General features: G+C 44.7%; 1 protein-coding gene across 1 annotated transcript; it reads right to left on the bottom strand.

Annotated features, from left to right (window-relative positions):
* Window positions 1–20,769: 20,769 nt before the first annotated feature.
* On the bottom strand, window positions 20,770–23,684 carry LOC125552091 (ABC transporter G family member 5-like). Its single transcript, XM_048715565.2, has one exon. The coding sequence runs from the start codon at window positions 23,405–23,407 to the stop codon at window positions 21,017–21,019; it is 2,391 nt and encodes a 796-aa protein (XP_048571522.1). The 5' UTR covers window positions 23,408–23,684; the 3' UTR covers window positions 20,770–21,016.
* Between the last annotated feature and the right edge of the window lie 48,405 nt (window positions 23,685–72,089).

The following is a 72,089-nucleotide window of genomic DNA, read 5'->3' as shown; positions in this document are numbered from 1 at the left end:
AATATTGGTGATCCATAGATCCTTCAATTACAAACAATGCATGGTTTATATGCAATTAATGTCTAAACGGGATTACACTATATGTTCAGTGTGTGAAACACATAATACATGTTTGAGAAGTAAAAAAACGCATGAAACACACATTAATAGGAGACAGTTAGCGAGGAATGCATACATTGGATTTCAACATAAAGTGGTTTCAAATATTTGAAAATCCAAATTGATGGATACAACCTTATGAATCTGAGATCATGCCATTTGTAAACCATATTTAGGTATAAATGGTGTTGTGCCTTTGAAAGTATATATAAAAAATGATGTATATAGAATGTCATTCCAATTGAAAATGGATCCCGCCCGAAAAAAATAGAATACAAACGGGATTCGAAATGAGTTGGCACGGTAAATGTGCACTCTGCAAAATTTGAACGAAGCGGGGAAAGTCACAGTAACCGCCCGGAACCAAAATCTGCGATATGGAAATCACTGCTGCCTATCCCTGCCACGCAAAGCCTATATGCTGGATTTCTATAGGTTTCGATAGGGGTAGGTTTGTAATTTCACCCAAACATGACATAACCGCATCTCACCCGGATTCATACACGGTGGGCGCCAAAACATAGTGTGTCCTCGGCCGAAATCGACTCCCTCCCCGATTCATATTCATCCACGATGGGCGCCAAAAACGAACTCTCATCGGCAAATATTCGGTGTATGCGAGATTACTGTCCTATCCCCGACCGACTAGTGTTGCCGTGATGTAGTAGAAATTTGAAACGGGGGCTAAGTTTGTAAATTTCCTCGCATTTGAGACAAGCGTGCCCTGAATACATGGTTCCCCCTTCCTCTCTACCTTCCTTTTCCCCATTCGTACTCCGTGGGCGCCAAAGCACCCTCTCCACCCCACCCTCCTCCGTCCGTTGCCGTCCGTCGCCCCATCCACCGCCGTCCTCCTCCACCATGCCGGAGCTGATACCCCGACGCCGCCGTCCATTACAAGAGATCGACCTCTCTCATCCACGGCTTTGGACCGGGATCCTTGCATCCCGTCCTCTCGCTTCATCCCCGCCATCGTCCACCTTGCCGGCACCGCTCCTATAACCGTCTCACCCACCGCGCCCCGCCGCCACAGTCTACCCTCCTAGATCTACTTCCACACCACCGACAGCCATCGCTACCGCAGCACCATCAAATTCTCAGCAGATGCGTACACGGCACCGCACCAGAGGCGGTACTCTTTCGTATCTACTCAATTTATTTATCGCAGCAAGAAAATAGATCGCCACTGCTTTACTCTGATTTCTTGTCTTGGTTGCGAAGTTGCCTTTGTCCGGTTTGCACCTTCAGATCCGCCATGGCATGCTCAAAACCATACTCGCAATGCTTATGGTTTTCCCCTTTTATATTCCACACTAGTTAAATCATAGTAGAGTAAATTTCAAAATTGGGTCAGTCGATTTTTCAGAGCTCACCGGAGTTCGCCGGTGCGATCGAAGGGGCTCGGGTGGTTGTGGGGCCTCGCCGAACGAAGAAAACTCGACGCGGGTGGGGGTTGGGGTGGGGGTGGCGGAGGAACACAGGCTGTGGGGGCCGGTGGTCCGGCTGGCGGCCCGTGCAGTGTTCTGTATGGGAAGAATCAGAGACGAGGAAGAAGAAGGGTTAGGAGACGTAGGATCTTCATCCAACCGCCTGAAATGGTCGAGAGACAGCTAGGAGTTGCATTCTTAATGCGCTCTGGTTCATCATGTGTGGGCACTGCGCAACCAACATTTTATTATCCAAAATCTGCTTGCTCTTCTTTACCATGTTCCTCTTCCGTTCTTCTTTAATATGCACTCTCTCCGTTCCTAAATAGAAGTCTTTGTATAGATTCCACCATGGACTACATATGGAGCAAAATGAGTGAATCTACACTCTAAAATGTACATGGATACATCTGTATGTGATCCATAGTGGAAATCTCTACCAAGACTTATATTTTGGAATGGAGGGAGTATGATAGTAGTATAGTATGTTCCTTATACTGAAGATGAGCAGGGACATTTGCAGTGTAGAGGTCTATATGGTCGGTTGTGATGGACACTTTGAGCCTCTTTGATTCATAGGATCTTGTAAACATAGGAATAGGATTTGTAGTGGCATGCCCACTTGAATCCTATAAGAATAGCAAGGAAATGCGGGGAGTTGTGTCGCCTTTGAGAGTTACATTGATATTAACAGTACCACACCTTCACTTGAAGAGAGCTAGTATCCGAAGCCTTTCTAGCCGTACCGGCAATACTAGCACATATATTCCAGCAAGTTCCACTTTGCTGATTTTACTCTAATGCTTAAGGTTTTCCCGTTATATCTACACTATGATCTGTGTAGCTGCTTTGTGTCGCACTAGCAGCAGTCCACTCTTGAAGCTAAACACTGCAATGACTTACAAAATTGGCACCAAGGCATTGAGTGCCATTCTGGATGCAATGAAACTCATACGCTCCCCACCTGTTGATTCTTGTTCCGAATATGATCCTAATGACTATTCTAACCTCGAGGAGTCAAAGGCAGATGGCCTATCCTGTTCACCCATCAAGGTGTCTGTTCTAATTTGGCAATGTTTTATTGATTGTGGGTATCTTGCATATGTTGTCTTGCATTTCTTCTACTTTGTTGCACCGCCATCTGCTTAGTTTACTCATCATATATGTTGAGATGCCATGCCCATCCATTATCAATACATATTCCATCTGTCATCATACCATGTTTTTCCACTCAAATGATGTTCTTGTGCATCAGACATCAAAACGGAAGAGGGTGATTGCCAAACCTGAAGGAGCACCAGCAAAGTCCTTGAAAAACGTGGTGGTGCCAGAGAAATCAGACAACACCCCACTTATATTGGCTGTACAACCAGTGACACAAAACGTAGGACCGACTCCAGCAGACTGTACCCATACTTCACTGGCCACGCCACTAGCCCCACCACACAGGACCTGCACTGCAGCAAAAGGTATACCGATTTCATTTGCCATAGCACCAGCTGTACCACAGAAAAATCCCACTCCAGCAAAAAGTACAGCAAGTCCATCGGCTGAAGACCTATCCCAACTGCAGAGACGGCCAATTCCTGCAGATTGGAACCCCATTCCATTTATTCCCAGTTTAAAAGACAATGCTTTCAATGTTGTTAGGGACTACGTGCATATATTCCCATCATGGGAAGATTATTGTGAAGACAAACACCATTTTCACATCTTCCTGTCCAACTTACGTGTAAGTGCTATTATTCATGGCTATTATTTTCCTGTTTTCTGCTGATTGAACACATCAATGATTTACATTACATTGTTGTAACTAGGCAAGGGTCAATCTGGATAGTCATGACGAGCAAAGCTTGCTTGTGCTTTTCAAGGAGGCATTGCAGCAGTATCGGTGTTACCTGAGGAAATCACACTTTGATGGCAAGTCTATAAACGAATTTCCGGTGAAGTCTCCTGTGCTAAATTTAGAAGACATTGAATGGAAAAACCTTGTTATGCACTGGTCTCATTCCCAGGATGAGGTACTGTCTATGAAATCACATGAAAATTTGAACTTCTACTTTTCCGCATGTGCCTTACGGATCTTTTTTGCAAGAAATCTGCTCGAAGAAGAATTCCGATTTGACAAGAACGATATGATATCGCAAATATGCTGCCCGCTGCTTTGCTCTTGTTAGTACCTTTTGTCCTGTATCACTGTACTTGCATACATACCTGGTTCATTATGTGACAGCAGTATGCATGATAGCTTGCTTATCAATTGTTCACTCCAAATTATCTGATCTGTATGAATGGTTACATTAGTGTAGAATATATCCAATGCCAATGTTTTTTTTATCTCTGCATTGTTCTTGTAAGTACATGTTGTCCTTTATCAGTGTACTTATAATGACAGGTAGTTGTTCATGTACCATCACTCTGCAGCTTATTTTCCTTTGCCCTCCATTTTCTACACATCAGATCTATATTTACTCTTACCATAAGGTTGGTACTGAAGAAGTTTAGCTGTGCATTGCTCTTGGCTGTACCTTTTTCCTGTATGGCTGCACTTACATTTATAGCTACTTGGTTATGTAGCATCACTCTTCATCTTATCTTAAATATTCTCCATTTTTCGTATATTATCACATCTATATTTACTCTTAACAAAATGTAGAATAAAGGCAATGCTTTTGAAGAAGATTCTGTGGTAAACTTCTTGAATTCCCCCCGCCCATCAACATGGACAAGGCCTTTATAGAGCCTGTCTTCACCAATAATGTAAGTTTGTCCATCTCAAGCCTTCAAACTTTGCTGTATATATTTGGTTAGGCATGACTACAACACCTGTTTATTTTTGGTGTTTGCATCAAATTGCTTGTTTAAAGTTTATTATATGTAGTTCATAAACAAAAGTTCGTCCTTTCTCAATTTAAGTTTTCAGTTGTACAACCAAGTTCCTTCTTCATACCATGTAAATTAAAGTATACAGAGCAAGTGATCTTCTTTTGCACTGCATGTATGTTTCTATTCTTCATCTGTAATCCAGTGGTGTGGTGAACCTACCCACTACAGCACAATGTCATATTCTGCAATGTCTTAACTATGAAAAATGTCATATCATTCTACTATTATTTAAATCGTCTCTTTATTTGCCAATCTGAAATGGTATAAATTGACAGCACACTAACCATTGATACTTATGAGTTCTTGATCTGTAATCCAGTGGTGTCGTGAAGCTGCCAACTCCTTCACAATGTCATTTCCTGCCATGTCTTGACCTGAACAATACCATATTGTGTTAATGCAAATTTAAACTGTGTCACTTTATTCGTCAGTAAGAAATGTGATGAATTGTCAGCACTGATACTTTGTTGGAAATATGCCCTAGAGGCAATAATAAAATGATTATTATTATATTTCCTTGTTCATGATAATTGTCTATTGTTCATGCTATAATTATGTTATCCGGAAATCATAATACATGTGTGAATACATAGACCATAACATGTCCCTAGTAAGCCTCTAGTTAACTAGCTCGTTGATCAATAGATAGTCATGGTTTCCTGACTATGGACATTGGATGTCATTGATAACGGGATCACATCATCAGGAGAATGATGTGATGGACAAGACCCAATCCTAAGCATAGCAAAAGATCGTGTAGTTCGTTTGCTAGAGCTTTTCTAGTGTCAAGTATCATTTCCTTAGACCATGAGATCGTGTAACTGCCGGATGCCGTAGGAGTGATTTGGGTGTACCAAACGTCACAACGTAACTGGGTGACTATAAAGGTATACTACAGGTATCTCCGAAAGTATCTGTTGGGTTGACACGGATCGAGACTGGAATTTGTCACTCCGTATGACGGAGAGGTATCTCTGGGCCCATTCGGTAATGCATCATCATAATGAGCTCAATGCGACCAAGTGTTTGGTCACGGGATCATGCATTATGGTACGAGTAAAGTGACTTGCCGGTAACGAGATTGAACGAGGTATTGGGATACCGACGATCGAATCTCGGGCAAGTAACATACCGATTGACAAAGGGAATTTTATACGGGATTGATTGAATCCTCGACATCGTGGTTCATCCGATGAGATCATCGTGGAATATGTGGGAGCCAACATGGGTATCCAGATCCCGCTGTTGGTTATTGACCGGAGAGTCGTCTCGGTCATGTCTACGTGTCTCCCGAACCCATAGGGTCTACACACTTAAGATTCGGTGACGCTAGGGTTGTAGAGATATTAGTATGCGGTAACCCGAAAGTTGTTCGGAGTCCTGAATGAGATCCCGGACATCATGAGGAGTTCCGGAATGGTCCGGAGGTGAAGATTTATATATGGGAAGTCCAGTTTCGGCCATCGGGAAAGTTTCGGGGGTAATCGGTATTGTACCGGGACCACCGGAAGGGTCCCGGGGGTCCACCAGGTGGTGCCACCTATCCCGGAGGGCCCCATGGGCTGAAGTGGGAGGGGAACCAGCCCTTGGTGGGCTGGTGCGCCCCCCATGGGCCTCCCCCTGCTCCTAGGGTTGGAAACCCTAGGGGTGGGGGCGCCCCACTTGGCTTGGGGGGCAAGTCCCCCCCCTTGGCCGCCGCCCCCCTTGGAGATCCCATCTCCTAGGGCCGGCGCCCCCCTAGGGGCCCTATATATAGTGGGGGGAGGGAGGGCAGCCGCACCAAGTCACTGGCGCCTCCCTCTCCCCATGTAACACCTCTCTCTCTCTCTCGTTGGAGCTTGGCGAAGCCCTGCCGAGATCACCGTTGCTTCCACCACCACGCCGTCGTGCTGCTGGATCTCCATCAACCTCTCCTTCCCCTTGCTGGATCAAGAAGGAGGAGACGTCTTCCCAACCGTACGTGTGTTGAACGCGGAGGTGCCGTCCGTTCGGCGCTAGGTCATCGTTGATTTGGATCACGACGAGTACGACTCCATCAACCGCGTTCTCTTGAACGCTTCCGCTCGCGATCTACAAGGGTATGTAGATGCACTCCCCTCTCCCTCGTTGCTAGATGACTCCATAGATTGATCTTGGTGATGCGTAGAAAATTTTAAAATTCTGCTATGTTCCCCAACAGTGGCATCATGAGCTAGGTCTATGCGTAGTTTCTATGCACGAGTAGAACACAAGTTGTTGTGGGCGTTGATTTTGTCAATTTACTTGCCGTTACTAGTCTTATCTTCATTCAGAGGCATCGTGGGATGAAGCAGCCCAGACCGACCTTACAGGTACGCTTACGTGAGACTGGTTCCACCGACTGACATGCACTAGTTGCATAAGGTGGCTAGCGGGTGTCTGTCTCTCCCACTTTAGTCGGATCGGATTCGATGAAAAGGGTCCTTATGAAGGGTAAATAGAAATTGGCATATCGCGTTGTGGTTTTGGCGTAGGTAAGAAACGTTCTTGCTAGGAACCTATAGCAGCCACGTAAAAACTTGCAACAACAATTAGAGGACGTCTAACTTGTTTTTGCAGCATGTGCCGTGTGATGTGATATGGCCAAAAGGATGTGATGAATGATATATGTGATGTATGAGATTGATCATGTTCTTGTAATAGGAATCACGACTTGCATGTCGATGAGTATGACAACCGGCAGGAGCCATAGGAGTTGTCTTAATTTATTTATGACCTGCGTGTCAACATAAACGTCATGTAATAACTTTACTTTATTGCTAAATCGTTAGCCATAGATGTAGAAGTAATAGATGACGATATAACTTCATGAAGACACGATGATGGAGATCATGATGATGGAGATCATGGTGTCATGCCGGTGACGATGATGATCATGGCGCCCCGAAGATGGAGATCAAAAGGAGCAAATGATATTGGCCATATCATGTCACTATTTGATTGCATGTGATGTTTATCATGTTTTTGCTTCTTATTTGCTTAGAACGACGGTAGTAAATAAGATGATCCCTCACAATAATTTCAATAAAGTATTCCCCCTAACTGTGCACCGTTGCTAAGGTCCGTTGTTCCGAAGCACCACGTGATGATCGGGTGTGATAGGCTCTAACGTTCGCATACAACGGGTGTAAGCCATATTTACACACGCAATACACTTAGGTTGACTTGACGAGCCTAGCATGTACAGACATGGCCTCGGAACACAGAAGACCGAAAGGTCGAACATGAGTCGTATAGAAGATATGATCAACATGAAGATGTTCACCGATGATGACTAGTCCGTCTCACGTGATGATCGGACACGGCCTAGTTGAATCGGATCATGTATCACTTAGATGACTAGAGGGATGTCTATCTGAGTGGGAGTTCATTAAATAATTTGATCAGATGAACTTAATTATCATGAACTTAGTCTAAAATCTTTGCAATATGTCTTGTAGATCAAATGGCCCATGCTAATGTTGCCCTCAACTTCAACGCGTTCCTAGAGAAAACCAAGCTGAAAGGCGATGGCAGCAACTACACGGAGTGGGTCCGTAACCCGAGGATTATCCTCATAGCTGCCAGGAAAGCATATGTCCTTGATGCACCGCTAGGTGAAGCACCTGTTTTCCCTGCAGAACAAGACGTTATGAACGCTTGGCAGACACGTAGTGATGATTACTCCCTGGTTCAGTGTGGCATGCTTTACAGCTTAGAACCGAGGCTCCAAAAGCGTTTTGAGCAACACGGAGCATATGAGATGTTCCAAGAGCTGAAAATGGTTTTCCAAGCTCACGCCCGGGTCAAGAGATATGAAGTCTCCGACAAGTTCTACAGTTGTAAGATGGAGGAGAACAGTTCTGTCAGTGAGCACATACTCAAAATGTCTGGGCTGCATAACCGCTTGTCTCAGCTAGGAGTTAATCTCCCGGATGATGCGGTCGTTGACAGAATCCTTCAGTCGCTCCCACCTAGCTACAAGAGCTTTGTGATGAACTTCAATATGTAGGGGATGGAAAAGACCATTCCCGAGGTATATTCAATGTTGAAATCAGCGGAGGTGGAAATCAAAAAGGAACATCAAGTGTTGATGGTGAATAAAACCACTAAGTTCAAGAAAGGCAAGGGTAAAAAGAACTTCAAGAAGGACGGCAAGGGAGTTGCCGCGCCCGGTAAGCAAGCTGCCGGGAAGAAGTCAAAGAATGGACCCAAGCCTGAGACTGAGTGCTTTTATTGCAAGGGAAACGGTCACTGGAAGCGGAATTGCCCCAAGTACTTAGCGGAAAAGAAGGCCGGCAATACCAAAGGTATATGTGATATACATGTTATTGATGTGTACCTTACCAGCGCTCGTAGTAGCTCCTGGGTATTTGATACCGGTGCAGTTGCTCATATTTATAACTCAAAACAGGAACTGCGAAATAAACGGAGACTGGCGAAGGACGAGGTGACGATGCGCGTCGGGAATGGTTCCAAGGTCGATGTGATCACCGTCGGCACGCTACCTCTGCATTTACCTACGGGATTAGTTTTAAACCTCAATAATTGTTATTTAGTACCAGCTTTGAGCATGAACATTGTATCTGGATCTCGTTTAATGCGAGATGGCTACTCATTTAAATATGAGAATAATGGTTGTTCTATTTATATGAGAGACATGTTTTATGGTCATGCCCCGCTGGTCAATGGTTTATTCTTATTTAATCTCGAACATGATGTTACACACATTCATAGTGTGAATGCCAAAAGATGTAAGGTTGATAATGATAGTCCCACATACTTGTGGCACTGCCGCCTTGGTCACATTGGTGTCAAACGCATGAAGAAACTCCATGCAGATGGACTTTTGGAGTCTCTTGATTATGAATCATTTGACACGTGCGAACCATGCCTCATGGGTAAAATGACCAAGACTCCATTCTCTGGAACAATGGAGCGAGCAACCAACTTATTGGAAATCATACATACTGATGTGTGCGGTCCAATAAGCGTTGAGGCTCGCGGTGGCTATCGTTATGTCCTCACCCTCACTGATGACTTAAGTAGATATGGGTATGTCTACTTAATGAAACACAAGTCTGAGACCTTTGAAAAGTTCAAGGAATTTCAGAGTGAGGTTGAGAATCAACGTGACAGGAAAATCAAGTTCTTACGATCAGATCGTGGGGGAGAATATTTGAGTCACGAATTTGGCATGCACTTAAGGAAATGTGGAATAGTTTCACAACTCAAGCCGCCTGGAACACCATAGCGTAATGGTGTGTCCGAAAGTCGTAATCGCACCTTATTGGATATGGTACAATCTATGATGTCTCTTACCGATCTACCGCTATCTTTTTGGGGTTATGCTATAGAGACTGCCGCATTCACTTTAAATAGGGCTCCGTCGAAATCCGTTGAGACGACACCGTATGAATTGTGGTTTGGCAAGAAACCTAAGCTGTCCTTTCTGAAAGTTTGGGGATGCAATGCTTATGTCAAGAAACTTCAACCTGAAAAGCTCGAACCCAAATCGGAAAAATGCGTCTTCATAGGATACCCTAAAGAAACTATTGGGTATACCTTCTATCTTAGATCCGAAGGCAAGACATTTGTTGCCAAGAATGGATCCTTTCTAGAGAAAGAGTTTCTCTTGAAACAAGTAAGTGGGAGGAAAGTAGAACTTGATGAAGTATTGCCTCTTGAACCGGAGAGTGGCGCAGCTCAATAAATTGTTCCTGAGGTGTCTGCACCGACTAGGGAGGAAGTTAATGATGATTATCATGAAACTTCAGATCAAGTTGCTACTGAACTTCGAAGGTCCACAAGGACGCGTTCCGCACCAGAGTGGTACGGCAACCCTGTCCTGGAAATCATGTTGTTGGACAATGGTGAACCTTCGAACTATGAAGAACCGATGGCGGGCCCAGATTCCGACAAATGGCTGGAAGCCATGAAATCCGAGATAGGATCCATGTATGAAAATGAAGTATGGACTTTGACTGACTTGCCTGTTGATCGGCGAGCCATAGAAAATAAATGGATCTTTAAGAAGAAGACAGACGCGGATGGTAATGTGACCATCTATAAAGCTCGTCTTGTCGCTAAGGGTTATCGACAAGTTCAAGGGGTTGACTACGATGAGACTTTCTCACCCGTAGCAAAGCTGAAGTCTGTCCGAATCATGTTAGCAATTGCCACATTCTATGATTATGAGATATGGCAAATGGACGTCAAAACGGCATTCCTTAATGGTTTCCTTAAGGAAGAATTGTATATGATGCAGCCGGAAGGTTTTGTCGATCCTAAGAATGCTGACAAGGTGTGCAAGCTCCAACGCTCAATCTATGGGCTGGTGCAAGCATCTCGGAGTTGGAACATTCGTTTTGATGAGATGATCAAAGCGTTTGGGTTTACGCAGACTTATGGAGAAGCCTGCGTTTACAAGAAAGTGAGTGGGAGCTCCGTAGCATTTCTCATATTGTATGTGGATGACATACTATTGATGGGAAATGATATAGAATTCTTGGAAAGCATAAAGGCCTACTTGAACAAGTGTTTTTCAATGAAGGACCTTGGAGAAGCTGCTTATATATTAGGCATCAAGATCTGTAGAGATAGATCGAGACGCCTCATTGGTCTTTCACAAAGTACATACCTTGACAAGATATTGAAGAAGTTCAATATGGATCAGTCCAAGAAGGGGTTCTTGTCTGTATTGCAAGGTGTGAGATTGACCACAGCTCAATGCCCGACCACGGCAGAAGATAGAGAAAAGATGAGTGTCGTCCCCTATGCCTCGGCCATAGGGTCTATCATGTATGCCATGCTGTGTACCAGACCTTATGTAAACCTTGCCGTAAGTTTGGTAGGAAGGTACCAAAGTAATCCCGACATGGAACACAGGACAGCAGTCAAGAATATCCTGAAGTACTTGAAAAGGACTAAGGATATGTTTCTCATGTATGGAGGTGACGAAGAGCTCATCGTAAAGGGTTACGTCGATGCTAGCTTCGACACAGATCTGGATGACTCTAAGTCACAAACCGGATACGTGTATATTTTGAATGGTGGGGCAATTAGCTGGTACAGTTGCAAGCAAAGCGTCGTGGCGGGATCTACATGTGAAGCGGAGTACATGGCAGCCTCGGAGGCAGCACAAGAAGCAATCTGGGTGAAGGAGTTCATTACCGACCTAGGAGTTATTCCCAATGTGTCGGGCCCGATGACTCTCTTATGTGACAAAACTGGAGCTATTGCCCTTGCCAAGGAGCCCAGGTTTCACAGGAAGACCGGTCATATCAAGCGTCGCTTCAACTCCATTCGTGAAAATGTTCAAAATGGAGACATAGATATTTGCAAAGTGCATACAGACCTGAATGTCGCAGATCCGTCGACTAAACCTCTTCCTCGAGCAAAACATGATCAACACCAGAACTCTATGGGTGTTCGATTCATCACAATGTAACTAGATTATTGACTCTAGTGCAAGTGGGAGACTGTTGGAAATATGCCCTAGAGGCAATAATAAAATGATTATTATTATATTTCCTTGTTCATGATAATTGTCTATTGTTCATGCTATAATTGTGTTATCCGGAAATCATAATACATGTGTGAATACATAGACCATAACATGTCCCTAGTAAGCCTCTAGTTAACTAGCTCGTTGATCAATAGATACTCACGGTTTCCTGACTATGGACATTGGATGTCATTGATAACGGGATCACATCATTAGGAGAATGATGTGATGGACAAGACCCAATCCTAAGCATAGCACAAGATCGTGTAGTTCGTTTGCTAGAGATTTTCCAGTGTCAAGTATCATTTCCTTAGACCATGAGATCGTGTAACTCCCGGATGCCATAGGAGTGCTTTGGGTGTACCAAACGTCACAACATAACTGGGTGACTATAAAGGTATACTATAGGTATCCCCGAAAGTATCTGTTGGGTTGACACGGATCGAGACTGGAATTTGTCACTCCGTATGACGGAGAGGTATCTCTAGGCCCACTCGGTAATGCATCATCATAATGAGCTCAATGTGACCAAGTGTTTGGTCATGGGATCATGCATTACGGTACGAGTAAAGTGACTTGCCGGTAACGAGATTGAACGAGGTATTGGGATACCGACGATCTAATCTCGGGCAAGTAACGTACCGATTGACAAAGGGAATTGTATACGGGATTGATTGAATCCTCGACATCGTGGTTCATCCGATGAGATCATCGTGGAACATGTCGGAGCCAACATGGGTATTCAGATCCCGCTGTTGGTTATTGACGGAGAGTCGTCTCGCTCATGTCTACGTGTCTCCCGAACCCGTAGGGTCTACACACTTAAGGTTCGGTGACGCTAGGGTTGTAGAGATATTAGTATGCGGTAACCCGAAAGTTTTTCGGAGTCCCGGATGAGATCCCGGACGTCACGAGGATTTCCGGAATGGTCCGGAGGTGAAGATTTATATATGGGAAGTCTAGTTTCGGCCATCGGGAAAGTTTTGAGGGTAATCGGTATTGTACCGGGACCACCGAAAGGGTCCCGGGGGTCCACCGGGTGGGGCTACCTATCCCGGAGGGCCCCATGGGCTGAAGTGGGAGGGGAACTAGCCCCTGGTGGGCTGGTGCACCCCCCATGGGCCTCCCCCTGCGCCTAGGGTTGGAAACCCTAGGGGTGGGGGCGCCCCACTTGGCTTGGGGGGCAAGTCCCCCCCCCTTGGCCGCCCCCCCCTTGGAGATCCCATCTCCTAGGGCCGGCGCCCCCCTAGGGGCCCTATATATAGTGGGGGGGAGGGCTGCCGCACCAAGTCGCTGGCGCCTCCCTCTCCCCACGTAACACCTCTCTCTCTCGTTGGAGCTTGGCGAAGCCCTGCCGAGATCACCATTGCTTCCACCACCACGTCGTCGTGCTGCTGGATCTCCATCAACCTCTCCTTCCCCTTGCTGGATCAAGAAGGAGGAGACGTCTTCCCAACCGTACAAAGATCAATGCTTTCTTAAGTATTTCAAATGCTTCTACGCAATCATCATAAAAAATAAATGGTATATCTTTTTGTAATAAATTAGTCAGAGGCCGAGAAATTTTTGAGAAGTCCTTAATGAACCTCCTATAAAACCGGCGTGGCCAAGGAAACTTCTTATACCTTTGATGTCCTTGGGACATGGCATCTTTTCAATAGCATCAACTTTAGCTTTATCAACTTCAATACCTTTTTCAGAAACTTTATGCCCCAAGACAATACCTTCATTAACCATAAAGTGGCACTTCTCCCAATTCAAGACAAGCTTAGTTTCTTCACATCTCTGCAAAACTCGATCAAGGTTGCTTAAGCAATCATCAAAAGAGGATCCATAGACGGAGAAATCGTCCATGAAAACCTCACAAATCTTTTCAAAAAAGTTACAGAATATAGCCATCATGCATCTTTGGAAGGTAGCAGGTGCATTACATAAACCAAAAGGCATACGTCTATAAGAAAAAGTACCAAACGGGCAAGTAAAAGTGGTCTTAGATTGATCATCAGCTGACACAGGTATTTCAGAGAAACCAGAATAACCATCTAGAAAGCAAAAATGTGTGTGTTTGGATAATCTTTCTAGCATTTGATCAATAAAAGGTAAGGGGTAATGATATTTTTAGTAGCCTTATTTAATTTGCGGAAATCAATTACCATCCTATAACCTGTAATAATTCTTTGCGGAATCAATTCATCTTTACCATTAGGAACGACAGTAATACCTCCCTTCTTAGGAACATAATGGACAGGACTTACCCACTGACTATCAGCAACGGGATAAATTATACCTGCCTCAAGGAGCTTTAGTATTTCCTTTCTTACCACTTCTTTCATCTTAGGATTCAGCCGTCGTTGGTGATCACGAACTGGTTTGGCATCTTTCTCCAAATTTATTTTGTGTTGACATAGTGTGGGACTAATTCCCTTAAGATCATCGAGAGTATATCCAATAGCAGCACGGTGCTTCTTTAGAGTTTTCAATAATCTCTCGTCTTCATGCTCCGAAAGGTTAGCACTAATAATAACAGGATATATATTTTTGTCATCAAGATAAGCATATTTAAGAGTATCAGGTAACGGCTTGAGCTCAGACACGGGATCACCCTTGGGTGGAGGAGGATCCCCTAGGATTTCAACAGGCAAATTGTGTTTCGGGATGGTTTCCTCTTTAAAGAATACTTCATCTATTTCCCTTCTTTCATTCATAAACATATCATTTTCATGGTCTAGCAAATATTATTCTAAAGGATCACTAGGAGACACGACAATAGAAGCAAGACCAATAATTTCATCTTTACTAGGCAATTCCTCTTCACGGTGTTGTCTATGAAATTTAGAAAAGTTGAACTCGTGAGACATATCACCTAAACCAATAGTAATAACATCCTTGTTGCAGTCTATCTTAGCATTAACAGTGCTTAAGAAGTGTCTACCAAATATAATGGGACAAAAGCTATCTTGTGGGGAACCAAAAATAAGAAAATCAGTAGGATATTTAGTTTTCCCACACAAGACTTCAACATCTCTAACAATTCCCATTGGTGAAATAGTATCTCTATTGGCAAGTTTAATTGTGACATCAATATCTTCTAACTCAACATGTGTGATATCATGCATAATTTCTCTATATAGGTCAATAGGTATTGCACTAGCACTGGCACCCATACCACATAAGCCATGCTAACAATGATCTCCTATTTTAACAGAAATAACAGGCATGCCTACCACAGGTCTAGGTTTATCTTTAGCACAAGGTTTAGCAATTCTAACAGTTTCATCACCGAAATAAATAACATGCCCATCAATATTATCAGACAAGAGATCTTTAACAATAGCAATATTAGGTTCAACTTTAACTTGCTCAGGAGGTGTATAAGTTCTAATATTGCTTTTACGAACCACAGTTGAAGCTTTAGCATGATCTTTTACCCTAACAGGAAAAGGTGGTTTCTCAACATAAGCAGTAGGAACAATAGGATCATTATAAGTGACAGTATTTTCTTCAACTTTAATAGGTGCAGCTACTTTTAATTCTATGGGAGGATGATATTTAAACCACTTCTCCCTGGGGAGATCAACATGAGTAGCAAAAGATTCACAGAAAGAAGCTACTATTTCAGAGTCAAGTCCATATTTAGTGCTAAATTTATGGAAAACATCAGTATCCATAAAAGATTTAACACAATCAAACTTAGGTGTCATACCTGACTCCTTACCTTCGTCGAGGTCCCAATCTTCAGAGTTGCGTTGAATTTTTTCCAATAAATCCCATTTGAATTCAATAGTCTTCATCATAAAAGAGCCAACACAAGAAGTATCGAGCATGGTGTGATTGCTATCAGAAAGCCGAGCATATAAATTCTGAATAATTATTTATCTTGAGAGCTCATGATTAGGGCAAGAATATAACATTGATTTAAGCCTCCCCCAAGTTTGAGCGATGCTTTCTCCTTAGCGAGGCCAAAAGTTATATATATATAATTGCGATCGCGATGAACAAGATGCATAGGATAAAATTTCTAATGAAATTCCAATTTCAATCGTTTGTAGTTCCATGATCCCATATCATCACATAGCCTATACCATGTCAATGCATCTCCCTTCAAAAATAAAGGGAAGACATTCTTCTTAATAACATCCTCGGGCACACCTGCAAGCTTAAATAATCCACAAACTTTATCCACATATATTAGGTGCTCATCAGGATGCATTGTCCCGTCTCCTGTAAAAGGATTAGATAGCAGTTTTTCTATCATACCTGAAGGAATCTCAAAGTAGACATTTTTCATTTTTAGTAGGTTCAATAGGTTGAGGAGCAACTCTTTGCTCTACTGGTCGGGGTGAAGATACCCCGAACAAGCCCATCAGAGGATTACTTTCCATAGTAACAAGTGACAGTAAATTTCAGCACACTATATAAATTTTTCCTTACCAAATTCCACCTACCAAAGGCGCTTCACTCCCCGGCAACGGCGCCAGAAAAGAGTCTTGATGACCCACAAGTATAGGGGATCTATCGTAGTCCTTTCGATAAGTAAGAGTGTCCAACCCAACGAGGAGCGGAAGGAAATGATAAGCGGTTTTCAGCAAGGTATTCTCTGCAAGCACTGAAATTATAGGTAACCGATATTTTTGTGATAAGATAATTGGTAACGAGCAACAAGTAACGAAAGTAAATAAAGTGCAGCAAGGTGGCCCAATCCTTTTTGTAGCAAAGGACAAGTCTGGACAAGTTCTTATATAGAGAAAAGCGCTCCCGAGGACACATGGGAATATCGTCAAGCTAGTTTTCATCACGATCATATGATTCACGTTCGGTAATTTGATAATCTGATATGTGGGTGGACCGGTGCTTGGGTGCTGCCCTTACTTGGACAAGCATCCCACTTATGATTAACCTCTATTGCAAGCATCCGCAACTACAACAAAAGTATTAAGGTAAACCTAACCATAGCATGAAACATATGGATCCAAATCAGCCTCTTACGAAGCAACGCATAAACTAGGGTTTAAGCATTTGTCACTCTAGCAACCCATCATCTACTTATTACTTCCCAATGCCTTCCTCTAGGCCCAAATAATGGTGAAGTGTCATGTAGTCGACATTCACATAACACCACTAGAGGAGAGACAACATACATATCATCAAAATATCGAACGAATACCAAATTCACATGACTACTAATAGCAAGACTTCTCCCATGTCCTCAGAAACAAATGTAACTACTCACAAAGCATATTCATGTTCATAATCAGAGTGGTATTAATATGCATATAGAATCTGAACATATGATCTTCCACCAAATAAACCAACTAGTATCAACTACAAGGAGTAATTAACACTACTAGCAACCCACAGGTACCAATCCCAGACTTGGAGACAAGAATTGGATACAAGAGATGAACTAGGGTTTGAGAGGAGATGGTGCTGGTGAAGATGTTGATGAAGATTAACCCCCTCTCCATGAGAGGATCATTGGTGATGACGATGGCGATGATTTCCCCCTTCCGGAGGGAAGTTTCCCTGGCAGAACAGCTCCGCCGGAGCCCTAGATTGGTTCCGCCAAGGTTCCGCCTCGTGGCGGCGGAGTCTCGTCCCGAAAGCTAGCTTATGATTTTTTCCTCATCGAAAGACTCCATATAGCAGAAGATGGTAATCGGAGGGCCACCAGGGGGCCCACGAGGTAGGGGGCGCGCCCAGGGGGTAGGGCGCGCCCCCACCCTCGTGGGCAGGGTGTGGCCCCCTGGTGAACTTCTTGCGCTCAGTATTTTTTATATATTCTGAAAATGACTTCCGTGAAGTTACGGGACTTTTGGAGCTGTGCAGAATAGGTCTCTAATATTTGCTCCTTTTCCAGCCAAAATCCCAACTGCCGGCATTCTCCCTTTTTATGTAAACCTTGTAAAATAAGAGAGAATAGGCATAAGTATTATGACATAATGTGTAATAACAGTTCATAATGCAATAAATATCGATATAAAAGCATGATGCAAAATGGACGTATCACCGCGTTGCGGGCCGCAGGCAGGAAGTCTGGGGACCCCGTTCCCAGAATACCGACAACCTGCAAATAGCAAGAACAACAAACATGTTGACGTATAATGTGTTGCATAGTCTCTTCCATCAGATCGGTATTTTGGTTGCATTGGCTAGAGCATGCACTTCTACATGGTATCAGAACCAAGAGGTCTTGAGTTTAAGACCCGGCTGGCGCAATTAAATTGCAGCCTACTTTCGGTCCATGTTTAGGCCTGAGGGAGCCACACGTGAGGGGGAGTGTTGACTTGTGCTGCCTAGTCTCTTCCATCAGATCGGTCTTTTGGTTGCATTGGCTAGAGCATGCATTTCTACATGGTATCGGAGCCAAGAGGTCTTGAGTTCAAGACCCGGCTGGCGCAACTATATTACAGCCCACTTTCGGTCCATGTTTAGGCCTGAGGGAGCCACATGTGAGGGGGAGTGTTGACGTATAATGTGCTGCATAGTCTCTTCCATCAGATCGATCTTTTGGTTGCATTGGCTATAGCATGTACTTCTACAAAACATAAATAAAAAACTGCAAAAAAGATCAAAATCGTACCAACCAGAACTGAAATCAAGGAAAGCCAGATCGCTCGTACCAGAAGAAGCGGCAGAGCACCCGTATATGATGGCCAGCGCCAGGAGACGGTGAGTTTCCACAAACTGAAGAACAAAATGGCAGCGGCCGGCCAGGGTACTGAGCACCACGCATAGTACGGCACGCCATGGAAACAGGAAACGAAGAGCAAGTCCACCCCGTCACTCTCGTTGCCACCTCCTCTTCCACCGGCACCGCAGCCTCTACCCCTACTGCCGTTGACCATGCCTCCACCGTACCATAGTCTCCACCGCCCTAGCCAAAAGCGGAAGAACTCGCGGCCGACACCCGACGGGGGTGGTCATGGGTGTGTATAGCACGGCGTATGGATTTGCGGCGGTGGCCACGATGATGGCCGTAGCGAGTATAGGAGCCACCGCTACGTCGCTGCACGGAGGCCTGCCGCGTTGTGGCCTTCGCGCGCACCCCTCACAGGCTGTCGTTGATGGCTCCACGTGGAGGGGAGATGGAGAGCGATGCCGGCTGCTTGCTTCCGGAGATCGTTGGCGTCAGCGTGGTCCGCTAGCAGCAATCGTACGGATATTACGTGCCTGTCCGCCATCGGTGTTCATGGCCGCCACCATGATCTGCACGCACCTCACTCCGGGCACCTTGTGGGCGGTCCGCCGCCAAAACGCAGCCGACGACAGCGTGGACGTCGCCTGGGTTGCCAATCATGGCGAAGACAACGTCAGAGGCCACGTTCACAAAGGCCGGCCGCGTATCCGGCAGTCTTACTCGCTGAGACTCGCGAGGCTGCACACGATAAGAGGAAGTAGGGGAGGAAAGACGGGGGCTGGCCACCGGGAGAGAAGATGGTGGTGGCGATGGGATTGGGAGGTCGGGAGTGTGGGATTTAAGGGATCACGTCGGGAGGCTTTTATGGGCGCATAAAGCGGCGAATCGGCGGCACATGATTTGGCTAGATTCTTTTGAAGAAATAGAGAGAAAAGTACGTGATCACATCATGCATATACCAACGCACACCGCTGCATGCATGCACGTGCCACACCCTACCTAGCTGCATGCACGAATCCACCGCCCGACAAAGAGTCGGTTTGACCTGTAAAAGATCTAGTACCCTAGATTAGACGCGGCCAAAGCGGCACCGATCAGGAGCGACGACGCTTCTAGGTTTAACGATCTAAGGGCATGTACAATAGTTGATAGGACAGTCTTATTTTAAATCTTGCGTGTAATTTAGAGATGACAAAAAAATATATTTACAATGGGTTATATCTTAGCTTTATCTTCAATAACTAGTTATTTTTTAAAATATGGTGAGAGAAATTGTGCTAAGAGATCATCTCTTGTCTTATCTTAAATAAGAAAAGACAAGCCTTTTTTTATGAGTTCTCTCTCCTCCACCTCACCATTTATCCTACATAGCACTCCTAAAATAGCACCATTGTACATGCCCTAAGCGGCACCGAGCCATCGAAGAAAATATACGCAGCCTGGTCAACGAGGTAGGGTGGCCCACACGTAACAGAATTTGCTAGACACATGCACAGAATCAGCAAGCATGTTCAGAAAAATTTCACCGAAAGCCTACAATCACCACAGAAATCTACACCCCAGGAGCCCAAAAAAATACACGTGCCTATACCCCATTAACCGTCGAGTCACTTTCATCCAAGTGGGTGAATCTAGGAGAGAAATCATCCCCGGAAATAGGGGCTTGGGTATGGCATCCGACACTTGCTGCAGTATCTGTTCAGGTTCAAGAGAGTTGCACCGCCTCATTTACTCCAAGCAGCCCCTGCCAGCGAGAAAACAACCAACGATCAGCAAGAAAATAGGCATATCCATACGCGAACATAGCGGAACAACCCTGCTGCAACCATCCTTCCCGCGGGATTTGCTAGTAACATCCTCCAACAATGGAGAGGGGGTGAAACAATGCTCTAGGCGGCGGCGCTAGGGTTTCTGTGGGTGCCAACTTCATGATCTCATCCGCCGAGAATTTCATACATATGGCAACAGGAGCAACGGAGTAGCTACAACTACCAAGGGCTGCCAAGCGTGTTTGTTCCGTGTTTCCATGCATCATGTTGGTAGGATTTGGTTGCTAAGTCGAATTTCTGCTCACCAAACATATGTGTGCTTGTATGCGTCACATCAATACCTTTCCCATCGTTCTTCGTCATAGAGCACACTACGGCACAATCATATCATATACCCAAACAAAGTCGATACCTCTGCACTTAAGTTTCAAAAATATAGAGGCAAGATGGCGGGAAAATCATATTGTCGGACTACAGTTTCAAATTTCAACTTGCCATGATATCGTTACAGCTTAGAAACAAATTTACAGGCAGCAAACATCTCGCTCCCCCATCTTAATCACACGCGGTTAAGTAAAAATCGAAAAAAATGAACAAAGAAAAATTACAGAAGACTGAGAGACAGCCCCATCCCACATTGCTCGCGCCAGTAAAGCCGAGGGATCCAAGAAGATGATCCGCTCGATCACGCGGTCTACCTCCTCTTGTTCCTGCTCCCGAGCAGCAGCGAGATGTAGAAGAGGATGCGGAAGAGGAAGCCCCAGGCGACGGTGATCCAGAGGCAGTCCCACTTGGTGAGGTCGGTGACGGCCTGCTGCTTGAGGAAGTCCGGCCCGGTGGTGATGCACGTCGCCGTGCCGATGTTGATGCCGAGGGAGGAGCTCATGGCCCGCAGCACCCGCACCTTGATCGCCGGCGGCAGGACGGACAGCGGCGTGTTGTCGAACATCTGCACCCCGCGCACGAAGCACCGCCCGGGGTCGCTGAACTCGTTGATCATCACCGCCTCGTACGGGTACTTGACCAGCGACGCGTAGTGGAACCACAGCCAGTACTTGGGGATCCTGTCCCGGTTGATGAAGAAGCCGCTGAAGAGCAGGAAGTAGGCCAGCGTCGACACCACCACGGGGAACCCCAGCTGCACGTTGGTCACCACGCCCGACAGGAACGTCGCGAACCCGCTCCCGGCCCAGAACGACGCCAGCACGATCGCCACGAAGAAGAAGAACCCCTCGGCGCCGCCCGCCAGCCCCACCGCGAAGAACGTGGTCACCGCGAAGGCCAGGGAGAGGACGATGAGCGAGGGGAAGCCGACGATGGTGTGGGAGAGCACGTACGAGGACCGCCGGTACGCGTTGTACGCCGTCTCGCGGAGGAAGATGTAGCGCTCGTTGAGGAACACGGGCAGCGCGTCGGAGCAGGTGTAGAACATGGTGGACATGGCGATGGCGAAGAAGCCCAGCCGCTCCTCCACGCCCTTGGGCGAGTCGTCAAGGCGCCAGAAGATGGTCGCCAGGATGAACCCCGTGATGAGCACCGCGCCCAGGCGGATGACGAAGATCTCCGGCGTGCGCTTCGTGTTGAGGAACGCGCGACGGGTCAGCACCCCCATCTCGATCCAGAACGGGTTCGCGAACTTGGCCACCGCGGACGCCGGGGCGGACGACGGCGAGGGCACCGTGACATTGCCGTCGGTCGCGCCGGACACGAGCTTCCCGCGAGAGATGCTGGCGCTGATGGCCTCCTGAAGAGAGAGCGATGGCTTCCCGCCGTTCCCGTCGTCGGCGTGCTTCATCTTCGGGCCCATGCGCTTCTGCCACGACTTGTTGTGCTCGACGAGGTCGCAGGCCCCGTTCGGCATGGTCTCGAGCTCCCTGACGAGGTCCAGCGCGAACTCCGTCGGGTTCTCGTTGTCATGGATGGGCTTGCCGAAGTCCGAGAAGAAGGACGACAGCGAACCAGGAGGGCCGTAGTACACAGTCTGGCCGCGGGACAGGAACAGGAGGCGGTCGAGGAGGCCGAGGATGCGATAGCTCGGCTGGTGGATGGACATGACCACGACGCTGCCGCTCTGGGCTATGCGCTGCAGCACCTTCACCACCATGAAGGCGCTGGTGGAGTCGAGCCCGGAGGTGGGCTCGTCGAGGAACAGCACGATGGGATCGTGGATGATGTCCACTCCGATGGACACACGCCGGCGCTCGCCGCCCGACACGCCGCGGTGTCCCTCGTCGCCGATGATGGTGTTGGCCGCGTTGCGCAGGCCGAGCTGGTCGATGAGCGCCTGCACCCGCTTCTTCTTCTCCTTGGTGGGGAGGGAGCGCGGCAGGCGGAACTCGGCGGAGAACATGAGCGTCTCCTCCACGGTGAGCATCGGGTACAGGAGGTCGTCCTGCATCACGTACGCCGAGATGACCTTGAGCAGGTTGTTGTCCATGGACTCGCCGTTGAGCGTGACGGAGCCGTGGAGGCTCTCCTTCCTGATGCGGTTGGCGAGCGCGTCGATGAGCGTGCTCTTGCCGGACCCGCTGGCACCGAGCACCGCCATGATCTCGCCCTCCCGGGCCTCCCCGGAGATATTATCCAGCAGCGTCTTCATCCGCGGCGCCTCGGGCTCCGCGTCCCCGCGGCGGAACGGCAGCGCGGGCAGGCAGGGGCCCTTCTTCCTCTGCTTGACGCTGTACGTGAGGTCGGTGAACTTGAGCACGAACGGCAGCAGCGTGCCGTCGCCGACACCGACACCGACACCGGTGAGGCTGGTGTGCTCGCTCTCACTGCCGGTGGAGCCCGGCATGGAGGCTCCGAGCTCGATGGTGTAGTGGGACGGGGACGAGTTGGGCGACGAGGCGTCGCTGCGCGCGTCGTTGACGCGCTTGAGGAGCTGCGCCAGAGTGGAGGAGGACTGCTTGGTCGTGGGCGGGGACGGCTCCGGCGCCATCAAGGCGGTCTGCGGCTGGTGGTGGTGCTGGTAGTGGTGGTGGCCGCCGTGCAGGTGGAGGAGGCCGCTGCGCGGGATATCGTCGGCTTCCTCCATCGGCGACGCCCTCCGGTCGAAGAACGGCAGCTTGTCGACGAACCGCGACATCTTGCTCGGCTCAGCGCTCCCCGCGTATAAATCTAAGAATCTACGCACACTCTGCCGGGCCACCTCGCTGTGGCTGCCGCGGCGAGAGAGAGAGAGAAGGGGAGAGAGAGGTCGATGGAGCTGGTTGGACTCTATGGATCGTACCAGTAACCATTCTTATAGCTCCCCATTTGAGGAGTCAACCCGGGAGGAGCACGCAATCAGATGAGGTTGGCGAGCGAGGGGGGGATCGAGATTGGCGTCTTCGTGGGGCTTCTTGCTGTTTGTTGGATTCGGTTAAGTTGCCGCCGGAGGAATCTGAGCGGGAAACCGGCCGCGGTAGCTTGGGTTTAGGAGGGGGTCAAGAAGGTGGTTGTGGTGGGTGGAGGGCTCTCGCGCTGTGCGCGCCCGCGCGCAAGAAATGGCGCCCAGGTGGTTAAGTGTAGCTCAGCCAAAGCTCACCAAATGGGTAGCTAACGCTGGCTGACACCGCTGGGGAGGTTGGGGGAGGCGGTGTTGGCCAGAGTCAGGAAATGTGGAGGCCGAATTTAAATCAAATGTCAGTCTTTTTGGACTGCCTCCTTGGATGGTTTCGGTTCTCACCGGCAACTTCTCTGCTCTTGCTTTTTTTTTATCTGATATGTTTGTGTGGCACATCATGTTTGGTTTATTGTTTTGCAGTGCTGTAATGTTTACTTAATGCATAAATAATAAGCTGTTGACCTCTCTTGCGATTGCAGAACTAGCAGACACGTTGGGTGCTTGGGTTACTTGGTATCGTCATTATCCATCAATAGCACTGAAAATTCCTGGTAGGTGCAACCAGCAGCCACGAGGTAATTACAAATAACCATCACATTTGGGTCAACTCCTGGGTGGTTGCTTTAAGATTTGCAAAACCACGTGTCATCTGGTCGATGGGGTCTACTGAGATGAAGTGTATGACCAGGTCGTATAAGATTTTCTTTCATGTATTGGGGCTCGCCCGTTTCATCTCGTCGGGTGTGGGGCTCGTCCCTTGGTCTTGGCTATTGGCGGCAGGGTGATCGTCAGGCGGCACTATGACGGCTACACGCGGGCAGGGGCATTAGCCAGGGAGATGGCACGAAGCTTGGAGCGAGTGAGGGAGTCCTGGATTAGGGGGTGCTCGGATAGCCGAACTATACCTTCAGCCGGACTCCTGGACTATGAAGATGCAAGATTGAAGACTCCATCCCGTGTCCGGAAAGGACTTTCCTTGGCGTGGAAGGCAAACTTGGCGATACGGATATGAAGATCTCCTACCATTGTAACCGACTCTATGTAACCCTAACCCTATCCGGTGTCTATATAAACCAGAGGGTTTTAGTCCGTAGGATAACATACACATCAACAATCATACCATAGGCTAGCTTCTAGGGTTTAGCCTCTTTGATCTTGCGGTAGATCTACTCTTGTACTACCCATATCATCAATATTAATCAAGCAGGACGTAGGGTTTTACCTCCATCGAGAGGGCCCGAACCTAGGTAAAACTCCGTGTCCCTTGCCTCCTGTTACCATCCGGCCTAGACGCACAGTTCGGGACCCCCTACCCGAGATCCGCCGGTTTTGACACTGACATTGATGCTTTCATTGAGAGTTCCTCTGTGCCGTCGCCGTCAGGCCCGATGGCTCCTACGATCATCAATAGCGATGCAGTCCAGGGTGAGACCTTCCTCCCCGGACAGATCTTCGTCTTTGGCGGCTTCGCACTGCGGGCCAATTCACTTGGCCATCTAGAGCAGATCGAAAGCTACGCCCCTGGCCGTCAGGTCAGATTCGGAAATTTAAACTACACGGCTGACATCCGCGGGGACTTGATCTTCGACGGACTCGAACCACCGCCGAGCATGATCTAGCTCTGCCGCCGAACAGTGCCCTGGAGGCCGCACCTGCGTCGGCTCCGACTCTTAGTTCGGAGCCAACTGCGTCGATCGAGGATGGGTGGTTGGACGCCACCTCGGGGGCTGTGATCCCAACGGCGGTTGAGCCAAACACCAGCCCCGTACTCTGCGAGACTCGTGACTCCATGAAGCCGGATTCTTCTCCGGACTCCGAACCCTCCGCGCCCCTGCCGATCGAATCCGATTGGGCGTCGATCATGGAGTTCACGGCCGCGGACGTCTTTCAGCACTCGCCTTTCGGCGATATCCTGAAGTCACTGAAGTCTCTCTCTTTATCAGGAGAGCCCTGGCCGGACTACGGTCAGCAAGGTTGGAGTACGGACGATGAAGAAATTCAAAGCCCACCCACCACCCACTTTGTAGCCACTGTCGACGATTTAACCGACATGCTCGACTTTGACTCCGAAGACATCAACGGTATGGACGCCGATAAAGGAGACAATGAAGAACCAGCGCCTGTTGGGCCCTGGAACGCCACCTCGTCATATGACGTATACACGATGGACGCACCAAAAGATGACGACGAGGAGCGGAAGGACGCACCGAAGGCCTGTTCCCTCAAAAAGCAGTCAAAACGGCGACGCAAGCGCCGCCCCAAATCCTGCCTCGACAGAAATAGCGATCACACAGACCCAGCGCTGGAGCAAGGCGAACCGCTGCCGACAACAGCAATCCGGATATCCAAACCGAACAAACAAATCCTATCAGGGATAATGGTCCGGATGACATAACGCCGGACAGGCACCCGGAGTATCAGAATGCCCGCGAAAGGCTCGTTGCCACCGCAAGGAGCCTTAAAAAGCAGAAGCGAAGGCTCAAGGCCGCGCAAAACAAACTCCAATTCAGATGGAGTAAAATACTTAATACATCAGCAATGTACGACGACGATCGCCCCTCAAAGAGCTACCCAAAGCGGAAGCTGCTACCCGAATTCGATGAGGAGGCCTCCAACCCCCCACAACCAAATATCAAAGCAACCACCTGGTCGGATAGACGACCCCTCTATCAACACAGAACGGCATACAATGCCTCTCACAATACAACACGCGACCCACGCGAGGGCTCGCACCCAAAGGACGGCACAACAAGATCCATCTATGGACCACGCAAGCGCGCCCCAACATACAATGCAACACAAGCATCAGAACAACGCGGTACACCCAGTTACAGGGGTGCTGCACACCCCCTATGTTTCACCGATGAGGTGCTGGACCATAAATTTCCAGAGGAATTCAAGCCCGTAAACATAGAGGCATACGATGGGACAACAGACCCTGGGGTTTGGATTGAGGACTATATCCTTCATATCCATATGGCTCGAGGAGATGATCTCCACGCCATCAAATACTTACCCCTCAATCTCAAAGGGCTAGCTCGTCACTGGCTCAAAGGCCTCACCGAAAGCTTCATTGAAAGTTGGGAAGAGCTCGAAGACGCCTTTCGGGCAAATTTTCAAGGAAGTTATGTCCGACCTCCGGATGCGGACGATTTGAGTCATATAACTCAACAGCCCGGAGAGTCAGCCCGAAAGCTTTGGAACAGGTTTCTCACTAAAAAGAACCAGATTGTCGACTGTCCGGACGCCGAAGCCTTGGCAGCTTTCAAGCATAGCGTCCGTGACGAATGGCTCGCCAGATGCAGCACCAGCGACCCCAGTACATCTGAAGTTAGAGATGGAAACGGGAAATCACGGCGCAACAGAAATAGCAAACGCCGGAATAAAGAAGACAGCACGAAGGGCACGGCAGTAAATGCCGGATTCAAAAGCTCCCGGCCAGGTCAAAAGCCGCCCACTAAAGGCACTAGGGATGAACCGTCCAGCCTCAACAAAATTCTGGACCAGGTATGTCAGATACATAGTACCCCTAGCAAGCCCGCTAATCATACCCATAGAGAATGTTGGGTCTTCAAGCAGTCCGGCAAGCTCAACGCCGTACACAAGGGGGAGGATACACCAAGTGAAGACGAGGACGAGCCTCCCAAGCAAGAAAATGGGGAACAAAAGAAATTCCCACCAAAAGTCAAAACAGTAAACGTACTACACATGAACAAGGAAAAAACAATGCGGCACCCCCAGGAAAATATACCCAAGTGCCTCTCACCGCGAAGTCCTGCCAATGGTCGTCTCAACCGATCATTTTCGATCATCGCGATTACTCAGCAAGTATCCGACACGCAGGATGGGCTGCCTTGGTATTAGACCCAGTAATTGGCGGATATCACTTCACACGAGTCTTGATGGACGGCGGCAGCAGCCTAAACCTAATATACCAGGATACAATCCACGGGATGGGGTTAGACCCAACACAAATTCACCATAGCAATACTAGCTTCAAAGGAGTAACGCCAGGCCCAGGGGCTCGTTGTACGGGCTCCCTCCTACTACAAGTTATATTCGGCTCCCCCCATAACTTCCGTAGCGAGCATTTAACCTTCCACATCGCTCCATTTCAAAGTGGCTATCAAGCACCGCTCGGGCGCGAAGCTTTCACTCTCTTTAATGCAATACCACACTACGCCTCCCTCACACTCAAGATGCCCGGTCCACGCGGCATCATTTCAGTGCACGGAAATATCAAGCGATCTCTGCGCGCCGAAGAGAGTGAGGCTGCCTTGGCAGCCACACACCAAAGGCGCCCGGACTAGCCAAAGCGCCCCATAGGTCGTCAAGACCTCAGACACAACTAATCGAGTTCGGCGCCGCTACTTATACCGAATAAATGGTCACACCCCTACTTACAAGGGGCTCAACGCACGCAGACATGTGGCCATTCCTCCTCATTTTAAATTATGCATAGTTTCTTTAATTATCTTTTTTGCACGACAACCTTTTTCACCTAAATTCCTCTCTTTTACAGACGATCATCATGCCACACCCGTCCAGGATACGGCACAACGGAGACACAGGCGCAGACGTGCAGCAGGGACCCGCTCCAAGGATTCTTTTTAGATTAAGACCCTGCGTAAACCTTTTTTACTGTCTCTTGTTGATACATATCCACTGTTGAGAAGGATGCTGACGTCTTGGCATGTGGCCACGCCAGACCAATGCACGTACCTGGACATAAGGGGCTTCTTATGAAGGCCATTATTTAGGCCCGGTTTATACCACAAAGACCGAATACCTTAGGGAGTGTTCGGCGTCGCGAGTTTGGCCCTATATGCATCAGCTCCGAATCATTGTCTTTGGTCAAATGTTGGGTTTGCCCGCCTCCTGTGTTTTGGTGCCTTACGTTCCGCTTTACCGGCTAAGGTAGCACCAGGAGAACTACTGCGATTGTGCCCTGGTTCATCCGGACGAGCACCTCAGTAGAGAAAGCCGAAAACTGACTGTCATGATCTAGCGCGAGACTGGTCAACCACTCGATGACCCATGGGAATGTTAGAATTCCTCTGCCTTAACGAAGGGCTGCTTTCCGGCCAGGCATATACGCACCCCGGGATCGGGAGAGTGCGAAGCCACCAGGGGCTATCTAGTAGCCCCACTGTCAAACTCCTATGGCTAAGTGAAAGTGTTAAAGCATTATAGTCCGGTTGCCTCGCTCGCTCCGCTATCACCTCCTTAATAGGACCAAGACGTTGGGTTAAGTGTGAACGCGTGTTTCTGCGAACACCTCCGCATTATATGCGTGGGGGTTGAAGCCGATGACTGCAATCTTTCAGGTTATACACATGTATACATAAACGGCCGCCCAGGAGGCATCACATTACTTTCAGGCAAAAGTATAAAAGTAGCCTTATGAAAATTTATAAAAGCATTTCGCTTACAATGAGATTACATGTCACTCAAACATAATATTTTTTGAGCACTGGGTCTCTATCAAACGAGCACCCTCAAGAACTTCCTCAAAGTAGTGCTCAGCAGCCCTTCGACCTATGGCCGAATCCTGCGCTGCAACAGTGGTAGCATCCATCTCCGCCTAGTATGCTCTAGCACGGGCAAAGGCCATTCGTGCGCCTTCTATACACGCCGACCTCTTCATCGCATTAATGTGCGGCACCACATCAAGGAACTGATGCACCAAGCCAAAATAGTTGTTCAGTTTTAGCCTTTCCGGCCATAGCTGATCCAGAACAGACCTCATGGCGAGTCCGGATAACCTATTTAGTTCGGCCCATTCGGCTAGTTGGTCAGACAACGAAAGTGGACGCTCGGGAGAATGGAATTGTGTCCAAAACAGCTGGTCCACTTCACGGTCCGTCTGACCCTTGAAGTACTTGGCCGCATCAGCAGCGCTCGCCGCCAAATCCATATACGCATCCTCCGAACTCCACAGCCGATCTAGAGGGGCATACCGTGGATCTCCGAACTTCCTCTGCAGCATAAAGGATTTCCCGGCTACAATATCCCCGGCTTCCCGCAGCTCCTCCTTCTTTGCCCTCATAGCAGAGCGGAGGTCTTTTCCCCTTGCAGCAACCTTCTCAAGGTCCGATGCCTTCGCCTGGTTTTCCTTTTCAAGAGCCCGGCAATGGTCGACGACGGCTTTTAATTCTACGGCCATATTGGCCATCTTATCCCGGCTCTCGCCATGCGCGGCCTTCTCGGCTCGCAACTCTTCAGCCGCCTTCAAAGCAGCCACATTACCCAATCTTGCTTGTTCCTTGGCTCGAGCAAGTTCCGCCCGCAAGGTTTCAACAGTGGCAGCTCCATCTGCGGTAATAACATGTTAAATATACTGGCTTCATGCTGCTCTTACTATGCGGCGTTTACCAGATAATAACACCTACCATGCGCCTCGTCAAGCCTTTTGTTAACAAGCTCGATGTCGGCGTTTGCCGCATCCAACTGTCGTTTTAAATGGGCAAACTCGCTAGTCCGGCTAGCCACCGGAGCTTCCATCACCTGCTCATACAAACAGTATGGTTACTACCTGGAATTACGATCCTCTGATCGTCGTCGTTCCCAACGAAAACCAGATCTCAGGGGCTACTATCTACACAGGGCACACTTAGCATGTGCAGGACTATCATACATTATTTTACGTACCTCAAAACCTGTCAGTAGACTCATGAAAGCTTTATGCAATCCGCTTTCGGTGTACAAGATTCTCTCCATCACCGTATTCATCAGCACACGGTGTTTATCTGAGATGGCCGCTTGACCCACCAACTCCCTCAGAACATCCGACCGCACACTAGACGGTGCCGGACTCGTTTGTCTGCTCTCTTCGGGAGCCGGACACTGGGAACTTTGGGGGTCGACGGGATTATCTTCTAGCCTCGCCGGACTCGGAGAGGCCCTCCGTGACAACACTTCAGGGTCGCCCGCTTCCGGAGCAGAGGAGTCCGGAGGAGGCGTTTCGCTCTCCATCATCTCTAGAAGAAGATCCCCCAAAGACGAGCTCATTTGAGAGGGGCTAAGGCCCGAACTGCAAAGATACATGCAGTGGTTATCTTCTCAGAAGAAAAGACGACATATCTGTACTATTAAGGTATTTTGGGTCACTTACGACTCGTGGGAGAATTGATTCCCCTGAGGACTTTGTGCGGCAACCGCACCCCCCGGGGTAGGACCCTCTGTGGGAGACTTCTTCTCTCATTTTGAAGCTTCGGCTTCCGAATCCCCATACGCAATCCTTTTCCTCTTCTGGTCGTCTTCCATCGTGAAGACGCTCGCTCCCTCGGCTGGAGCGGCCAACGTTTGGGGCCCGCGACCGCCTGCATTTTCCTTCAAGGGCTCCGGGCAAGGTGCGGTCTGGAGCATCTTTTCCAATATCGGATTTTCCAAACCCTCAGGGAGGGGGGCCGAGCACCGAAACAACTTCGCCTTCGTTAGCCAGTCCTGGTCAAAAAGCAAACTCTCAGAAATAACTTCGCATCAAAAGAGAGGTAGTACGCTCGGTCGGAAGATGCCTTACCTGCTCGGCGGCACGGTTGCTACTTAGGCCCACGTCCTTTGTAATTTCCGGACACTCCACTTGAGGTTCGAAAAACAACTTGTACATCTCCTCGTGCGTCAGGCCGAGGAAATTTTGAATGGCGCGCGGTCCCTCGGGATTGAACTCCCACAAGCGAAGAGGCCGGCGTTTGCAAGGCTGGACTTGACGAACTAGCATAACTTGTGTTACCGCGACCAAACTAAATCTCCATTAAAGAGATCTTGAATGCGGCTTTGCAGTATAGGCATGTCCTTGGCCGGACCCCAACTCAATCCTCTGCTAATCCATGACATCAGCGGTGGTGGAGGGCATGGGCGGAAGACAGGGGCGACCGCCTACTTGGCACTTCTAGGAGCCGTGATGTAGAACCACTCCTGTTGCCACAATTCAGACACCTCTGGAATGGAACCTTTGGGCCATGCAACTCCCGTCATCTTGTGTATTGAGGCGCCTCCACACTCCGCATGTTGCCCCTCGATCATCCTCGGTTTTACTTCAAAGGTCTTGAGCCATAGGCAAAAACGAGGGGTAACCCGGAGGAAGGCCTCGCACACAACAATAAATGTCGTGATATGAATAAAGGAGTCCATAGCTAGATCATGGAAATCTAGCCCGTAGTAAAACATCAAGCCCCTGACAAAAGGATCCAATGCAAGGCCTAGACCTCGGAGGAAGTGGGAGACGAACACGACGCTCTCATTGGGTTCGGGGGAGGGGACGGCCTGCCCCCGGGGAGGCAGCCGATGCAGAATCTCGGCGGTCAGATATCTGGCCTCCCTCAACTTTTTGACGTCTTCTTCCGTGACGGAAGAAGGCACCCATCGGCCTTGAAGGCTAGATCCGGACATGACTGAAGGTTCGGAGCACCTGACCTGAACTTTGGGCGTTTGAGCCTGAGGTGGGGGAAGGATTCGATTGAGCACGGGAGGGAAAAATAAAAGGCCTCGTCCCTTTATAAAGAGGGTGGATATCGAGCGTCCTATCCGTGTCCGTTTGGACTTGCCTATGATCTAAGAGTCCTAGAAGCGGTTGGGTTACCCACGCCCGTATTGATGAGAATCCCGGAATAAGGGGACACGATCTCTGCTTTGACAAGACGTGCCAAAGAAACCGCCTCGCATAACGCGCTGAGGTGGGATACTGAAACAACTCGGATAAAGGCTTGGCCGTGGTGTGTCACGCTACGGAATACGTCAGAAGATTAGATTTGTGTAAATATTATTCTCTCTATGGCAATATGTGGAAACTTATTTTGCAGAGCCGGACACTATCTTTGTGTTCAAAATCTTCTATGAAGTACTTGGAGGAGGAACCCGCCTTGCAATGCCGAAGACAAACTGCGCGCCGGACTCGTCGTCATTGAAGCCTGGTTCAGGGGCTACTGAGGGAGTCCTGGATTAGGGGGTGTTCGGATAGCCGAACTATACCTTCAGCCGAACTCCTGGACTATGAAGATGCAAGATTGAAGACTCCGTCCCGTGTCCGGAAGGGACTTTCCTTGGCGTGGAAGGCAAGCTTGGCGATACGGATATGAAGATCTCCTACCATTGTAACCGACTCTATGTAACCCTAACCCTATCCGGTGTCTATATAAACCGGAGGGTTTTAGTCCGTAGGACAACATACACATCAACAATCATACCATAGGCTAGCTTCTAGGGTTTAGCCTCTCTGATCTCACGGTAGATCTACTCTTGTACTACCCATATCATCAATATTAATCAAGCAGGACGTAGGGTTTTACCTCCATCGAGAGGGCCCAAACCTGGGTAAAACTTCGTGTCCCTTGCCTCCTGTTACCATCCGGCCTAGACGCACAGTTCGGGACCCCCTACCCGAGATCCGCCGGTTTTGACACCGACAGCGGGCTTTCTTCGTTGACTGTAGCTACAATAGCTTATTGTAGCTACAGTGGCTACTATGTATTGGGGCATGGGTGAAATCTGGCTACGGCATTGCAGGTAGGAAGCTAGGTCGTGCTCCCGAAAGAGGCGAATTGCTCAGCGTGGCTTTCAAGAAACCAAGATGGAGCATGAAGTAGAGATGTTGGCTGACCAGGATGAAGCTAGAAGAGTGTATACTGGATGGTCAATCACAAGAGCAAGCATTGTACCATGTCGGATCAAGTGACCTATGGAATGGTAAGTAACTATGAATTGCGCTCTATGAAATAAACCCCTGCTATGTGTTTGCCGTGATTATGTGGGTTGGGTGTTATCTCATGGGCTTGCATCAAAAGAAAGGTTTCATGTAGTTTATGTGTTGATGACATCAAGTGGTGATGGTCATCAAGTTCGAGGAGTGCAAGTGCAAGATGAGCATTTGGAGATTATATGCTTTGAAGCTTGAGGTGCACATGGTGATAATGTACATGTGAAGATGTGCTCACAAGTGCTCAAGTGAAGGCTTCCCTCATTGCATTATGGGGTGGAAAATCTAGAATCTTCACCGAAGTGATCGTGATTAAGAAAAGGATTCCAACTTGAGACAAGCATTAACGTCATCATCAAGCTCAAGTGGAATGCACAAGGAAAAGGTATAACTTAGCTAGGTTTTCCTAGTTTTGCCGGTCTCATGGTACTTGGTGGGTGACCGGATTATAGGTTTGACAACCGTACTTTCAAGAGGGACTTTCGGGGCGAGTAGATTGCTCATGTGGTATGTACAGTGCTCAAACCTTTGCATCTTTTGCATCATTCTTTCTTATTGATCTTAGGTGTTTCTCTATATGAGGGCCTTGGGCTTGTACATAGCTTTAAACGATTCCATGATCATCAAAATCGGAGTGTGTATGACAAAGTTATGCATGTTTTGGTTTTCTGATGTGGGTGGTTTCTAGGCTAGTCGTACGCATAGGATTTAAAGCCGTGGGCGCCGGGTGTACAAGAATGTGTCATTTGATTCCGACAGCTATTTTTTGGGGTTGGCTATTTATGGATTATTCTTGTTAGAAATATGCCCTAGAGGAAAGAATAATTGTGTTATTATTTCTATCCAAGTTTATAATTAGTATTTATATTGTATGCTATAACTGTTATTGTTCTTGAACCTGTAAAAATCAAAAGGTTTAGAGGAAAACTTAGGTGCACGCATACTTATAAACGGTAAAATAAGATTCCTAATCTTGCCTCTTGGACTATCTCAAGTGTTACATGATGGTTCTATTTTCCTGGATCATGGGCATAGTTAAGTGTAACGATGATGCCGACAACATTTTGGCCACTAATTTGGAAGTACATTTGTGTTGAATTGACCCAAGTTGTATGTTATAGTAAGAGATGATTCCATCACAAGTTTATAGGCCATAACACGGGAAAGTTAACATATACACAATTCCTTAGACCATTAGAGTATCAAGTCACTCCATACTAGACGGTGCACTTTGGGTTGTTCTAACATCAACCGTAATATGGTGATCACAATGGCAACTTGCATGTTCATTAAAAATGTATGATGAGAGATTGGAAAGCTCGAGACTGGGGTTTGCTCCTCCGATGATGGAGAGATATTCTTAGGCCCCTCTCATTGTGATGACATTCATCATTGTCTGGCTAGACAAAGTGTGACTTGATCACGGGGAGGCCAGAACACGAGAACAAGAAAAGAGAACAAAACCAAGAACGAGGAGACTGGCATAGTGCCAATGTGTTTGTAAAGTATCATGAAGCAACTGGCATAGTGCCAATGTGTTTGTAAAGTATCATGAAGCAAAAGTAATAACATATGGTAGCCACAGGTTCACTCAATAATCATTCATGTGGGTATAAGGGTCAGTATGGATGTCCATAGTTCCGCTATTGATCATTGATCGAAAGGTATTTTGATCATTCTATATTTCACCGAACCTGCAGGATCACACACTTAAGAACCTTTGATCTGTTGAGTATTAGAAGAGTTAGGAGTTTATGAGAATATCGCCAAAAAAGTTTCGGAGGTAACATAAATTGTTTCGAGAGAGAACCGAAGTGTTTCGGAGAATATGAAATAAAACCGGAAATGTGGAAATGTTCCTAAGGAGATATTAGTTATATAGGAGGGCTCTGTATTTACGAGGACCCCCTAGAATTATTCTAGGTTCCCTGGGCTATGCAAATAGGCTAAGGCCTATTGGGGGCAGCCATATGGGCCTTAGGGCCCAATAGGGTGGCACCCCCTCCCTTGGCCACCAAGTCCCTACTTGGTGTGGCTAGGCTTGGCGGGGTGGGTCCCACCCCTTCGCCGCCGCCACAAGGGAGGGAGGCCCCTCCTCCAAGTCGGCCTCCCCTCCCTCCACCTACATACCCAAGGTGGCGCCTGAAAGGATCGAGATGGACCTAGAGGGGGGTGAATAGGTGCAATTACGAATTTTAATTGTTACTTAGAAATTTTAGGCAATAATGCGGAATATAAAAGTGAGCCTAACAATTGCAAGTATGATACTAAGAGCTAAGGAAGGTAAACAAGTACCACAAGTATATGAGTAAACAAGCACAATATGTGACAAGTAAAGACTAAGAGACAAGTAACCACAAGTAGGGAGTTAGGGTTAGGAATAACCGCAACTCTGAGAGACGAGGATGTATGCCGATGTTCGCTTCCTTGGAGGGAAGCTACGTCACCATTTAGAGAGGTGGATGTTACCACGAAGGCACACCAACACCATGAAGGCTCACCCTATTCTCTCTTTGAGATATCACCACGAAGGCAATTCCCAACCACTAGTGGTAGACCTTGGGTTATCTCCATACCCTCACAATACTTTCCGGGGTAATCACAATGGTTGATTCCTCTCCGAAGAACTCCTACCGCCTAGGAGTCTCCAACCTCCAAGAGTAACAAGAACAATGGGGGAAAGATCGAGACTTGCTCAAATCACAAATTCCTTTGGTGCAAAGAGGGGGAAGGAGTGGATCTATCACTTGATTGGACAACTTCTCACAAATGCTCTTAAATCCCTTAGGGATCTAAGATTTGGTGTATGAGTGTGTGTGTGTGTGTGAGAGAGAGAGAGAGAGAGTGAAATGTGTTCTTGGGGATGTTAAAAGTGAATGGTTAACCCTCTCACAGAATAGGTGAGAGTTATATATAATATCCCACAATAAGTGGCCGTTGGAGCCAAATGAGTGCAGCAGTTGTCGGACATCCGAGGCTTATCGGACGTCCGAGGCTTCGGCAGGTACCGGACAGCCGACATACTACCGAATGTCCGACAAATATACTCTGTTTGTATGGTACCGGACGTCTGGAAAACACCGAACGATCGAAATTTTGGCTCAGGTTAGTGAGTATCAGATTTCTGGAGAACGTCGGTCGTCCTAGGCACCGAACATCTGACAGACACCGAAAGTCTGACATTTTGGCTCTTTTAGGGACAGACCGGATTTCTGGTGGAGGATGGAAACCGACATTTTGGCTCTGTATAGGTAGTACCGGACGTCCGGTTGATATCGGTCGACTGACAGGTATCGGACGTCCGAGAGAGACAGTGAACAGATGGTGAAATGTGAAGATGATTATTGGGCATGTCCTTCGCGAGACCCCATGTTCCCCTCTTAATAGTGCGAGATCCCTATACTCAAGAGCAAACATAAAGAGCCTAAGCTAGTAGTCTTGTTTCTTCGTTCTTGAGTAATATATGTATGTTCTGTAGTCATGATCCACACACACGATCCTGAGGGGACTAAACCTGAGAAATACTTGACAAACATTATTAGTCCCCTATGTGTATATTGTCAGCAACATCAAAATATGATTAAGGGCATGATTGCACTTTCAGTCTCCCCCTTTTTGGTAGTTGATGACAATATACACATAGTAAAAAAATAAGATTATTCTATACTTAAGACAGATTTGTCGAAGCACATTTCAAAGCCTAGATGCACAAATATGGAGAGCTCCCCCCTCACAGGGATAATCATTACAAACGTTATATGGAGAGCTCCCCCTTACAGTAACAACCATTATAATCATATGAGCAAAATATTTTTGGATACACATAGCTCACACAAAAGGAGGTATCTAATCATGAAGAAACCCATAACGCCATAATATCATAATATCTCCTCATACATAAAGTCATACACCCACTCAAGACATAATGGTTTAACATAACAAAACAAGTCTTAAGATAGATAGAACAACAATATCTAATATCTCCTCTTCATTAGTCTTGAGGGACACGGATAGAAGCTCCAATCCTTAGAGAGAGAAGCATGAGATTCCACAAGCTTACTTATCTTGAAAATCTAGCCAAGGTTTACTATTCACCTATTATCAATGTTGATGCTTGTACTACTAACTCTAGTGGTGATCTAGCATCTATTCTTGAGGAAAACCTCTTTCTAAAGGCACAACTCAAGAGAGGACTCATGACATGTGCTCAAGGACAAAAGAACCTTAATGAGGTATTGGGCCAACACAATGAGGTGTTTGCCAAGGAAGGGCTCGGGTTTGACCCAAGCACAAGCAAGAAGAAAACATCTTCTCAAAAGTGCACCACCCCTCTCAAAGAGACATTTGTACATGAAGGGCACAAGGAGAAAGGTATGGTTGTGAGTGGGAAGGCCACTAGGGGCATGCCCAATCTCAACAAGCCAAAAGAGTTCATGCCTCCATCCTATGTACTTCGTAAAACAAAGGCTGGAGAAGTTTATACGAAATTTGTTAGTCCTCTTTGTCCCTTTTGGGTACTTGATGCGAAGGGGGAGAACTAGTTATTGTTATTCTATCTATCTTAAGACTTGTTTTGTTACGTTAAACCATTATGTCTGCAAGTTGCATATCTGTAACAACATGAGCAATATCGATGTCACTCTTTTGCACATGGTCTACCTAATATCAATGTGCTTGGTGCGAGGATGATCAATGGGATTCTCAGCAATCTTGATGGCACTTTATTTATCACACAGAAGAGGCACATGTCTATAGGTGATACCACAATCCTTCAAAGTTTGCCTCATCCATAGTAATTGAGTTGCACAACTAGCGGTTGCAATGTATTCGGCTTCGGCGGTGGAGAGGGATGTTGGGGAACGCAGTATTTCAAAAAAATTCCTACGATCACGCAAGATCTATCTAGGAGATGCATATCAACAAGAGGGGAGAGTGTGTCTACATACCCTCGTAGACCGAAAGCGGAAGCGTTTAGTAACGCGGTTGATGTAGTCGAATGTCTTCACGATCCAACCAATCAAGTACCAAATGCATGGCACCTCCACGATCTGCACACGTTCAGCTCGGTGACGTCCCTCGTACTCTTGATACAGTTGAAGCCCAAGGTGAGTTGCGTCAGCATGATGGCGTGTTGATGGTGATGATGAAGTTACCGACGCAGAGCTTCGCCTAAGCACTACGACAATATGATCGAGGTGGAAAACTAAGGAGGGGGCACTGCACACGGCTAAAGATCAACTTGTGTGTCTTTGGGGTGCCCCCCATCCCCCGTATATAAAGGAGGGAGGAAGAGGAGGTCGGCCTAGGAGGGGCGCGCCTATAGGGGGAGTCCAACTAGGATTCCCAATCCTAGTTGGAGTCCCCTTCCTTTTCCAAGAGGTGGAGAGAGGTAAGGAGGAGGAGAGGGAGAAGGAAAGAGGGGGGCGCTGCCCCCTCGTAGTCCAATTCGGACCAGCCCATGGGGGGCGCGCTGCCTCTCCTTGTGGCCCTTCTCTCCTTTCCACTAAAGCCCACTAAGTCCCAATACTTCCCCCGGTGAATTCCCGTAACTCCCCGGTTCTTCGAAAAATACCTGAATCACTAAACTATTCCGATGTCTGAATATAGCCTTCCAATATATGAATCTTTACCTCTCGACCATTTCGAGACTCCTCGTCATGTTCGTGATCTCATCCAGGACTCCGAACAAACTTCGGTCATCAAATCACATAACTCATAATACAAATCGTCATAGAACGTTAAGCGTGCGGACCCTACGGGTTCGAGAACTATGTAGACATGACCTAGACACATCTCCGGTCAATAACCAATAGCGGAACCTGGATGCTCATATTGGCTCCTACATATTCTACGGAGATCTTTATCGGTCAAACCGCATAACAACATACTTGTTCCCTTTGTCATCGGTATGTTACTTGCCCGAGATTCGATCATCAGTATCATTGTACCTAGTTCAATCTCGTTACCGCCAAGTCTCTTTACTTGTTCTATAATGCATCATCCCGCAACTAACTCATTAGTCACATTGCTTGCAAGGCTTATAGTGATGTGCATTACCGAGAGGGCCCAGAGATACCTCTCTGATACACGGAGTGACAAATCCTAATATCGATCTATGCCAACTCAATAAACACCATTGGAGACACCTTTAGAGCATCTTTATAATCACCCAGTTACGTTGTGACGTTTGATAGCACACAAGGTGTTCCTCCGGTATTTGGGAGTTGCATAATCTCATAGTCATAGGAACATGTATAGGTTATGAAGAAAGCAATAGCAATAAACTAAACGATCATAATGCTAAGCTAACAGATGGGTCTTGTCCATCACATCATTCTCTAATGATGTGATCCCGTTCATCAAATGACAACACATGTCTATGGCTAGGAAACTTAACCATCTTTGATTAACGAGCTAGTCAAGTAGATGCATACTAGGGACACTATGTTTTGTCTATGTATTCACACATGTACTAAATTTCTGTTTAATACAATTCTAGCATGAATAATAAACATTTATCATGATATAAGGAAATTTAAAAAAAAACTTTATTATTGCCTCTAGGGCATATTTCCTTCACTCTCCCACTTCCACTAGAGTCAATAATCTAGTTCACATCGTCATGTGATTTCACACCAATAGTTCACATCTTTATGTGATCAGTTCACATCTTCATGTGACTAATACCCAACGGGTTTAGTAGAGTCAATAATCTAGTTCACATCGCTATGTGATTAACACCCAAAGAGTGATCATGTTTGCTTGTGAGAGAAGTTTAGCCTACGGGTCTACAACATTCAGATCCGTTTGTATTTTGTAAATTTCTATGTCTACAATACTCTGCACGGAGCTACTCTAGCTAATTGCTCCCACTTTCAATATGTATCTGGATCAAGACTTAGAGTCATCTAGATCGGTGTGAAAAGCTTGCATCGACGTAACTCTTTACGACGAACTCTTTTATCACCTCCATAACCGAGAAATATTTCCTTAGTCCTCTAAGGATAATTTTGACCGATGTCCAGTGATCTACTCCTAGATCACTATTGTACTCCCTTGCCAAACTCATGCTAAGGTATACAATAGGCCTGGTACACAGCATAGCATACTTTATAGAACCTATGACTGAGGCATAGGGAATGACTTTTCATTCTCTTTTTATTTTCTGCTGTGGTCGGGTTTTGAGTCTTTACTCAACTTCACACCTTGCAACATAGGCAAGAACTCCTTCTTTGATTGTTCCATTTTGAACTACTTCAAAAACTTATCAAGGTATGTACTCATTGAAAAATTTATCAAGTGTCTCGATCTATCTCTATAGATCTTGATGCCCAATATGTAAGCAGCTTCACCGAGGTCTTTCATTGAAAAATTCTTATTCAAGTATCCTATTATGCTATCCAGAAATTTAGTATAATTTCTGATCAACAATATGTCATCCACATATAATATCAGAAATGCTACAGAGCTCCCACTCACTTTCTTGTAAATACAGGCTTCTCCAAAAGTCTGTATAAAACCATATGCTTTGATCACACTATCAAAGCGTATATTCCAACTCTGAGATGCTTGCACCAGTCCATAAATGGATCGCTGGAGCTTGCACACTTTGTTAGCACCTTGTGGATCGACAAAACCTTCTGGTTGCATCATATACAACTCTTCTTTAATAAATCCATTAAGGAATGTAGTTTTGATATCCATTTGCCAGATTTCATAAAATACGACAATTGCTGACATGATTCGAACATACTTTTAAGCATCGATATGAGTGAGAAAATCTCATCATAGTCAACACCTTGAACTTGTCAAAAACCTTTTTCGATAATTCGAGCTTTGTAGATAGTAACACTACTATCAGTGTCCGTATTCCTCTTGAAGATCCATTTATTCTGAATGACTCTCCGATCATCGGGCAAGTCAATCAAAGTCCATACTTTGTTCTCATGTATGGATCCCATCTCAGATTTCATGGCCTTAAGCCATTTCGCGGAATCTGGGCTCATCATCGCTTCCTCATAGTTCGTACGTTCTTGATGGTCTAGTAACATGACTTCCAGAACAGATTACCGTACCACTCTGGTGTGGAACGTACTCTGGTTGACCTACGAGGCTCGGTAGTAACTTGATCTGAAGTTTCATGATCATCATCATTAACTTCCTCACTAATTGTTGTAGGCATCACTGGAACTGATTTCAGTGATGAGCTACTTTTCAATTCGAGAGAAGGTACAATTACCTCATCAAGTTCTACTTTCCTCCCACTCACTTCTTTCGAGAGAAACTCCTTCTCTAGAAAGGATCCACTCTTAGCAACAAAGATCTTGCCTTCGGATCTTTGATAGAAGGTGTACCCAACATTTTCTTTTGGGTATCCTATGAAGACGCACTTCTCCGATTTGGGTTTGAGCTTATCAGGCTGAAACTGTTTCACATAAGCATCGCAACTCCAAACTTTAAGAAACGACAGCTTAGGTTTCTTGCTAAAGCACGGTTCATACGGTGTCGTCTCAACGGATTTTTAGACGGTGCCCTATTTAACGTGAATGTAGCTGTCTCTAATGCATAACCCCAAAATGATAGTGGTAGATCGGTAAGAGACATCATAGATCGCACTATATCTAATAAAGTATGGTTATGACGTTCGGACACACCATTACACTATGGTGTTCCAAGTGGTGTGAATAGTGAAATTATTTCACATTGTTTTAACTGAAGGCCAAACTCGTAACTCAAATATTTTACTTCTGCGATCATATCGTAGAAACTTTTATTTTTGTTACGATGATTCTCCACTTCACTCTGAAATTCTTTGAACTTTTCAAATATTTCAGACTTGTGTTTCATCAAGTAGATATACTCATATCTGCTCAAATCATCTGTGAAGATCAGAAAACAATGATACCTGCCGCGAGCCTCAATATTCATCGGACCACATACATCAGTATGTATGATTTCCAACAAATCTGTTGCTCGCTCTATTGTTCCAGAGAATGGCATTTTAGTCATCTTGCCCAAGAGGCATGGTTCACAAGCATCAAGTGATTCGTAATCAAGTGATTCCAAAAGCCCATCAGCATGGAGTTTCTTCATGCGCTTTACACCAATATGACCTAAACGGTGGTGCCACAAATAAGTTGCACTATCATTATTAACTTTGCATCTTTTGGCTTCAATATTATGAATATGTGTATCACTACGATCGAGATCCAACGAACCATTTTCATTGGGTGTGTAACCATATAAGGTTTTATTCATGTAAACAGAACAACAATTATTCTCTAACTTAAATGAATAACCGTATTGCAATAAACGTGATCAAATCATATTCATGCTCAACGCAAACACCAAATAACACTTATTTAGGTTCAACACTAATCCCGAAAGTATAGGGAGTATGCGATGATGATCATATCAATCTTGGAACTACTTCCAACATACATCGTCACTTCACCCTTAACTAGTTTCTGTTCATTCTGCAACTCCCGTTTCGAGTTACTACTCTTAGCAACTGAACCAGTATCAAATACCGAGGGGTTGCTACGAACACTAGTAAAATACACATCAATAATCTATATATCAAATATACCTTTGTTCACTTTGCCATCCTTCTTATCCGCCAAATACTTGGGGCAGTTCCGCTTCCAGTGACCAGTCCCTTTGCAGTAGAAGCACTTAGTCTCAGGCTTAGGACCAGACTTGGGCTTCTTCACTTGAGCAGCAACTTGCTTGGTGTTCTTCTTGAAGTTCCCTTTCTTTCCCTTTGCCCTTTCTCTTGAAACTAGTGGTCTTGTCAACCATCAACACTTGATGTTTTTCTTGATTTCTACCTTCGCCGATTTTTTCATCACGAAGAGCTTGGGAATCGTTTCCGTTATCCCTTGCATATTATAGTTCATCACAAAGTTCTACTAACTTGGTGATGGTGACTAGAGAATTCTGTCAATCACTATTTTATCTAGAAGATTAACTCCCACTTGATTCAAGCGATTGTAGTACCCAGACAATCTGAGCACATGCTCACTGCTTGAGCTATTCTCCTCCATCTTTTAGCTATAGAACTTGTTGGAGACTTCATATCTCTCAACTCAGGTATTTACTTGAAATATTAACTTCAACTCCTGGAACATCTCATATGGTCCATGACGTTCAAAACGTCTTTGAAGTCCCGATTCTAAGCTGTTAAGCATGGTGCACTAAACTATCAAGTAGTCATCATATTGAGCTAGCCAAACGTTCATAACATCTGCATCTGCTCCTGCAATAGGTTTGTCACCTAGCGGTGCATCAAGGACATAATTCTTCTGTGCAGCAATGAGGATAATCCTCAGATCACGGATCCAATCCGCATCATTGCTACTAACATTTTTCAACTTAGTTTTCTCTAGGAACATATCAAAAATAAAACAGGGGAGCTAAACGCGAGCTATTGATCTACAACATAGATATGCTAATACTACCAGGACTAAGTTCATGATAAATTTAAGTTCAATTAATCATATTACTTAAGAACTCCCACTTAGATAGACATCCCTCTAATCCTCTAAGTGATCACGTGATGCAAATCAACTAAACCATAACCGATCATCACGTGAAATGGAGTAGCTTTCAATGGTGAACATCACTTATGTTGATCATATCTACTATATGATTCACGCTCGACCTTTCGGTCTCAGTGTTCCGAGGCCATATCTGCATATGCTAGGCTCGTCAAGTTTAACCTGAGTATTCTGCATGTGCAAAACTGGCTTGCACCCGTTGTAGATGGACGTAGAGCTTATCACACCCGATCATCACGTGGTGTCTGGGCACGACGAACTTTGGCAACGGTGCATACTCAGGGAGAACACTTTTATCTTGAAATTTAGTGAGAGATCATCTTATAATGCTACCATCAATCAAAGCAAGATAAGATGCATAAAAGATAAACATCACATGCAATCAATATAAGTGATATGATATGGCCATCATCATCTTGTGCTTGTGATCTCCATCTCCGAAGCACCATCATGATCACCATCGTCACCGGCGCGACACCTTGATCTCCATCGTAGCATCCTTGTCGTCTCACCAATCTTATGCTTCCACGACTATCGCTACCGCTTAGTGATAAAGTAAAGCATTACAGCGCAATTGCATTGCATACAATAAATCGACAACCATATGGCTCCTGCCAGTTGCCGATAACTCGGTTACAAAACATGATCATCTCATACAATAAAATTTAGCATCATGTCTTGACCATATCACATCACAACATGCCCTGCAAAAACAAGTTAGACGTCCTCTACTTTGTTGTTGCATGTTTTACGTGGCTGCTACGGGCTTAGCAAGAACCGTTCTTACCTACGCATCAAAACCACAACGATAGTTTGTCAAGTTGGTGTTGTTTTAACCTTCTCAAAGACCGGGCATAGCCACACTCGGTTCAACTAAAGTTGGAGAAACTGACACCCGCCAGCCACCTGTGTGCAAAGCACGTCGGTAGAACCAGTCTCGCGTAAGCGTACGCGTAATGTCGGTCCGGGCAGCTTCATCCAACAATACCGCCGAACCAAAGTGTGACATGCTTGTAAGCAGTATGACTTATATCGCCCACAACTCAGTTGTGTTGTACTCGTGCATATTACATCAACGCATAAAACTGGCTCGGATGCCACTGTTGGGGAACGTAGTAATTTCAAAAAAATTCCTACGCACACGCAAGATCATGGTGATGCATAGCAACGAGAGAGGAGAGTGTTGTCCACGTACCCTCATAGACCGAAAGAGGAAGCGTTAGCACAATGCGGTTGATGTAGTTTTTCATCTTCACGATCCGACCGATCCAAGTACCGAACGCACGGCACCTCCGAGTTCAGCACACGTTCAGCTCGATGACGTCCCGCAAACTCTGATCCAGCAGAGCTTCACGGGAGAGTTCCGTCAGCACGACGGCGTGGTGAAGGTGATGATGTTGCTACCGACGCAGGGCTTCGCCTAAGCAGCGCTACGATATGACCGAGGTGGAATATGGTGGAGGGGGGCACCGCACATGGCTGGGAGAGATCAACTGATTAACTTGTGTGTCTAGAGGTGCCCCCTGCCCCTGTATATAAAGGAGCAAGGGGGAAGGCCAGCCGACCCTCTATGGGCGCGCCAGGAGGAGGAGTCCTCCTCCTAGTAGGAGTAGGACTCCCCTTTCCTACTCCTACTAGGAGGAGGAAAGGAAGGAGGAAAAGGAGAAGGAAGGAGAAGGAGGAAAGGGGGGCCAGCCCCCTAGTCCAATTAGGTTTGGGCTAGGGGGGCCGCGCGCCCTGCCTCCTCTCTTCCACCGCTTGGCCCATGATCCCCATTACTTCTTCCTCGTATTCCCGTAACTCCCCGGTACCCCCGAAAATACCCGAATCACTCGGAACCTTTCCGATGTCTGAATATAGTCGTCCAATATATCGATCTTTACGTCTCGACCATTTCGAGACTCCTCGTCATGTCCCCGATATCATCCGAGACTCCGAACTACCTTCGGTACATCAAATCACATAAACTCATAATACAATCGTCACCGAAACTTTAAGCGTGCGGACCCTACGGGTTCGAGAACTATGTAGACATGACCAAGACATGTCTCCGGTCAATAACCAATAGCGGAACCTGGATGCTCATATTGGCTCCCACATATTCTACGAAGGTCTTTATCGGTCAGACCGCATAACTACATATGTTGTTCCCTTTGTCATCGGTATGTTACTTGCCCGAGATTCGATCGTCGGTATCTCAATACCTAGTTCAATCTCGTTACTGGAAAGTCTCTTTACTCGTTCCGTAATACATCATCCCGCAACTAAATCATTAGTTGCAATGCTTGCAAGGCTTAAGTGATGTGCATTACCGAGAGGGCCCAGAGATACCTCTCCGACAATCGGAGTGACAGATCCTAATCTCAAAATACGCCAACCCAACAAGTACCTTCGGAGACACCTGTAGAGCACCTTTATAATCACCCAGTTACGTTGTGACGTTTGGTAGCACACAAAGTGTTCCTCCGGTAAACGGGAGTTGCATAATCTCATAGTCATAGGAACATGTATAAGTTATGAAGAAAGCAATAGCAACAAACTAAACGCTCAAGTGCTAAGCTAATGGAATGGGTCAATTCAATCACATCATTCTCCTAATGATGTGATCCCGTTAATCAAATGACAACTCATGTCTATGGCTAGGAAACATAACCATCTTCGATCAACGAGCTAGTCAAGTAGAGGCATACTAGTGACACTCTGTTTGTCTATGTATTCACACATGTATTATGTTTCCGGTTAATACAATTCTATCATGAATAATAAACATTTATCATGAAATAAGGAAATAAATAATAACTTTATTATTTCCTCTAGGGCATATTTCCTTCATGTATAACATTCCAAATTGAAATTTTGGGATGTTACAAACCTACCCCCCTTAAGATGAATCTCGCCCTCGAGATTTGGGTTGGCTAGAAAATAGGTGTGCGTGGTCTTTGCGAAGATCATCCTCTCGTTCCCAGGTGGCTTCATCCTCGGTATGGTGGGTCCACTGAACTTTGCAAAACTTGATAACCTTGCTGCGGGTGACTCAGCTGGCAAGTTCAAGAATCCTGACTGGCTTTTCCTCATAGGTCAAATTACTGTCCAACTAAATTGCCTCCAAGGGTACTATATCTCTTAACGGTATATCGGCCATCTCAGCATGACACTTCTTCAGCTATGAAACATGAAATACATCATGAACTCCTGATAGTCCTTCAGGTAACTCCAACTTGTAGGCAACTTCTCCCATACGTTCCAAAACACGATACGGTCCTACAAATCTCGGGGCTAACTTTCCCTTAACTCCAAAACGTTTCACTCCTCGTAGGGGTGATACTTGCAGATATGCTCTATCTCCAATTTCATAGGTTGAGTTTGTAATGGAGCAGGGCACTTTGCCAGAGAATGCCCCAAGGAGAAGGAAACTTGTGCTAGATAGTTGAGTTTGCAACAAAGGAAATGAAGTAGTAGAAGTGAGAACATTTTCTTTTATATTGAGGTGTTGAGTTGAGACATGTAATGGAAAAGTGAGAGATTGTAATCACTTGAGAATGAATAAAGTTAGCATCGTTGGTACTGATATGGATTTTATGAGTTGTTACTCTATGAAGAAGAATTTGGGCCATTCTGAGGATATGAGAAATATGGTCTATGGAAGATTTGTGCATTTTAAGGGTGGTAGTACCCTGTAAGAACCGTTGACCCCTAGAAAAGATAAGGATACTCCACTGAGTGGATTTCGGACAAAATGAATATGAGTTTTGTCTCGATATGTGTGATACCCCAAGAGTGTGTGGGATGAAGTTGGAGACCATCGGTTGTTTGGACCAAATGTGATCAAGGAGTCAGAAGAGAATGTTAAGTTTATTCGAGATAGGCTAAAGGTAGCTCAGTCCAGGCAGAAGAGTTATGTAGACTCAAAAACTCAAGGAGGTAGTCTATGAAATTGGAGACAGAGCATGTCTTCGTGTGTCCCCTCTGCGAGGAGTTAAATGATTTGGAGTTAAGGGACAGTTAGCCCAGAGATTTGTTGGACCATACCGAGTTTTGGAGCGTATGGGAGAAGTGGCCAACAAGTTGGAGTCACCCAAAGGACTGTCAGGAGTTCATGATGTGTTTCACGTTTCCCAGTTGAAGAAGTGCCATGCAGAGATGGCCAATATTCCCCTGTAAGGACGCTTGACCCTGGAAAGGATAATGATGTTCCACGAAGTGGAATATGGACTTCATAAGTATAAGTTTTTATCTCGGTATGAGGGATATCCCACGAGGATGAATAGATAAATTACTATTGGATATAAAGGAGGTATGATGTCGGAAATATGGATCAATGGAAACTCCATGATGAGTCTAAGTAATCATGTCCTAGTTTGGTGCCAATAGAAGGAAGGAAGACAGTACAATTGGATGTATTTAAGAATACTAGGAAGTTGGAAGTTGGAATAATGATCAGTTGCCCGATGATAATTTCAAGGACTACAAGTGATGAGATGGGCCATAACCCACATGCCCCAGGACCTGCCAAGAAGAAAGCACATTCTTGTTGAAGGAAAAACCCTGGAGGAAGATACGACGTTTATCGACAGACAATTTTATAGGAGTAACGCAAAACCTGAGACTTGTGAAGGAACGATAGATGTTTGCTTGGCTTGCGGAATCAATGGATTATTCCGAACGCAGTTCATGGACAAGAGAAATTCTGCAATGCTTGTGAGGATGACCGAGTGTTAGAATGCGAGATTCGCTAAATCGTATACAAGGTAATGATTTGGGTGCGGGATGGATTGATCACCATACCGACTTACTCTTATTGTTCACCTTGCTATATGGGATGGTAAATCTGAGTGACTTACCTATAGTAGAGCGTCGACGATCAAAACCTTGCTTAAAACTTAGAATGGTATAAGTATTTTCCCTTATACAAGGCAGCTTTTGCCAACCGTAGGTTATACGGTGAGGATCAACCTAGACCCATTTCCTGCAGGAGGAACCATAATTGGATTACCACCATGAGATATCGATAGTTGATTAGTATTGGCGCCAGACCCGTCAGCTAAGAAGACCCAGTCTCGGAAGAACCTTGCCTAGATGAAAGACAGAAGAATTGTGGTAAAGGTTATGCCACTACCGGAAGATCCCGGTTAAGGAATTATCCTGAAGATCCAAGAAGACCGGCACTATTAACAATAAAAATGGAGTATATGAGTTTTGATGGAACCGTAACCATGATTCTAAGGGTGGTAGCACCCCAGACCCCGGAGATGATCGATGAAATTTTGAAGAGACCCCGAACCTAACCTATTTCTTTCTAGCCTCTCAGAATCTCGAGGACGAGATTCCTTTTAAGGGTGGTAGGTTTGTAACATCCCAAAATTCTAAATTTTGGAATGTTATAATAAATAGATAGATTTGATTGATTGATTGTGTGAAATTGAGTGAAATTCGAAACCTTTTTGAAAGTTAAATGAGAGGGAATAAAAGGACTTTCCCAAACTTTCATTTTGCATTTATGATCTTCGTGAATTAAAATTCTTTTCAAATACAAAAGCCTAGAGAGAAGATGACATGACTTCTTCCATTTAAATAAATGAAAAGGGTGTTTGAAAAATATTTGAATTCCATTGGGAAATATTTTCCAAATGAGAAACTTTATGCAACTCAATGATTTTCACGAGAGAAGATAAAATGACTTCTTCAAATTATGAAATATGAGTTGGGAGTTTCAAAGATCACATTTAAAGTCTTTTTTGAATTTATTTTAAATTTGGAGTTATTTGTGTTTTATTCAAATTATTTTTCTCCAAAAATAAAATATATGGAAAATAGGGTAACATGATTCCCTACATCAGAAAATTGGAGATAAATAAATTTGAATTCATTCTGGTATTTCTAAAATGATTTTTATCGGATTTTATTAGACTAGTAGCACTCTTTGAATTATCTGAATTTTGTGTAAATTTTATTTAATGCTAGAAAAATGTTCATCTTGTAGAAAATCTTTTTCTGAAAATTTTGATATATAATATACCTATATAAAGTTTTATTTTTATTTTCGTTTTTCAGTTTATCGCATTATATTTAAAAAGAATAACAAAAATTGTGCGCGCGCCTGAAACTAACTGTCGCCCACGTGCGCATCATAGTACCAGCGGGCGCCCTATCTTTTTTTTCTTTATCCTATATGGGCCAGGCACAGCCAGCCTTTTCATTTTTTTTCTTTCTTAGGCCGATTTTGTTTTAAAAAAAACTGCAGCCGCAGCATGCGCATGCGGCCGGTCAAATGCCTTTAGGCCCATGCGAGCCACCTCTTTTCATTTCTGTTTCGTATATTTTCGTCTATGTTTAGTCCCACATTGCCTAGTCTTTGACCTCTAAACATCTTTTCCACCAATAAATATAGACCCATAGAGCCTCCAAAAATCATCCGATTCGGGTTAAATCAATATTTTGGTTTGACTAGATTCATTCTCCAAAGTCGTTTTTTCTCTGCCTTATAATTGTATCTTTCTTTATTTTTTCTTCTTATACTTCCACAGTTTATTATTTTAGACTAATACGATAGAATAATTAGATTATCAATTAGTCTACGTATTTATACGTTAGACCTTAAACGTAACTATTTTTCTTTCGTAAAACAGCTTGGCCCTGATTTTTCAAATAGCCATAACTTTTCACTCGTTTATCCAAATTAGATGAAACCAGCGCCTATAGCTTCGTCTTGTTTTCACCTATCCAGTGAACCTGTCTCATCAACTTTTTGAAATTTTCAAATTTCGAATTTTATTCAGATTCATATTCAAACTTCTTTTGAACATAACTTGAGTTTCGTAACTCCGATTTAGTTGATTCTTTTTGCAAATCGAAGCTCTTGACCTAAACTTTCTGATAAGGCCAAATTCACTTAATTTTGGTACTATTAGAAATTTTTTTATGTTGCAAGAGTTATTTGCTTGGTTTTGACGTTTTCCGAATTGTTTTCTTTGTTCTCTCTGATCTTTGAGTGATTGCTTATGTGTGGTTACTATTTCTTGCTTACGATAGATTGACCGGAGTGTGACGAGTAGAACTATGAAGAGTTTTGAGTGCGAATCATCTTCATCAACATTGCAGGCAAGTTCACACTTTGATCATACCCCTTTATCACCCAGTTTTTTATGCATTAGTTTCAACCTCAAACATTGCATGAGTAGGATTGATAACATGTGGGTATTGGGAAGTAGTTGATGAGGTAGGAACCTATTGCCCTGCATTCAAACCTTGGGAGTTACTATTACGTTATGTTTGTACTACTATGCTATGCTCGTAGACGTGGATTGGGTTTGAGAGTATTCATGACATATGTGAGATTGTTAATTAATGGTTTATTTAAGGTGGCAACTTTAACACACATCTGGGTGGATTGAGGCACCTGGGTATTCTAGCGATTGCCTGTTTAGGCACCTGGGTATTCCAGCGATTGCCTGTTTTTTTATGGACCGCCACCCAGGCTCAAAGGGATCATGAGATTATTCATACTAGAAACTTCCGTGTGCAGCCACAAGCTATTATGGGCTCTAGCATAGTTGATTAAGTCGTGTGAACTCTTACAGTGGTAGACTAGCAGATGTAGGGGTAGTAGGTGGTACGGTCTACCCATCGTAAGGTGCAAACGCTTCTGAAAGACTATGTCTTGGTCATCCGTTTCTCAAACACCATGTAGTGTGAGAAATCCAACGGAGGAGATCGAGTCTTGTGGGGAAAAGTGCGCAAACCTCTGCATAGTGTACAAACTAATCATGATTAGCTGTGTCCCCGGTTATGGACATTTTGAGTATCTAGTACTTGGATTATCATGTGAATCTCATCATGTTACTTTAAATTAAGTTGTTGGGTTTAATGATGTTACTTAATTGGGATTGAGAATGCTGTCAACCATTCTCAATGTTCAACAACCACAATGATAGTTAAATAAAATTTATTCCTTTGCAGTAGGGAAAAATTGGCTTTTCGCAAAACCTTATAACCATAGAGCTTTTGCACCAGCCATATATGCATGTAGTGATAGCCATTGTTCATCATTTCTCTCTATGGTGTGAATTTGCCAGTATATTCAATGTACTGACCCTTTGTGGCTGCAACGTCTCATGTTGCAGGAATCTTACAACGAGTAAGTGATACGTTAGGGTTACGATTTCTACACTCAACTTTGCCGTTGGTGTTGATGGGAATCCACAACCTTGTTACTTCTGCTATTTGGATGAGGTAATAGTATTTACGTTACTTTATACATGTGATTTACCTCTGTTATAAATCCTCGAGTACTATGTGTGTCAGCATACCGATCCAGGGATGACACTTAAGCACAGAGACTTGATCCATTTGGGTCGGGTCGCTACATAATCATGCAATGTTTGAGGATTGGAACTAATGCATAAAAACCGGGTATGGAAGGAGTATGATCAATGTGTTACTTGCCTTGCTGACGATCCGCAAAACCTAGGGACTCGTAGTAGCACGCTTCGCACTCCGGGTGTTCTATCACACAAACAATAGAATACATAAGCAATCAAGCAAAGAAACACGGGTAAATCTCAAATAAGAAGATCTAACCAGAAAGTTCAACTTAAGAACTCCGGTTTGCGAAAAGAATCAAATCAAACGGAGCAACGAAACTCACACTGCGAAAGAAACAAGATCCGTTTACTAATCTGGACTAAGGTCAAATTTTTACAGTACCAAAATCTTGTTCAAGTTGATTAAACAGAAAGAGGGTTTCGAGACGAAGATCTAGGCGCTTGAATCGCCTAATTCCTATAAACGAGCGAAAAGATAAACTGAAACGAAAATCGGATCAAAAATCACGATTGAAATAAGCAAGGAAAATCCGAGAAAAAGAAAACTGACGAACGGACTAATGAATGAACGTTCGTTGTGTGTAACTAACGAGCGAAAACCGTTTGTTAAAACGAACGTACGGACGAACGTCCACAAAGTAACTAAACCGAGAAAAAAACCGGCGAACCAATCTAAAAAAACGAACTAGAGTTTCTATAAAAACTGGATCATTTTTTTGAAAACGAACGGCGGCGAGGCGTATACCTCCAGCGAGGCGGGGCTTCGGCGGCAGGGTGCTTGAGCGGCGGCGGCGCGGCGCGGCAAAGGCGGCGGCGGCGGGGTGTGCGGGTGGCGGCGGTGTTGGTGGTGTGGGGGGGGGGTCCGGTGGCGGGTATTTAAAGGAAGGGGGCTGCTTGGGGAAGGGGCAAGCGGCGCGGGAGACGGAGACCCGGCCGGACTCGGCGTCGGGCGGCGGCGGCACTCGCGCGGTCTCCTGGAGGGAGATGGCGGCGCGGGCTAGCGGGCCGGCTCGGCTGGGCTTCCGCCCGGTCGGGCGCTGAGCTATTTTTTTAAATAATTTCGCCAGAACTTAAATAAATCCTAGAAAATGAAATAAAAATCAAAAAATGCCAATACAAATTTTCACCGTCTAAATAAAATATTTAGAACAAGGTGAACATTTTCTTGGCCCTAAAATGCCACTTTGAAAAACATGCAATTTTTCTAATTCAAATAAAATAGCAATAAACTCCGGATAAAATCAAATATCTGATTTTAATATTTTTTTCCTCCAATACTTCATTTATTTTGGAGAATTCATATTATCTCCTCTCATATATTTTAATATGAAATATTTTCGGAGAGAAAAATAATTAAAACCAAAATCCTCGTTTCAATATTTGATAAAATTCAAATATGAAAACAAAGAAATCCCCAACTCTCTCCGAGGGTTCTTGAGTTGCTTAGGTTTTTGAGGATCGACAAATGAAATGCAATAAAATATGATATGCATGAATGATCTATGTATAACATTACAAATTGAAAATTTGGGATGTTACGGATTCCAAAAGCTCATCGGCATGGAGTTTCTTCATGAGCTTTACACCAATATGACCTAAACGGCAGTGCGACAAATAAGTTGCACTATCATTATAAACTTTGCATCTTTTTGGCTTCAATATTAAGAATATGTGTATCACTATGATCGAGATTCAATAAACCATTCACCTTGGGTGTATGACCACAGAAGGTTTTATTCATATAAACAGAATAATAATTATTCTGTGACTTAAATGAATAGCCGTATTGCAATAAATATGATCCTATCATATTATGCTCAACGCAAACACCAAATAACATTTATTCTAGGTTCAGCACTAATCCCGAAGGTAAAGGGAGTGTGTGATGGTGATCTTATCAACCTTGGAATTACTTCCAACACACATCGTCTCCTCGCCCTCAACTAGTCTTTGTTCATTTTGTAACTCCTGTTTCAATTTACTAATCATAGCAACTGAACCGGTATCAAATACCCAGGGGCTACTATGAACACTAGTAAAGTACACATCAATAACATGTATATCATATATACTTTTGTTCACTTTGCCATCCTTCTTATCCGCCAAGTATTTGGGGCAGTTCCGCTTCTAGTGACCATTTCCTTTGTAGTAGAAGCACTCGGTTTCAGGCTTGGGTCTAGCTTTGGGCTTCTTCATGGGAGTGGCAATTTGCTTGCCATTCTTCTTGAAGTTCTCTTTCTTTTTCCTTGCCTTTTTACTTGAAACTAGTGGTCTTGTCAACCATCAACACTTGATGCTTTTCTTGATTTCTACCTTCACCGATTTCAGCATCACGAAGAGCTCGGGAATCGTTTTACGTCATCCCTTGCATATTATAGTTCATCACTAAGTTCCAGCAACTTGGTGATAGTGACTAGAGAACTCTGTCAATCACTATCTTATCTGGAAGATTAACTCCCACTTGATTCAAGCAATTGTAGTACCCACACAATCTAAGCACATGCTCATTCGTTGAGCTATTCTCCTCCATCTTGTAGGCAAAACACTGTCAGAGGTCTCATACCTCTCGACATGGGCATGAGTCTGAAATACTAATTTCAACTCTTGGAACATCTTATATGCTTCATGGCGTTCAAAACATTTTTGAAGTCACGGTTCTAAGCTGTAAAGCATGGCGCACTAAACTATCAACTAGTCATCATACCGAGATTGCCAAACATTCGTAACGTCTGCCTCTGCTCCTGCAATAGGTCCGTCACCTAGCGGTGCATCAAGGGCATAATTCTTCTGTGCAGCAATGAAGATAATCTTCATATCATGGAGCTAGTCCGTATCATTGCTACTAACATCTTTCAGCATAGTTTTCTCTAGGAACATATCAAAAATAAAACAGGGAGCTATACGCGAGCTATTGATCTACAACATAGATATGCAAAAACTATCAGGACTAAGTTCATGATAAATTAAAGTTCAATTAATCATATTACTTAAGAACTCCACTTAGATAGACATCCCTCTAGTCATCTAAATGATCACGTGATCCATATCAACTAAACCATGTCCGATCATCACGTGAGATGGACTAGTTTTCAATGGTGAACATCACTATGTTGATCATATCTACTATATGATTCACGCTCGACCTTACGGTCTCAGTGTTCTGAGGCCATATCTGCATATGCTAGGCTCGTCAAGTTTAACCCGAGTATTATGCGTGTGCAAAACTAGCTTGCACCCATTGCATGTGAACGTGGAGCTTATCACACCCGATCATCACGTGGTGTCTCGGCACGACGAACTATACCAACGGTGCATACTCAGGGAGAACACTTATTCCTTGAACTTTTGGTAAGGGATCATCTCATAATGCTACCGTCGTACTAAGCAAAATAAGATGCATAAAAGATAAACATCACATGCAATCAAAATATGTGACATGATATGGCCATCATCATCGTGTACCTTTGATCTCCATCTCCAAAGTACTGTCATGATCTCCATCGTCACCGACATGACACCATGATCTCCATCATCTTGATCTCTATCAACGTGTCATCACATGGTCGTCTCACCAACTATTGCTTTTGCAACTATTGCTATCGCATAGCGATAAAGTAAAGCAATTATATGGTGCTTGCATCTTATGCAATAAAGAGACAACCATAAGGCTCCTGCCAGTTGCTGATAACTTTAACAAAACACGATCATTTCATACAACAATCTATATCTCATCACGTCTTGACCATATCATATCACAACATGCCCTGCAAAAACAAGTAAGACGTCCTCTACTTTGTTGTTGCAAGTTTTACGTAGCTGCTACGACCTTCTAGCAAGAACCGTTCTTACCTACGCATCAAAACCACAATAATTTTTCATCAAGTGTGTTGTTTTAACCGTCAACAAGGACCGGGCGTAGTCAAACTCGATTCAACTAAAGTTGGAGAAACAGACAGCCACTAGCCACCTGTGTGCGAAGCACGTTGGTAGAACCAGTCTCATGAACGCGGTCATGTAATGTCGGTCTAGGCCGCCTCATCCAACAATACTGCCGAATCAAAGTAAGACATTGCTGGTAAGCAGTATGACTATTATCGCCCACAACTCTTTGTGTTCTACTCGTGCATATAACATCTACGCATAGACCTGGCTCTGATGCCACCGTTGGGAACTTAGTATTTCAAAAATTTCCTACGATCACGCAAGATCTATCTAGGAGATGCATAGAAACGAGAGGGGAGAGTGTGTCTACGTACCCTCATAGACCAAAAGCGGAAGCGTTTAGTAACGCGGTTGATGTAGTCGAACGTCTTCGTGGTCCAACTGATCAAGTACCGAACGCACGGCACCTCCGCGATCTGCACACGTTCATCTCGGTAACATCCCTCGTACTCTTGATCCAGTTGAGGCCGAGGGTGATTTGCGTCAGCACGATGGCGTGTTGACGATGATGATGAAGTTACCGATGCAGGGCTTCGCTTAAGCACTATGACAATATGACCAAGGTGGAAAAATGTGGAGGGGGGCACCGCACACGGCTAAAGATCAGCTTGTGTGTCTTTGGGGTGCCCCTCCCCCGTATATAAAGGAGGGAGGAGGAGGAGGCCGGCCTAGGAGGGGCGCGCCTATAGGAGGAGTCCAACTAGGATTCCCAATCCTAGTTGGAGTCCCATTCCTTTTCCAAGAGGTGGAGAGGGAGAAGGAAAGAGGGGGCGCCACCCCCTCCTAGTCCAATTCGGACCAGCCCATGGGGGGCGTGGTGCCTCCCCTTGTGGCCCTTCTCTCCTTTCCACTAAAGCCCAATAAGGCCGAATACTTCCTCCGGTGAATTCCTATAACTCCCTGGTTCTCCAAAAAATACCCGAATCACTTAGAACTATTCCGATGTCCGAACATAGCCTTCCAATATATGAATCTTTACCTATCGACCATTTCAAGACTCCTCGTCATGTCCATGATCTCATCCAGAACCCCGAACAAACTTCGGTCATCAGATCACATAACTCATAATACAAATCGTCATCGAACGTTAAGCGTGCGGACCCTACGGGTTCGAGAACTATGTAGACATGACCGAGACACATCTCCGGTCAATAACCAATAGCGTAATACATATTGGCTCCTACATATTCTACGAAGATCTTTATCGGTCAAACCGCATAACAACATACGTTGTTCCCTTTGTCATCGGTATGTTACTTGCCTGAGATTCGATCGTCGTTCAATCTCGTTACCGGCAAGTCTATTTACTCGTTCCGCAATGCATCATCCCGCAACTAACTCATTAGTCACGTTGCTTGCAAGGCTTATAGTGATGTGCATTACCGAGAGAGCCCAGAGATACCTCTCCGATACACGGAGTGACAAATCCTAATCTCGATCTATGCCAACTCAACAAACACCATAGGAGACACCTATAGAGCATCTTTATAATCACCCAGTTACGTTGTGAAGTTTGATAGCACACAAGGTGTTCTCCTGTATTCGGGAGTTGCATAATCTCATAGTCACAGGAACATGTATAAGTTATGAAGAAAGCAATAGCAATAAACTAAACGATCATAGTGCTAAGCTAACGGATGGGTCTTGTCCATCACATCATTCTCTAATGATGTGATCTTGTTCATCAAATGACAACACATGTCTATGGCTTGGAAACTTAACCATCTTTGATTAACAAGCTAGTTAAGTAGAAGCATAATAGGGACACTCTGTTTTGTCTATGTATTCACACATGTACTAAATTTCTGGTTAATACAATTCTAGCATGAATAATAAACATTTATCATGATATAAGGAAATATAAATAAAAACTTTATTATGGCCTCTAGGGCGTATTTCCTTCAAGGCAGACATAATTTTGCTTCTTCGAGGACCAACTTACCAAGGACCGTCGAAAAAATTGACATGCACCAGAGGTGGACTTCCGTCCCACTTTGTCTCCAGCCCAATCCGCATTCGTGTACCCAATGAGATGAAACTTGGCATCCTTGGGGTACCATAGACCCAACTTTGGGGTGTGAACAAGGTATCAAAGAATATGCTTAACCGCCTTATGATGACTTTCCCTAGGGGAAGCTTGAAATCTAGCACATATGCCTACACTTAACATGATGTCTTGTCTAGATGCACAAAGATAAAGCAATGAACCAATCATAGAGTGGTAAAGAGATGGGTCAAAAGGAATACCGTTGGTGTCTTCAGTGAGAACAAGTTTTTTTGGCATAGGTGTCTTACATGGACTTGCATTTGTCATGTCAAACTTATCTACAATGTCCTTGAGGTATTTTGTTTGAGACAAGAAAAATCCTTATTTAAATTGTTGAATTTTAAATCCGAGAAAGAACTTCAAGTCCACATTGAGTGACATCTAAAAGGTCTTGGTCATGGAGGCCGCAAACTTCTTGCACAAATGAATGTTAGGAGGTGAGAACAAGAGTTCGAGGGATGTCATTGGGCTGAACGTGTGCTGAACTCAGAGGTGTCATACGTTTGGTACTAAGATCGGTTGGCTCGTGAAGACGTTCGACTACATCAACCGCGTTAAACTAACGCTTCCGCTTTCAGTCTACGAGGGTACGTGGACACACTCTCCCCCTCTCGTTGCTATGCATCTCCTAGATAGATCTTGTGTGATCATAGGAAATTTTTTGAAATTGCATGCTACGTTCCCTAACAATGGCATCCGAGCCAGGTCTATGCGTAGATGATATGCATGAGTAGGACACAAAGAGTTGTGGGTGATAATTGGCATACTGCTTACCACCAACGTCTTATTTTGATTCGGCGGTATTGTTAGATGAAGCGGCCCGGACCAACATTACATGACCATGTTTGTGAGACCGGTTCTACCGACGTGCTTTTGCACACAGGTGGCTGGCGGGTGTCTGTTTCTCCAACTTTAGTTGAATCGAATTTGACTACGGTTGATCCTTGTTGAAGGTTAAAACAACACACTTGATGAAAAATCGTTGTGGTTTTGATGTGTAGGTAAGGATGGTTCTTGCTAGAAGCCCATAGCAACCATGTAAAACTTGCAACAATAAAGTAGAGGACATCTAACTTGTTTTTGCAGGGCATGTTGTGATATGATATGGTCAAGACATGATGAGATATAAATTGTTGTATGAGATGATCATGTTTTGTATAAGTTACCGGCAACTGACAGGAGCCTTATGGTTGTCGCTTTATCGTATGAAATGCAATCGCCATGTAATTTCTTTACTTTATCACTAAGCAGTAGCGATAGTCGTAGAAGCAATAGTTGGCGAGACGACAACGATGCTACGATGGAGATCAAGGTGTCAAGCCGGTGACGATGGAGATCATGACGGTGCTTGGAGATGGAGATCAAAGGCACAAGATGATGATGGCCATATCATGTCACATATTTTGATTGCATGTGATGTTTATATTTTATGCATCTTATTTTGCTTAGTACGGCGGTAGCATTATAATATGATCCCTCACTAAATTTCAAGGTATAAGTGTTCTCCCTAAGTATGCACCATTGCTACAGTTCGTCGTGCCGAGACACCACATGATGATCGGGTGTGATAAGCTCTACGTTCACATACAACGGGTGCAAGCCAGTTTTGCACGTGCAGGATACTCGGGTTAAACTTGACGAGCCTAGCATGTATAGGCATGGCCTCGGAACACCGGAGACCGAAAGGTCAAATGTGAATCATATAGTAGATAAGATCAACATAGAGATGTTCACCATTGAAGACTACTCCATCTCACGTGATGATCGGACATGGTTTAGTTGATTTGGATCACGTAATCATTTAGATGACTCAAGGGATGTCTATCTAAGTGGGAGTTATTTAGTAATATGATTAATTGAACTTAATTTATCATGAACTTAGTCCTGATAGTATTTGCATATCTATGTTGTAGATCAATAGCTCGCGTATAGCTCCCCTGTTTTATTTTTGATATGTTCCTAGAGAAAATTAAGTTGAAAGATGATAGTAGCAATGATGCGGACTGGGTCCATGATCTGAGGATATCCTCATTGCTGCACAGAATAATTATGTCCTTGATGCACCACTAGGTGATAGACCTGTTGCAGGAGCTGATGCACATGTTATGAACGTTTGACAAGCTCGGTATGATGACTAATTGATAGTTTAGTGCGCCATACTTTACGGCGTAGAACCGAGACTTCAAAACATTTTGAACGCCACGGAGCATATTGATGACCCACAAGTATAGGGGATCTATCGTAGTCCTTTCGATAAGTAAGAGTGTCGAACCCAACGAGGAGCAGAAGGAAATGATAAGCGGTTTTCAGCAAGGTATTCTCTACAAGTACTGAAATAAGTGGTAACAGATAGTTTTGTGATAAGATAATTTGTGACGAGCAACAAGTAACAAAAGTAAATAAAGTGCAGCAAGGTGGCCCAACCCTTTTTGTAGCAAAGGACAAGCCTGGGAAAACTCTTATATAAGGAAAAGTACTCCCAAGGACACATGGGAATATCGTCAAGCTAGTTTTCATCACGTTCATATGATTCGCGTTCGGTACTTTGATAATTTGACATGTGGGTGGACCGGTGCTTGGGTGTTGTTCTTACTTGAACAAGCATCCCACTTATGATTAACCTCTATTGCAAGCATCCGCAACTACAACAAAAGTATTAAGGTAAACCTAACCATAGCATGAAACATATGGATCCAAATCAGCCCCTTACAAAGCAACGCATAAACTAGGGTTTAAGCTTCTGTCACTCTAGCAACACATCATCTACTTATTACTTCCCAATGCCTTCCTCTAGGCCCAAATAATGGTGAAGTGTCATGTAGTCGACGTTCACATAACACCACTAGAGGAGAGCCAACATACATCTCATCAAAATATCGAACGAATACCAAATTCACATGACTACTAATAGCAAGACTTCTCCCATGTCCTCAGGAACAAAAGTAACTACTCACAAAGCATAAATATGTTCATAATCAGAGGGGTATTAATATGCATATAGGATCTGAACATATGATTTTCCACTAATTAAACCAACTAACATCAACTACAAGGAGTAATTAACACTACTAGCAACCTACTAGCACTAATCCCGGACTTGGAGACAAGAATTGATACAAGAGATGAACTAGGGTTTTGAGATGAGATGCTGCTGATGAAGATGTTGATGGATATTGCCCTCTCCCGATGAGAGGAGCGTTGGTGATGACGATGGCGATGATTTCCCCCTCCGGGAGGGAAGTTTCCCCGGCGGAACAGCTTTGCCGGAGCTCTAGATTGGATCCGCCAAGGTTCCGCCTCGTGGCGGCGGAGTTTCGTCCCGAAAGGTTGCTTCTAGTTTTTTTCTCGATGAAAGACTTCATATAGCAGAAGATGGTCATCGGAGAGCCACCAGGGGGGCCACGAGGTAGGGGGCGCTCCCTTGGGGGGCGCCCCCCACCCTCGTGGACAGGGTGTGGGCCCCCTGGTCTTCATCTTTGGCGAAGATTTTTCATTATTTATTATAAGGTATTCCATAGAGTTTCAGGACTTTTGGAGTTGTGCAGAATAGGTCTCTAATATTTGCTCCTTTTCCAGCCCAGAATTCCAGCTACCGGCATTCTCCCTCCTTATGTGAACCTTGTAAAATAAGAGAGAATAGCCGTAAGTATTGTGACATAATGTGAAATAACAGCCCATAATGCAATAAATATCAATATAAAAGCATGATGCAAAATGGACGTATCAACTCCCCCAAGCTTAGACCTCACTTGTCCTCAAGCGAAAGCCGATAACAATAAATATGTCCCCATGTTTAGAGGTAGATGCGTCGATAAAATAAAATACGGACATGAGGGCATCATGATTATTCTCATAACAGCAACATATATAGATATTGTCATATGATTACTTATGTTCAAGTGATGATCTATTCACAATGCAAAAGTATGAATCAGAAACCTTATTGAGAACCAACAAACTATAACCTCAGTCATTGAAGCAATTGCAAATTATCATAACATCAGAAAGAGTCTATGTCAGAGCTAAAAATCAAGTCCACATACTCAACTATCATCTAGTCCTTCATAATTGCTAACACTCGCGCAATACTTGTGGTTACGGAGTTTTAATCGGACACACAGAAAGATAGGGGCTTATAGTTTCGCCCCACAACCTTTTACCTCAACGGTAATGTCAACAATAATAATTCATGCCCCCTTGGTTGGTGAAGAAGGTGGAGGTGTTGTTGATGATGCGGGCTTGTCATCCATCTTCCAAGGCATAGGTTCACCATCATAGAAGGATGATCGAGTCTCCAGAATCCTCGAATTTGCAGCCAAACTCATTCTTCTGAATCTATATTCATACTCACAGTTTTGGTTTTGCAGGTCATAGATTTGGGCTTGGAGGTGCTCGATCTTCTCATGTAGCTTGAAGATGGCCTCCTCGGTGTTCTTGGCATCCGGCTTGTAGTTGTTAGTGAACTCCACGAGCATCGTGTGGCTAGCGTTGATTCCACGCTCCACCATCCCCTAGCACTTGAAAACTTGTTGCTCCATTGCTTCGAGCCTCGTCTCCACGCTTTCGGTTCCCTTTGGTCCCTCAGCATCGCGGATGTGCAGCAACCCATCACGCATCTCAATGGTTTGAGGGTGTCGCAGCACCTCCGCGAGGTAAGGGTTGATGACCTTCTCGAAGAACTTGTCCTTGGAAGCACTTGGGGATGTCATGATAATCTAGATCTGTCAGAAAAACAGCTCGAAACAAGAACAAAGAATATTTGCGTGATACGGGAGTCAAAACCTTCGGGAGAATATATAGTGAATTTTTACCGACCAAAATACGCATCGTGCAAGAAAACGGAGTTCGGAAGGCACACGAGGTGCTCACGAGGTAGGGGGGCACGCCCAGGGGGTAGGGCGCGCCCTCCACCCTCGTGGGGCCCTCGTGTCCTTCCCGGACTGCTACTTAATTTTCTATTTTTCTAAATAACCCAAACGGAGAAATATTGCATTAAAAACTGTTTTGGAATCGGTTTACTTACCGTACCACATACCTATTCCTTTTCGGAGTCTGAAACGTTCTGGAAAGTGTCCCTTATGTATTCCTCCAGGGTTATGGTTTCAATAATATTGGTTTCAATATTTATGGGATTACCTGAGATATAATGTTTAATTCTCTGACCGTTTACCACCTTCAGATTTGTGCCTTCGAAGTTGTTGATTTTTATGGCACTGGAACGATAGACCTCCTCGATAACATAGGGGCCTTCCCATTTAGAGAGAAGTTTTCCTAGAAAAAATCTTAAAAGATAGTTGTATAGCAATACATAATCACCTACATTAAACTCACGCTTTTGTATCCTTTTGTCATGCCATCTTTTAACCTTTTATTTAAACAACTTGGCATTTTCATAAGCTTGGGTTCTCCATTCATCAAGTGAGCTAATATCAAATAACCTCTTTTCACCGGCAAGTTTAAAATCATAGTTGAGCTCTTTAATAGCCCAATATGCCTTATGTTCTAGTTCGAGAGGTAAGTGACATGCTTTTCCATATACCATTTTATACGGAGACATACCCATAGGATTTTTATATGTAGTTCTATAGGCCCATAATGCATCATCAAGTTTCTTGGACCAATTCTTTCTAGACCTATTGACAGTCTTTTGCAAAATTAATTTGAGTTCTCTATTACTCAATTCTACTTGACCACTAGACTGTGGGTGATACGGAGATGCAATTCTATGATTGATGTCATATTTAGCAAGCATTTTACGGAAAGCACCATGAATAAAATGTGAACCACCATCAGTCATTAAATATCTAGGGACTCCAAACCTCGGAAAAATAACTTCTTTAAGCATTTTAATGGAAGTGTTATGATCATCACTACTAGTTGGAATAGCTTCTACCCAGTTAGTAACGTAATCAACAGCAACTAAAATATGTGTATATCCATTAGAGGCAGGAAAAGGTACCATATAATCAAAGCCCCAAACATCAAACGGTTCAATAACAAGTGAATAATTCATAGGCACTTCTTGACGTCTACTAATATTACCAATTCTTTGACATTCATCACAAGATAGGACAAACTTACAGGCATCCTTGAAGAGAGTAGGCCAATAAAAACCGGATTGCAATACCTTATGTGCAGTTCTATCTCCCGCGTGGTGTCCTCCATAAGTTTCGGAGTGGCACTTGCGTAGGATCTGTTCCTGTTCATGCCCAGGTACACAACGTCTAATAACACCATCTACTCCTTCTTTATAAAGATGTGGGTCATCCCAAAAGTAATGTCTCAAATCATAGAAGAACCTTTTCTTTTGTTGGTATGTGAAGCTAGGTGGTATAAATTTAGCAACTATGTAATTAGCATAATCCGCATACCTAGGGGTACTACGACAAGTACTTATGACATTTAATTGTTCATCAGGAAAGCTATTATCAATAGGTAGCGATCAAGAACATTCTCTAACCTAGATAAGTTGTCTGCAACGGGGTTCTCAGCTCCTTTTCTATCAACAATATGCAAATCAAATTCTTGTAGCAAGAGAACCCATCTAATAAGTCTAGGTTTAGCATCTTTCTTCTCCATAAGATATTTAGTAGCAGCATGATCAATGTGGATAGTTACTTTAGAATCAACAATATAAGGTCTGAACTTATCACAAGCAAATAAAACTGCTAAAAGTTCTTTTTTAGTAGTACCATAATTTATTTGAGCATTGTCTAGAGTCTTACTAGCATAATGGATAACATTTAATTTCTTGTCAACTCTTTGCCCTAGAACAACACCTACAGCATAATCGCTAGCATCACACATAATTTCAAAGGGTAAATTCCAATCAGGTGGCCGAACAACAGGTGCAGAGACTAATGCTTTCTTAAGTATTTCAAATGCTTCTACACAATCATCATCAAAGACAAATGGTATATCTTTTTGTAATAAATTAGTCAGAGGCCGAGAAATTTTTGAGAAGTCCTTAATGAACCTCCTATAAAATCCGGCGTGACCAAGGAAACTTCTTATACCTTTGGTGTCCTTGGGACATGGCATCTTTTCAATAGCATCAACCTTGGCTTTATCAACTTCAATACCTCTTTCAGAAACTTTATGCCCCAAGACAATACTCTCATTAACCATAAAGTGGCACTTTTCCCAATTCAAGACAAGATTAGTTTCTTCACATATCTGCAAAACTCGATCAAGATTGCTCAAGCAATCATCAAAAGAAGATCCATAGAAGGAAAAGTCGTCCATGAAAACCTCACAAATCTTTTCACAAAAGTCAAAGAATATAGCCATCATGCATCTTTGAAAGGTAGCAGGTGCATTACATAAACCAAAAGGCATACGTCTATAAGCAAAAGTACCAAAAGGGCATGTAAAGGTAGTCTTTGATTGATCTTTAGCCGACACAGGTATTTGAGAGAAACCGGAATAACCATCTAGAAAGCAGTAATGTGTATGCTTGCATAATCTTTCTAGCATTTGATCGATAAAAGGTAAGGGGTAATGATCTTTCTTAGTAGCCTTATTTAATTTGCGGAAATCAATTACCATCCTATAACCTATAATAATTCTTTGTGGAATCAATTCATCTTTATCATTAGGAACAACAGTAATACCTCCCTTCTTAGGGACACAATGAACAGGACTTACCCACTGACTATCGGCAATGGGATAAATTATACCTGCCTCCATAAGCTTTAGTATTTCTTTTCTTACCACTTCTTTCATTTTAGGATTCAGACATCGTTGAGGATCACGAACTGGTTTGGCATCTGCTTCCAAATTTATTTTATGTTGGCATAGAGTGGGACTAATGCCCTTAAGATCATCAAGAGTATATCCAATAGCAGCACGGTGCTTCTTCAGAGTTTTCAATAATCTTTCTTCTTCATGCTCTGAAAGGTTAGCACTAATAATAACAGGATATATCTTCTTTTCATCAAGATGAGCATATTTAAGATTATCAGGCAACGGTTTAAGCTCAAACACGGGATCACCCTTAGGTGGAGGGGGATCCCCTAGGATTTCAACAGGAAAATTGTGTTTTAGAATAGGTCCATGTTTAAAGAATACTTCATCTATTTCCCTTCTTTCATTCATAAACATATCATTGTCATGGTCTAGCAAATATTGTTCTAAAGGATCGCTAGGAGGTACGGCAATAGAAGCAAGACCAATAATTTCATCCTTACTAGGCAATTCTTCTTCACGGTGTTGTTTACTAAATTTAGAGAAATTAAACTCATGAGTCATATCATCTAAGCCGATGGTAACAACATCCCTTGTGCAATCTATGGTAGCATTAACAGCATTCAAGAAGGGTCTACCAAATATAGTGGGACAAAAGCTATCTTGTGGGGAACCAAGAACAAGAAAATCAGCAGGATATTTAGTTTTCCCACACAAGACTTCAACATCTCTAACAATTCCCATTGGTGAAATAGTATCTCTATTAGCCAGTTTAATACTAACATCAATTTCTTCTAACTCAACAGGTGCAATGTCATGCATAATTTCTTTGTATAAGTCAATAGGTATTGCACTAGCACTAGCACCCATATCACATAAGCCATGATAACAATGATCTCCTATTTTAACAGAAATAACAGGCATGCCTACCACAGGTCTAGGTTTATCTGTATCACGGGGTTTAGCAATTCTAGCAGTTTCACCGCAGAACTGAATAACATGCCCATCAATATTATCAGACAAGAGATCTTTAACAATAGCGATATTAGGTTCAACTTTAACTTGCTCAGGAGGTGTATATGTTTTAATTTTGCTTTTACGAACCACAGTTGAAGCTTTAGCATGATCCTTTATCGTAATAGGGAAAGGTGGTTTCTCAACATAACAAGTAGGAACAATAGGAACATTATAAGTGATAGTCTTTTCTTCAACTTTAATAGGCACAGCTACTTTTACTTCTATGGGAGGATGATATTTAAACCACTTCTCCTTAGGAAGATCAACATAAGTAGCAAAAGATTCACAGAAAGAAGCTACTATCTCAGAATCAAGTCCACATTTAGTGCTAAACTTACGGAAAGTATCGGTATCCATAAAATATTTAACACGATCAAACTTAGGTGTCATATCTGAGTCCTTACCTTTGTCGAGATCCCAATCTTCAGAGTTGCGTTTAATTCCATCCAATAAATCTCATCTAAATCCAATAGTCTTCATCATAAAAGAGCCAGCACAAGAAGTATCGAGCATGGTGCAATTATTTTTAGAAAGCTGAGCATAAATTTTTTGAAGAATTGTTTCTCTTGGGAGCTCATGATTGGGGCATGAATATAACATTGATTTAAGCCTCCCCCAAGCTTGAGCGATGCTTTCTCCTTCGCGAGGCCAATATATATATATATATATATAATTGCGGTCACGATGAACAAGATGCATAGGGTAATACTTTTGATGAAATTCCAATTTCAATCTTCTATAGTTCCATGATCTCGTATCATCACATAGCCTATACCATGTCAATGCGTCTCCCTTCAAAGATAAAGGGAAGACCTTCTTCTTAGCAACATCATCGGGTATACCTGCAAGCTTAAATAATCCACAAACTTCATCCACATATATTAGGTGTTCATTAGGATGCTTTGTTCCATCTCCTATAAAATGATTAGCTAGCAGTTTTTCTATCATACCTGAAGGATACTCATAAGGAATTTCATTTTCAATAGGTTCAGTAGGTTGAGGAGCAACTCTTTGATCTACTGGTCGGGGTGAAGAGACCCCAAACAAGCCCCTCAGAGGATTACTTTCCATAGTAACAAGTGACAGTAAATTTCAGCACACTATATAAATTTTTCCTTAACAAATTCCACCTACCAAAGGTGCTTCACTCCCCGGCAATGGCGCCAGAAAAGAATCTTGATGACCCACAAGTATAGGGGATCTATCATAGTCCTTTCGATAAGTAAGAGTGTCGAACCCAACGAGGAGCAGAAGGAAATGATAAGAGGTTTCAGTAAGGTATTCTCTGCAAGTACTGAAATAAGTGGTAACAGATAGTTTTGTGATAAGATAATTTGTGACGAGCAACAAGTAACAAAAGTAAATAAAGTGCAACAAGGTGGCCCAATCCTTTTTGTAGCAAAGGACAAGCATGGGCAAACTCTTATATAAGGAAAAGCGCTCCCGAGGACACATGGGAATATCGTCAAGCTAGTTTTCATCACGTTCATATGATTCGCATTCGGTACTTTGATAATTTGACATGTGGGTGGACCGGTGCTTGGGTGCTGTTCTTACTTGAACAAGCATCCCACTTATGATTAACCTCTATTGCAAGCATCCGCAACTACAACAAAAGTATTAAGGTAAACCTAACCATAGCATGAAACATATGGATCCAAATCAGCCCCTTACGAAGCAACGCATAAACTAGGGTTTAAGCTTCTGTCACTCTAGCAACCCATCATCTACTTATTACTTCCCAATGCCTTCCTCTAGGCCCAAATAATGGTGAAGTGTCATGTAGTCGACGTTCACATAAAACCACTAGAGGAGAGACAACATACATCTCATCAAAATATCGAACGAATACCAAATTCACATGACTACTAATAGCAAGACTTCTCCCATGTCCTCAGGAACAAAAGTAACCACTCACAAAGCATAAACATGTTCATAATCAGAGGGGTATTAATATGCATATAGGATCTGAACATATGATCTTCCACCAATTAAACTAACTGGCATCAACTACAAGGAGTAATTAACACTACTAGCAACCTACTAGCACCAATCCCGGACTTGGAGACAGGAATTGGATACAAGAGATGAACTAGGGTTTTGAGATGAGATGGTGCTGATGAAGATGTTGATGGAGATTGCCCTCTCCCAATGAGAGGAGCGTTGGTGATGACGACGGCGATGATTTCCCCCTCTGGGAGGGAAGTTTCCCCGGCAGAACAGCTCTGCCGGAGCTCTAGATTGGATCCGCCAAGGTTCCGCCTCGTGGCGGCGGAGTCTCATCCCGAAAGGTTGCTTCTGGTTTTTTTATCGACAAAAGACTTCATATAGCAGAAGATGGTCATCGGAGAGCCACCAGGGGGCCCACGAGGTAGGGGGCGCGCCCTAGGGGGGCGCTCCCCCACCCTCGTGGATAGGGTGCTGGCCCCCAGGTCTTCATCTTTGGCGAGGATTTTTCATTATTTATTATAAGGTATTCCATAGAGTTTCAGGACTTTTGGAGTTGTGCAAAATAGGTCTCTAATATTTGCTCCTTTTCCAGCCCAGAATTCCAGTTGCCGGCATTCTCCCTCCTTATGTAAACCTTGTAAAATAAGAGAGAATAGTCATAAGTATTGTGACATAATGTGAAATAACATCCCATAATGCAATAAATATCGATATAAAAGAATGATGCAAAATGGAAGTATCACATATGAGATATTCCAAGAGCTGAAATTGGTATTTCAGACTCATGCCCGTGTTAAGAGGTATGAGACCTCTGACAAGTACTTTGCCTACAAGATGGAGGAGAATAGCTCAACCAGTGAGCATGTGCTCAGAATGTCTGAGTACTACAATCACTTGAATCAAGTGGGAGTTAATCTTCCAGATAAGATAGTGATTGATTGTGTTCTCTAGTCACTATCACCAAGTTACTAGAACTTCGTGATCAACTATAATATGCAAGGGATAACGAAAACGATTCCTAAGCTCTTTGCGATCCTGAAATCGGCAAAGCTAAAAATCAAGAAAAAGCATCAAGTGTTGATGGTTGACAAGATCACTATTTTCAAGTAGAAGGGCAAGGAAAAGAAAGGCAACGTCAAGAAGAATGGCAAGCAAGTTACCACTCACGTGAAGAAGCCCAAAGCTAGACCTAAGCCTAAAACTAAGTGCTTCCTAATGCAAAGGGAATGGTCACAGTAAGCGGAACTACCCCAAATACTTGGCGGATAAGAAGGATGGCAAAGTGAACAAAAGTATATTTGATATACATGTTATTGATGTGTACTTCACTAGTGTTCATAGTAACCCCAGGGTATTTGACGGTGTCCTGGACTAGGGGGTACTCACCACGTCGTCTCCCGATCTATTAGATTGGGCCGAGGACCCCCGTGGCCGTATACTCATAGGCCAGTTCGGACGGCTACCGCATACAAGGAAGATTCCACAAGACTTGGCGATCAAGACAAGGACTTCTCCCCACCGGCGTATTCGGCTAGGAATCTTGTTATCCTAGGCCTCCGGTGCATTATATAAACCGAGGCCAGGCTAGTCGATAGACAATCAACTCCATACACAACAATCATACCATAGGTTAGCTTCTAGGGTTTAGCTTCCTTGATCTCGTGGTAGATCTACTCTTGTACTACCCATATCATCAATATTAATCAAGCAGGAGTAGGGTATTACCTCCATCGAGAGGGCCCGAACCTGGGTAAAACAAAGTGTTCCCTGCCTCCTGTTACCATCCGACCTAGACGCACAGTTCGGGACCCCCTACCCGAGATCCGCCGGTTTTGACACCGACATTGGTGCTTACATTGAGAGTTCCGCTGTGTGATCGACAAAAGGATCGATGGCTCGCCTGCAGATCAACTGCGACTTCGGCGTCTTCGTCACCAGTTCGACTGGTCACCTTGGTTCGACCAAGAATTACGCCCCGTGTTCGGATCACCAAGTTCGGACGAGGGCCTTCATCAAACATCAACTCCGATCTCTATCAAGATCATGGAGGAATCGTCCATGGAGCTCGGGGGCTCAACGTCAACATTGCCCTCGGGCGACCGTGCTGTTTTTCCGGACAGCGAACGAATATCCGCCGCCACCGCCTCCTCAAGCGTCGCTTTAACGATCGCTTTGGTGGAATTATGCGGAATCAAGTCTACAACAACCCTGGAAAATTTTGTCGAGTTCCGATGGAGGAATCTCTGGCAATCCGCGATATACCGGAGCCCTGTCAAATCTGGACGGGAATCTGGACGAGTATAGGGCGTGGTGTCCAGCTTATAGCTCGAACGTCCTTTGGAAGATCCAACCGTTGATCTGCTGCGGAATTCCTATATCTACCAGCCCTCTAAATTTCAGCTCGATCCGACCGTCCAAACTCCGGGAACCTTCCGATTAGTGCATCACTTTTCGGATCTGTTCTCTGCGCGAAAACGAATCCGACCCGAGTTCATCTTTTTTATGAACGGGATTTCGGACATCCTTTTTGAAGGAAGTTTTGCATGGGGTATTGTGTTTTGTTCCCGAACACATCCCACAAAAATCTTTTGAACATGATCTTCAACATCATGCTGGTGTCAAACCAGTCCGGCAATATTGCTCCACGGCTGCCGACCTGCGCTAGACACGTCGTCACTTTATTGAGCCGAGCTCAACTTCTTCGGATCATCACCTCGGCAAGCTGAACAACAGTTCGGCATCGCAAAGAATAAATCATCACCAACATCGCCGCCCCACGGGTTACACGGAGTGGGCACACCGGCATCGCCGCACGGTCACTTCGTCAAGCCGGCATTGACCACGTCACGACCTGCATCGGCAGGGCCGCACTATTGCTCCTCCGAGCCGGAGTCCATCACACCGACCTACTTCGACATCTCGGCTGGACCGGGGGCTTCATCATCTCTTCATCAACCTACTCTGGTAACGGGTGTGCGGATCGAGTCCCAATTTTGAGAATCACCTTCCTTCGGATTGCTACAACAAATAAACCAGGTGCTATTAATCCTAGTATTTTTTGCTTGTTTGGGTTCAATTTTTCCCAAGGAATTATTACTCTGGTTTGTCCATCATATGTACACAGGTCTATCAAATGGTGGCCGCATTAACGATGGTCACATGATGGTCCGGTCAGTCTCCGCACATAGTCCGGCGAACGCCGCATCCGGAGTTCGGACCGACCTGT

The sequence above is a fragment of the Triticum urartu genome, chromosome 4A (genome assembly GCF_056163025.1).
Source record: "Triticum urartu cultivar PI428250 chromosome 4A, HENAU_Tu73, whole genome shotgun sequence".
NCBI lineage: Eukaryota > Viridiplantae > Streptophyta > Magnoliopsida > Poales > Poaceae > Triticum > Triticum urartu.
Note: the sequence above shows the minus strand (reverse complement) of the source record. Positions and strands in the feature narration are given on the sequence as shown.

What these genes read in the sequence shown, in the direction of transcription:
- LOC125552091 (XM_048715565.2), bottom strand. Translation starts at nt 23,407, where the DNA reads ATGTCGCGGTTCGTCGACAAGCTGCCGTTCTTCGACCGGAGGGCGTCG.